The following is a 72,089-nucleotide window of genomic DNA, read 5'->3' as shown; positions in this document are numbered from 1 at the left end:
TTCACATCTCTAAAAGGGTGTTGGTAATAATCTTAGGATTATTGTGAAAATTGAGTAATATATGTAGAGTGTTTAGGACAGTACCTGCTTCATAGTAACTGAAATAAGTGGGAACCATATTATTAATGTTATCATCCTTTCATAATAGTTTTCATAAAATATTTATTGTTTCTGGTGATGGTCTAAAACAATTTAACATTTAATGCAGCGGTCACTATCTGTGCCAGTATCTGTACTCCAGGAAGCAGAATGAAGATGGAATTAGATGTGTGAAAGATTGGTGTATGTGGGGAGAACTCCTGTGAAAGTTAAATGCATTAGGAGAGACTTCAGACTACATTTCAGGGCTGATGGTGTGGAAAGAGAGAATAATTGAATAGGAAGTCTTAGACAGTGACACATTTCCAAAGAAAGTTTTGGTAAGACCACTGGGGAGTCCTTGAACCAAGGATGCCCATTAGAGAATTCCCTTATACTGCAGAAATGAGCCTACACTAATACCCTCACTCATGCTGAATTATTGACTGAGAAGAACAATGGGGAAGTGAAGCATCAACAGAAATATGGCAGTGGATGCAGTGGAGCAGTCAGTCGATGCTTCTTCCTGTCACAGGAGATTTGGGTGGTGTATTTCCAGAACTCCAAATCGTGATATTTTTGTGTGTAATATCGAAAGTTAGGTTGGCTAAAGTAAGCTATGATACTTTAAGTATCTTACTGGTGTCATCTGTCTTTGCACTTCTTCATATACCTACCTATTGGCTATGTGTATATCTTCTTCTTTTGAAACATGTCTATTCGAGTCCTTTGTCCAATTTTTAATCTGCTAATCTTCTATAAATTGAGTTGTAGGAGTTCCTTGTATATTTTGAATATTAACTCCTTATCAGATATATGGTTTACAAATATATTCTCTCATTCTGTATGTTGCCTTTTCACTGTTGGTTATACCTTTTGCTTTTAGGAATTTTCTTGTTTGGTACAGTCTTTTTTATTTTTGTTGCCTGTGCTTTTTGTGTCATGTTCAAAAAGTCATTGCCAAAGCCAGTGCTGAAGCTTTCCCCCTGGTGTTTTATTCTAGCAGTTTTTTCGTTTTAGGTCTTATATTTGTCTTTAATCCATTTTGAGTTGAATTTTGTATATGATATGAGATAAGGATCTACTTTCACTTTTCTGTATATGGATATCCAGTTTTACCGTTACCACGTATTGAAGAAACAATCTTTTCCCTATAGTATGTCCTTGGCACCCTAAGATCAGTTGACATTAAATGTAAATTTATTTCTGGTCTCTGTATGCTGTTTCATTGTTCTCTATATTTTTTATGCCAGTACTGTACTGTTTTGATTACTATACCTTTGTAATAAGTTTGAAATCAAGAAATGTGATACCTCCAGCTTTGTTTGATCAAGATTTCTTCGACTCTTTGAGGTCTTCTGTTCCTTATGAATTTTATAAACTTTTTTTTGTTCCTGCAAAAAAAATGCAATTGGAATTTTGATAGGAATAACATTGAATGTGTAGATCGCTCTCAGTAACATGGATTTTTAAACAATAATTTTCTAAAACATGAGCACAGGATGTCTATGTTGTCTTTCTTCATCAGTGTTTTATGTGTACAAATCTTTAAACTTTTGGTTATATTTATTACTAAGTATTTTATTTTTCTTACTATTGTAAGTGGGATTGTTAATTTCCTTTATGAGTAGTCTGTTAGTATATAGAATGCTACTAATTTTTGTGTGCTGATTTTCATGTCCTGCAAATTTACTGGATTTAACAGTTTTTGTTGAGTAGCGTTTTCTATATACATTATTATGTCATCTGCAAACAGATCATTTTACTTTCTTTCCTATTTGGATGCCTTTCATTTCTTTTCTAATTACTCTGGCTACGCCTCCAGTACTTATGTTTAATAGAAGTAGTAAGAGTTGGCATCCTTGCCTTGTACCAGATCTTTGAGGAAAAGCTTTTAGTTTTTCCCCCATTGATTATGATGTTAGCTGTGAGCTTTTCCTATATGGCCTTTATTGTGTTGAGGTACAGTCCTTCTATACTAAATGTTGAGTTTTGTTTTTGTTTTTTTTTCCATGAAAGGATGCTGAATATTGTAAAGTTGTTTCTCATTAAAATGATCATATGATTTTTATCTTTAATGTGGTTTATTTGTTTTATCTGTTAATGTGGTATATAACATCTTTGTATATGTTGAATCATCCTTGCAACACAAGGATAAATCCCACTTGGTCATGGCATATAAGTCTTTTAATGTGCTGTTGAATTGGGTTTGATAGTATTTTGTGGAAGATTTTTGCACATATGTTTCTTAGAGTTAGTGGCCTATAGCTGTCTTGTAATGGCATTGTCTGACTTTAGTATAAAGGTGTTGCTGGCCTCATAAAATGAGTTTAGAGGAGTTCACTCCCTTTTTTTTTTTTCTTTTTTTTTGAAGAGTTTGAGGAGAATTGGTATTAATTCTTTGAATGTTTGGCAGAATTCATCCACAGTGCCATCTGGTTCTGGACTTTTTTGTTGGAAAGTTTTTGATTTACTGCTTCAATCTTCTTATTGGTCTTTTCAGGCTTTCTATATCTTTTTGATTCAGTCTTGGTAGGTTGTATGTTTCCAGAAATTTATCCATTTATTCTAGGTTATCCATAGGTATGTTGGCATATAATTGTTCATAAGTCTTTATTTCTTCTTTGATCTTTCCTTCCATTATCTTTGACCTTAGTTTTTTTTTCTTAATTCCTTGAGGTATAAAGTTAGATTGTTTCTTCAATGCCATCTTTTAAATGTAAACATTTATTGTTATAAACTTTCCTCTTAACACTGCTTTTGCTGTATACCATAAGTTTTTGGTATATTGGGTCTTCGTTCGTTTGTTTCTATTTTCTAAATTCCATTTTGATTACCTTTTTGAACCAATAGTTGTTCAAAAATATTTTGTTTAGTTTCCCTATATTTGTGATTTTTCCTGTTTTCTTGCTGCTACTAATTTTCAGTTTTATTTCCATTATGGTCATAAAAGATACTTAGTATCGTTTTAATCTTCCTAAATTTAAGACTGACTTTGTGACCTAATATGTGACTTATTTTGGATAATGTTCTGTGTGCACTTGAGAAGAATGTGTATTTGTCAGCTGTGGGGTATGAAATTCTGCTAGGTCAATTTGATCTATAGTATTGTTTAAGTCAGCTGCTTTTTAATTTTAATATTTTCTCTATCTGGATGTTCTATTCATTATTGAAAGTGGGATATTAAATCTCTTACTATTATTGTATTGCTGTCAATTTCTCCTTTCAGATCTGTCAATATTTGTCTTATATACTTAAGTGCTCTGATGTTAGATGCATATATATTTACAATTGTTTTATCTTCCTATGGAAGTAAACTTTTTATCATTACATGATTTTGTCTCTAGAGATAGTTTTTGACTTGGTCTATTTTGTATAAGTATAGCCAATCCTCATTTCAGGAAGAGCCTGAAGGACTTTCAAAACTACCACTTGGTTCTCTGCAGACCCTGGGCAACTAGCAAGTGCCATGCCCTGTCTGCTCTGAGACAGGCCAGTGAGAAGCCAAACACTCAGGCAACAGGCAGAAAAGTCAAAAAGCTTGATGTGTAGTCCAACTCCTTCCAGGGGCAAGCTGGAGGGTTGATCACTTTAGCTGGAATGAGATGTGGTGGGGGAGCAGCTACAGGAAGTGTTCACTTGCTCTTTTTAGCTCCCGGAAGACTGTAATTGCCTGCCCCATCAGCTCTAGGTGCAGACTGATGAGAAGCCAGACCTTCGGTCAGCAATGGGAAAAACCAGGACGGACGTTAGTTGTTTAATCTAACCTTTTCCGTGGAGAATCTGAGAGCTGGTCTTTGCCGATTCTTTGCACTGAGCCAGGGGGAAGTGCCATGGAAAGGGTGTGTGTGCCTGCTGAAAGCCACCTCTTCCTTCCAAGGGACTGGTGAATGCCAGGCCCCATAAATTCCCAGAGATGGGTGAGTTGGATCCAGTCTCTTGGTTAGCAGCCATAAAAGTTGAGGTAATAGGTGTGTGGTCTAAACATTTTGCTCCTCAAAAAAGAGGAGAAGCTGGAAGTTGAGGGTTACCTCCTGATTATATGTCATTGTGCTGGGGGTGGGGTTTATGGTGAAGGTATCTCAGCTTTTCCTACTTGTTTAAATCTGGGTATTTTCTCAGTTGTTCACTGTACAGGAGTACAACTAGTTTCTGGATGTCTCTCAGATGGGAATTAACACATGTGTAGCTGGTTACCCATGGTATCTATATGAGGAAGGTTGGAGGTTCCTATTCTACCATCATGCTAACTCAGAAGATCATTTATATTCAGGGATTTTTTGTTGTTGTTGTGTTTTTGTTTTTTTTTGTGTGGTAGACTCACCTGTTTGGAACACCTCTGCAATGGATCTAGTTCTAAAGAATACTCAAAAATGGAACTGACTCAGGTCTACATTGCAAATTATCTCTTTGACATCAGAACTGAGGGCACCTAGTGTCTCTTAACGAAGAGTATGTAACTGAGGGAAACTGCAGGGATGATTTCATATATGACTTTTATCTCCTTTAATGGTGGCTTCTATGGCCATCTCAGTAGATGCAGTAAAAGCCCTTGACAAAATTTAATATGCTTTCATGATAACAAATCTCAACAAAGTGGGTATGGTGGGAATGTACATCAACATAATAAAGGCCATATATGATGAGCCCAAACTAACATCATACTCAACAGTGGAAACCTGAAATCTTTCCCTCTAAGATCAGGAACAAAGCATGAATGCCCACTCTTGCCACTCTCCTTTAATATAATATTGGAAGTCCTAAGCAGAGCAATCAGGCCAGAAAAGAAATAAAAGTCATCCAAATCTGAATAGAAGTAAAACTATATGTATTTTAAGATGACATTTTATATATAAAACCCTAAATACTTCACAAAAATACTGTTAGAATTCAGTAAAGTTGCAGGATATAAAATCAATACAAAAAAGTGTTGCATTTCTATACATAAGTAACAAGCTATCAGAGAAATTAAGGAAGCCATTTTATTTAAACTGCATCAAAAAAAGTGAAACATTTAGGGAAAAACTGAACTAATGAGGTGAAAGACCTTTGTATGGAAACTTAAAACAATCTAAATAACCAAATCTTGAGAAAAAATAAAATTGGAGGTACCACATTCCCTGGTTTTAAACTATATTACAAAGCTATAGTGATTAAAACAGTATGGTATTGGCAGAAAAACAGACACAGAACTCAATGGAGTAGAAAACCCAGAAATCCACATTGTATGTTCAACTAATATACAATAAAGGAGCCAAGAATATACACTGGGCAAAGTCTCTTCAATAAATTGTGCTGGGGAAATTGGACACCCACATGCAAAAGAATGAAACTGAACCACTTTCTTCCATCATACACAAAAATTAACTCAAATTGGATTAAAGGCTTAAATTGTAAGACTTGGAACAGTAAAACTCCTAGAAGAAAAAATAGATGGTAAGCTCCTTGGTATAGCTCTTGGATGATTTTTTGAATCTGACACCTAAAGAAAAAGCAACAAAGCAAAATTAAATAAGTGGGACTATATCAAACTAGGAAACTTCTGCACAGCAAAGGAAACTATCAAAGTGAAAGGGAAACCTACTGAATAAGAGAAAGTATTTGAAAATCATGTAGCTGATAAGGGGCTAATATCCAAAGCATATTAAGAACTCATATAACTCAATAACAAAACATTCCATTAAAAATTGGGCAGAGGGCCTGAATAGACATTTTTCTAAAGAAGACATACGGATGGCTAACAGGTATATGAAAAGATGCTCTACATCATTATTTGGTGAAGTGCAACTTAAATGCACAATGAGATATTACCTCACACCTGTCAGAATGGTTATCAAAAATACTAGAAATAACAAGTATTGGCAACGATGTGCAGAAAAGGGAATGCTGTGCACTGTCAGTAAGAATGTAAATTGGTGCAGTCACTGTGGAAAACACTATGGAGGTTCCTCAAAAAATTAGAACTACCATATGATTTAACAATTAATTCCATTGTAAGTATTTAGCAGAAGAAAACAAAAATGCTAAGTCAAAGATATATGCACCCCCATGTTCATTGCAGCATTATTTACAATAGCTGACATGGAAACAACCTAAGTATCTATTGATGGATGAATGGATTTAAAGAAATTGTGGTATAAATATACCATGGAATATTACCTATCCATAGAAAAGAATGAAATCTTGTTGTTTGTAACAATAATGCCCCTTTAGGGCATTATTCAAAGTGAAATAAGTCAAACAGAGAAAGGCAAATACTGTATTGTCTCTTATATGTGGAATCAAAGCAGTCTTATAGATACAAAGAACAGATTTGTTGTTACCAGAGGCATGGGGATGGGAGAAGTTTGTGAACTGGGTTTTTCTTTTTTAGGTTTTTTGTTTTGCTTTTATTTTTTAGTTTAAGAAGTTAGTTCAGCGTTTTTCAAAGTATGCCTCAAAAACCTGCCTGTGTGGGCTGATAACAGGTGTTATATAATGGTGTTTCATGGTAAAAATAAGTTTGGGAAATAGTTGATTAAAGAAAATTTCTTTACTATAGGACTTAATTTAGACTTTAATATATTAATACTCATTCTAAAACTTTAGGAAGGAACATTGATTTTATTTGATCAAGGAACATTTTTACTTCAGAGTATCATACTTAATTCTGTAAGATAACAAATATGCAAATATTTAGATTCTAGTTCATTAGTTAGCTTTCCAACTTGAAGGCTGAGTGGGGAGGTAAAGTAAAATAACTACAAAATAACTAGCAAATTTAATAGGTATGAATACCCACTTAAGATGGTCAGTCAAACTCAGTTAAAATGAATACAAATAATTATAATTAAAATAATTTGTTTAGCTAGTCCTTTACTAGTAAACTAGTATTAAGGTTACAATACCTAAATTGTCCAAAGAAAACACTGAAATGCTACATTTCCCCTCTCCAGCTGTAAATATGAGGCTGAGATACCTGGGCCTACTACATTGTAAGCATTTAGAAACCATGTGTTTAGTCAAAGGAAAAAAAGACGTTATGAGTATGAATATGAAAGGTGTTTGGATTGAGGAGAGAATAAATTTTATTTGTGTGGGGTGTGGGGGGTGTAACTCATGAAGACCTGTAAGTTAAGTCACTATAATTGATTGTCTAACAGGGAAAGTTATGTGTAGAAAGGAGGCCTATTAATAATTATGTCAAGATAATAAGCAAAAAAATGAATCTGTCCTTGCAAACTTGGAAATTCCTTTGGGAAACAAGGTTTTCAAAAGGAAACTTTAGAACAAACTTGAAATATATTAACACTGTAAATTTTGTCTTTATTTCTTAAAATTCAGGAAAAATAGTGCTTCAGTAAGATGTTTAATTACCTCAAGATTTTAAAGGTAACTGTTAGGTTCCTCAATCTTCAGCTTTAGGTCTTTATCTTTACTTTGGTTGAAAACAAACACACACACAAGTTTATTAGTTCACTTATATATATGAACCGTTGGAGAAAGGGGAGTTGTGGAAGTATAGGAGATGAGTGATTCATTCATTATATTCACAATATTCTCATTCCAAGCTACTACAGTATCTTATAGAAACTTTGCTTACTTATGCAATATATGCAAGAGATACAACTGCATATACTCTTATGTCAGAGCAGTGCATTTCTCTACATTTCCTTTAATTGTATTTTGTTTTACAATTCTATTATATGACCTGTGGGTTCATGATTTGGACTGTGTTCCCGTATTAGGACACTTCCATGGACTTTGTATGAGCTATACAATTTATTCCCTTAATGCAATCTGTGAAAAATACAATAGTGTTGGGGAGGCAGATGACATGAATGATGTCTCATTTTTCTGACAAAGAATATGACAAGGATGGAAAATGATATGCCGTGAATCCATTGCAGCAACAAAGATTGTAATGAGAGTTGGTATGAACATAACTGACTGCATTCTCATTATACTCCATGGATTGTAATCTTCTCATCCCCCTTGGAGGCTGCACTCATCGTCCACTGACTGATGAGTCTTCCAGATAGCTCTACTTCAGTTTGCTTTAAAAATATTTTTGACATAAATGGACCATTAGGAAAAGCAAGTAATAAAATTTTCAAAATTGATGCTGGAGCTCTAATTCTAGTGACTGGTCAAGAAGAGATCTTTTATTTGCTACTGTGAAAGGATATTAGTTGGTACTATAATAAAAAGCATTGTTTCCATCAAAAGCTGTCTCTTTACGCTGGGCAAGTAAAGTCTAATTGTTGTGGTGTTTACAGCATAAGACTTAGGCTGGATAAAATGATAAATAAGTTTATTAAGAGTAAGTGTCTTTGGAGTTTTAGTTTCTTTAAAACTGCACTGATATTTTATCATAATAATATTAATATATAAAATTATTTAGTAATATTTCAAAAATTTAAATGAAGTTATAAATTTACAGGTGATAATATTAAGTATTATGTAACAATATATACCATAAGCTAATTGTAGAATAAATTGAAACATGGTGATTTCCTGTAAAAAGACATGTGGCATAGAGTTTATTACTGAATCCTAAGAATTTTGAAATAATACTGTTGTGTTTTAGAAACTAAAACAATAAAAGCCTTAACTAATAAAATGTGCTAGAAAATAACATCAAATATAAATGAAATAGTACAAGCATTACCAAGCTACAAACAAAGCTTTTACCTGTTATCCAGTATTGTCCTGATGGTCCAAACTCATGGGATGAGTTAAAAAAAAAAAAAAAAAAAGAAAGAAACTAATACTGGAAATGCACTCACGAAAATAACGTCAAGGCAATTAAAGTTTTAATTCAGAAAATCTAAGACTATTTCTATCAACTGGAATAGAACTAAGTAAGTGCTCAGAGATTTGTCCACATATAAACAGTGGTTAATCTTTCCTCAATCTTAGTAACAACAAATTAAAAATAGTTATCCACAATAGCTATAAAGACATTAAACACCTCAAAGGAAATGACAAACTTCATATAAAGTAGTTTGTAGAGACGTGGATGGACCTAGAGTCTGTCATACAGAGTGAAGTAAGTCAGAAACAGAAACACAAATATTGTATATTAATGCACATATGTGGAATCTAGATAAATGGTACAGATGAACCTATTTGCAGGGCAGGCATAGAGACACAGATGTAGAAACGTGTGGACATGGGGGGAAAGGAGGGTGGGACGAACTGGGAGATTAGTATTGACATATACACACTACCATATGTAAAACTGATAGCTAGTGGAAACCTGCTGTATAGCACAGGAAGCTCAGCTTAGTGCTCTGTGAACTAGATGGATGAGATGGGGGCGTTGGGAGGGATGTCCAAGAGGGAGGGGATATGTATATATACATGTAGCTGATTCACTTTGCTGTACAGCAGAAATTAACACAATATTGTAAAGTAACTGTACTCCAATAAATAAATAAATAAAACCAAATGTGCTGGGAAGAGGAAAAAAAACTTCATAAAAGTAGTTATAAACTGTCACTGAAAGCTACAAAACAAGGCTCAAATTAAGGGAGAGACATATGTTCTAGCTAAAATTTTTGACTAATATTCCAATAGTGTTATGGAAACCCTTGACAATTTAATTCTATATCTCACATGGTAGAATACTTGTTGTAAATTAACTAATTAAATTTTAGGGGACATTTACTATGTTGAATATGAAATTGTACTCTCAAACTACAATGACTAAAATGTGATAGTATCTAGCATGGAAATAGACTAATTTAGATCTGGATATAGATTGTGTATATATGAATGTCTGATATTACAAAGCTTATATTACAAAGCTGTAGAAATATACAGTTATTCAATAGCTTTAAAATTGGTATTATATGGAAAATACAATAAAATATTCATATTACTTTGATCATAATTTCAGATATATGTTCAATCTAAATATAAGATCTAAAATTACGAGTGAGCCAGTATAAAACATAGCAGCAGATATTTTATAATCTTAAGGTAGGGTGTTAAAGCTGAAAAACTTCTGTATGGTAAAGGATACTATTTTTTTTTTTTTTTTTTTTTTTTTGCGGTACGCGGGCCTCTCACTGCTGTGGCCTCTCTCGTTGCGGAGCACAGGCTCCAGACATGCAGGCTCAGCGGCCATGGCTCACGGGCCCAGCCGCTCCGCGGCATGTGGGATCTTCCCCGACTGGGGCACAAACCCGTGCCCCCTGCATCGGCAGGCAGACTCTCAACCACTGCGCCACCAGGGAAGCCCCAAAGGATACTATTAATAAGAGGGAAAACATTGGAAAAAATGAAATTAGGTGATATCATAGTTGTCACCCATCAATTTGACAGAAGCCTAAAAGATTGATTATCATGTTGATGAGAATCCATGGAGATAGGAAAAATACTTATAGTAAGAATACAAATTATTTTTAGAGTGTAAATTGAAGGTCTGTACCAACACTTAACATTTCCAACTGTTAACCCAGAGATCTTGTAGGGATCTTTCTTACGGGTATATTATCATAAAGCACCCTACATGGCCATGAAGAATGGGAATGTTCATGGTAAGGGATACCAGGATGAAATTTTAAAGCCTAAGTAAATCCATGAGCACTGACATTTGGAAGATTTGACAGTATATTAAGTGAGTGGGGGGAAGCGTAAAAAGTTATGGAATACGTGTAAAGAATTACCCTACTTTTGTGGAATATATAGTCATAAATGCCTTTTCTATAAAAATATAGATAACTGAATGTTTATACTTTGTATACTATTATGTTTTGGGGAGCAAATATTGATTTTATAACTGAAAAATGAAAATAGATAAGAATATATATATAAAATACACCCATTCTCCTGGGTCATATCATGCTACTTCCCAGAGTAAAATTCTTTTTTTTTTTTTTTTTTCCCCCCTTCCCTGTAAGATAGATTCCGAGTCTCTTGCTTTAACTTGTAAGACCTTTCTTTGGGCAAAGGCTAGATTTCTACCTGTGTTACTGACAATTATTTCATGTTCTTTTAACATGGGACAATTTTGTTGGATAAACACACCATGAAAATCCATCGTCCATGACTCTGCTCATGTTGTTACTTTTGCCTGGATTTACCTTATCAGCTGCCTTACCTTCAAAACTCTTCATAAGCATTCAGGTTCATTTCTAATGTCATTACTTCTTTGATCTTTTATCCAAGACCCCCAAGGATTAACAGAATCCCTAGGCAAATTATGTAGCATATCAATGCCTTGGTTTCCACATATGTAAAATGAAAGGATTATGTGAGATAATATCCATGAAATACTTATAGTAGTTCCTGACACATGGCAAGCACTTGATAAACGTTAGCTGTTATCCACTATCCTTCTTTGTGCTCCTATAAAACATAGATCCTTTCATAGGGGCAATTATTATCTCATGTCATATTTATTTAATTACTTTCTATATCTTTTATTGTAACATAAACCTACTTTGTGACTAATGCAAAGCCTTGTATACAATATGTTCTAAATAAATATGATTGAACAAATAGGAAACTTTAATTTTCATGTTGACAATAAAGAGGTGACATACATTAATAGTACAAAATAAAATTCCATATATTAATATTTTAAGATATTTAGAGGTCAAATCACAGAAATGTATCCTTCCTTGGGAAGAATAGGTAATTGATTAGTTTGTTGTGATTAGCTACTTGAGAGTAGAACCTAATTACTTAACCTGGGCCAGTCTCTATATGGTAATATTCTTTCAAGGCAGGTGTCTTCATCGGCTTCCTCATCATTAATTAAGGGATGTAAACAATATCCTTCCTGACCTGACAGTAGAAGTATATGGCCCTATATTTGATAAATAATATTATAAAAAATATACTCAGTAGGTTTTTTATTCTGAAAATAAAACCTCAAGTTATTTACACACACATACATGTAAAAGGTAGCAAAAAATGAGTTATGCCCGATTGTCTAGGAGTAACCCAGTCCTTTAATATTCTACAATGTATCTATTCTTGGGTTTATTTTGACTGTCACATAGCTGTAGAACTGAATCATTATCTTTGGTTCTTGGAACTCTCTACTCCTCTGCCTATCTCCAGAATGCAATTGCTTTTAATGAATTGCACTCTGGCATAACACATCAGCCTGCACTTAGGTTTGATAGAAGAGGGAGCCTCATTACTATAATTTCCTATACAGCCCCTTACCATAGTCACTAAGAAGATCTTCGTGAGGGTATTTATCATACTGAACTATATCCTGTTCTCTAAGAAGGCAAGCAAGTAATTTCTTAGGACCTTGGGCCTGAGAATAGTAATGCTTCCCTTGAGTAGCTATCATATTTGTACAATATAAATCCAGAAACTATCTGCTGCTTTTTATTGGTTACAGCAAGCTTGGAGCCAAATTATAGATATTTGTGTAGTATTTTTTGTTTGTTTGTTTGTTTGCGGTACACGGGCTTCTCACTGTCGTGGGCTTCTCACTGCTGTGGCCTCTCCCGTTGCGGAGCACAGGCTCTGGACGCGCAGGCTCAGCGGCCATGGCTCACGGGTCCAGCTGCTCCACGGCATGTGGGATCTTCCAGGACCGGGGCACGAACCTTTGTCCCCTGCATCGGCAGGTGGACTCTCAACCACTGCGCCACCAGGGAAGCTCTGTGTAGTATTCTAAAGAATACTTTTTTGTAAACCCCAGTTTAATGCATTTGCTATAATTATACTTTAACATTTTTTATGGGTATTTGGAGGTAACTTAAATCATTTTGGAGGTCATATTTACAAACATAATATTTCTGTGTAAGTATACATATCAGCATTCATTAAATTTTGGTAGGTATCATGCCTCTTGGTAAAGTAACAGACTTGGAATTTTAGAGAGAGCTAGTGACTATACCATGTCAAAAAGCCACTTAGCCAAGATAAATTGGTATTATGGGATAGAATCTTTCACTTCTAATAAATATTCTTTCATTATTTTCTTTGCTTCCCCCCCAAAAAAGAGATGTTTAGAATTTATAGCCAACCATTTCTTAATACTGACAAAATTTTATCACAAATGTTGTATATTCCAATTGCTATATGCAATACCTGTTTCTTATGTCCATCTTGTAACTGTAAGAATCTTATAGGATGAGTCCATATTATATTTCACATCTTCTACAACACATTGCACAGTGCCACATGGAGTATATAATAAATATTTCTTTGGGTTGAAATTTCTATTGATATCCCAAGTCCAAAAAAGGCCAAACTAACTGCATGAGAGATGACAATTGACTGAGGAGAGTGTGTGTGTGTTTGTGTGTGTGTTTAAGTAACCCTTGGAGGATCCAGCTTTTTGACTGAGACAATCAGATTGTGTTTTGGGGAAATTTTTAAGTAGAATATGAATTTGATTACATATGGTAACTGAACTTTTAACATAATAAAGACCTAGATGCTAAGAATATTTCTGGGGAAACTAAGGTAAGTTGGAGCTTCATTTGGGGTGGGGGGCAAAAAACAGAACAATAGAGAGAAACAGTAAAACTTAAAAAAAAAAAGAGTATACCATGTGGTGCACAAATCGTAATTATGTAAAGCAAAGTTACCCAGACTTCTAGTGATACTCCCCTCCTGATTCCTATTCTTCCGGATATCTGCTCAATCTATAAAGACTTGATTTTTGTTTAATGTAAGGTTACTAAGACATAAATAAAGTGAAGCAATTCAGGAAATACTAATGAGAGTTTTCTGGGCCAGGTCTTCTCAGAGCTACTTAAATTCTCACTCACAAAAAATTAAAAACAAAAACCTATGTGCAAAGAATTGAGTGAAAGAGGTAAGCTCTGACCTTGTGTTTTATTGAAAAACAAGTCAGTAGATGGGACAAGTCATATTAATGTTAATTTGTGTAACATTAAATAAAAATACAAAAGAAAGGAAGAGTGAAATTTCATTTTTTCCACTTGAATACATTTTCAGTTGATATAACAGTGATTATTGATATAACCTAATATTAGGAACATAATCCTATGGATTTGGTTGGCAGGGAAGTACCTCAGTGAGGTTTGATTCAACCTATGTGGAGGAGTAGCTAGACTTTCAAAACATCTAAAAATACCTAATAATTAAACTATTGAGAAATATATCAAAATGAGTAGTCTCTTTATCAGCTCTATTTAAGGCTAGATTCAGGATTTTAAAACTTCAAACTTGGTTTCATTTCTTGTTTTTTCTTGAACAAAAGCATTTAGTCCAGCGTTCCTGTGAGGTAAGCAGCTGATGGGCTAAATGGATGCAGTGAGTCCATCCATACCAGTAGCAGACAAGGTAGAGAATTGATTTTGTTTATTGGCAAAAGTAAAGTCTCTCTTGCATTAATGGTAGACAGATATTTCCAAGAAATATCCTTTGCTTTTAACCTCCTCACCACTGGCTTTCAGGCTCAATGGTCAAGGATAAAATATACCTGGTAGAAGTCATGGGTTTAGTCTTAAAGATAAAGAAATTAATTCAACTTCATTAACATTTTTACTTTAAGTGCTAATGTATCTAATCTTGAAATTATAATTAAATGAAGGGAAATGATTACTGATTTTATTGCATTCAAAAATTATAAACACATTTCAAAAGGCTGTAGTCTGTTCTCTGTATGGCCACATGGCCACCTGAGATTTGCACAGCTAATTAATAGCTTAATTTATTTTATTACTCAGAATAAAACAGCCCAGAGGAGACTTTTCTAGGAAAGCTGCCAATGAAGTTTCCCCAAAGACCTTTCTTACCTGTGAAGTAAATACACACAGCATAGGGAAATACTCTCATGCTGTTGTTCAGGGTGTGCGTTTTTTTAACAGTCCTCATGTAATTTTATGGTGACATTAGTTGTGAACAATAGATTCAAATATGAAACATTATTTTAGAAGTCTTTTCCAGAAAGACAATTTTATTAAGATGTATCATGCACATAAATGTATATTGCATTGTTTTATAAAGGTAAATTTAAAATCAGTGCCTGTACATTTTATAAGGTTTGTTAAAATTATTCCTGTGGGAATATTTTCAATATGCATGAAAATGTATCATGTAACATGTGAAACTGCTACAATACAAAATTTTACAGTAAAATACAGAAATATTTTTATTCTATTCTATAATTTCGGAATTATTAGTGTGAAATGAATATTCAGAATATAATTATTTTAAAATTTGTAATTTGAGGTTATATACATATATACACACACATATATCATCAAGATATTTAATAGTTTGTTAGAAGATAGGCTCTGTACTTTCATTTAGACTGTTCATAAGTGAAGATGTTGACTAAACAGAAATATAAACAATAAGTGTAGAAGAAATTAATGTTTTGTAAAGTAAATATCCATGTATGTCAGCAGGAATTATTGCCTTTTAAATGATCAAAAGACCTTCTCTAAAACAAATAATAAAAATTAATGAAAGAAGCACCATTGTAATCAAAATGAAGGCATTCACTTTTGTTAAAAATAGCAAGGTTGGAAGCTCTAATATTAGACTACCTAGGTTTGAGGACTGATTCTATCACTCACTGGCCCTAGGACTTTGGGCAATTTATGAAACGTTTTGAGGACCTTACAGATGAAAAAAGTAAGGTGCGAATGATGATAATATCTTTCTAACATTAATTTAAAATTTTGCTCTTTTGATTTTTTAGAATCAAAATAGTAACATATAGATTACCTGAACTATGTTGGCCATTATTATTATTATTCTAGCTTTTCTTAGGGTGTTTAACAAAATAATCAGATAATATTTTTGAAATTTTTGTGTTTTCTTTGAGTGTTCTTTAGCATGTTGATTATCATTTCCCTGTTTAAAAGAAAAAAACACAATAGTTAAAGGCTATGAGTAGCTGGTTCACTCAGTCATTTACTAAATTAACATACTGAGTGCCTATGGTTAAGAGCACTTTCCCAGACCGTTTTGCAATAGAAGAAAAACACAGATATGCTTTCATGGAGCTGTTTATCCTACCAAGGGAGACAAACAAATAAGAAAATATTATTTTAAATACTAAAAAGAAATTATTTTAGATCATATTATTTTAGACCAGAATATAAGGCATTATTTTATTCTGAAACAACATTTCCGAGAAATTGCCAGTTAAACTTATGTATAAAAGCTGAGAAGAAATGTTATGCTAGTAGATAAAGGAAGAAAGTTCTTGAGCAACAGGGGCAAATTCCTTAATTTAGGATAGATCATTTGTTCTAAGGTATTTCAGATGACTGCTATTCTAGAATATAATGAGTTGGAGGACTGGAACATGATATGATAGGAGTTTTGTAAGAAGGGCTAGAACTACACCATTTAGGGATTTGTATGTTATGGAAAGAATTTGTATTTATTCTAGATAGAAGAGTAGAAAATTAAAGGCTTTAAGCAGGTGTGCATAATGTGATTTTCCTTGTCATCCCTCTTGCTGACAACTGGGTAGGAACAGGGCAAGAATGAAAAGTTGGCAATGACTTAGTTACCCAGACAGAAAAGTATGATGATAGCTTAGACAAGGGAGGTGGTATTAAGAGTGGAGAGAAATAGATGGATTAGGGACATCATTTGAAGGTAGAATAGACAGGACATGATGGACTGACTGTAGAGTATGAGAGAGGGAGGAATCAAGAATGCCTTCTAGTAGCTGAGTGTCCCTCAGCTATAATTTGAATAATGTTAACTTTTAGTAGAATTAAATGTACACACAGCAGTTTGTATATGTTAAAAATGTAATAACTACATAAATGCCTAATTATTGCTGATAGTAAATGAATATCCACTGAGATGTATATTTTCTTAGAAATCTAAAGAGAATAATATCCTTTCATTTAAAAGATTCTTGATATTGAATGATCCTTTTTATTCCCACTGAATGTTTCTGTAATGTTTGGTTAGAAAAAATTTAGACATTACTGGCTTCAGACTCTTTTTCCAAAGAGGTATCACATTCTGATTCTTGAGATCTTGTAGAACTTTGTATTATTGCTAAGGAGACTGTGGTTGGAAGAACACATAACAGACAAGGTTGATGTTTCATATTAGGAGTGTTTTCAGGAGCAATTAAGGTATTAACTTATTTCAGTAGCTTTATAAACATTATATGCTCCCAAGTACTTGAAAACTGTAAAGGTTAAAAAAAAACTTGAATCATTTTAGAAAAGTGCATGCTTCCACTCACAATCCTGTTGTCACTTGAATAGCACTCAGTGTACTCAAAATTATAGCTATTACAGAAGAAATTGCAAGTTAAATACAGGGAGGTGTATAAACTACATTTATCATCAACACATCCCAGTATGATACCATCAGTGAAAGTCATAGAATCTGTAACACCTGTGTCTCATTTTGTAATTCTTTCACTTTTTATGTCATGACCATAAATTTAATCTTTTAGGCAAATGTGGATTTATTTTCCCCCTTAGTTTGTTGGGTACCTAATAAACGCCTATTTGTCTCTGTGACCAGTATTTTGTTGAATGAGCACAATACACAGTGTTGCCTGGTGATTCAAGACTGGTCTGGTTATACTAGTTGACATTCTTCTGAGCTCTCCTTTTTTAAAAATAATAGCTTATACCACTAAAAATTAGATCCTAATCTTCATTTGATCTTTTGAATATCACAGAATTGAACCACACTGTCCTTTTTCTTGGAAAGGGAATGCCCCCTCTCTTTATCCAATAGTTTAATAGTGCAAGAGAAATGAGGATAACATGGGTAAGTACAATCTACAAAAATGTTAATTCCCAAAAACTCTTTTTCAAGCAATATTTTTAATTCTTTCCCACCAGTGTTTCACCAGAACTGTCAAAAAAGAAAACAGCTTTGTTGACTGACCTTCAATTTCATTTCTGTTGTAGAAAAACATTATCAGGAAAATGGCCTGAAGATAGGTGGTTGCAGAGTGAAGAATAAATTGGTCCTCATGATTTATAAATTGAAAAATTGTCCCTTGGAGTCCCAGGGAATTCACTGAATCTTGAGCAGTTAGTGATCAATAACAGTCACATATACAAATGTACATGGTTCCAGGAAACAAAACGAGAGAATGTAGAAACTTGCCTTTTCCACTAATCCACAGATACCCTGTTATAAAATTATTTTTACCATAGCTTATGTCACATTGAGGACTTGTCTGGGTAGCAAATTTCATGAATGCCAAGATCCTCTATATTTTGTTTAGTAGTGTGTCCTAAGCAAGTAATATGCCTGGCACAAAACAATATTTCCTATTTAATAAACCCCAATCCATAACTGTAGCTTTATTAATTCTCTAACAGATGATTATTATAACTTAACACTATAGGATAGTTGAATTTATCACTCTTAAAATGTATCCTTCCTTCATGATGGAGCCTAAGAATTGAATCCATATTTGTCCATTATAGAATATACTGGTTTAGTGTAAATTCTTAGGCATTAGAATATTTTGTTAGCTATAGAACTTGTACATGTAGTTTATGCTCTAAGCCTCAGGTGTTTTATTTTTTAAGAAGGTGATCATAATTTTACTTCTATCATTCTCTATGCTAGGAATACATAAGGGAATTTCTATTTAAAAAAACTATCAAAGTGTCTGCTACCTTTTAAGCTCTCCATGGATGCCAGGTATCATCAACAATGGCATTTTAGAATACAAAGGAATCTGCGCCTTAATTTTAGGATTCTTAATATTGAAGATTATAGTATTTTAAACCAGTCTCACAAATGTGTTATTATTGGGTTCCTGCTGGCTACAGAGCACACTTTTATATGACTATAGATCATCTAAGAATTATGCCATGAGTCAGAGAATAGGGCATAACATGGCATTTTAGTCACAGAAAGAGAAGAGTGAAAAAGCATTTGCCACAGTGGAATATTTGTATCTTCTTTTTCTAAAGTGTTTTAAGGGATTAAATACCTCAGGATGGAACACTCTTGCTGAGACTCTCATGCCACTTCTCATATTCCAAGAAAGCTCTTCAGGGAAAGTCACCTTGAGTGTTCTTCCCAATAACCTACAGATTGCTGTGTGTGGAGAATTGTGTAGAAGGTTTCTGAACCAGTTTTTGCTGATGAGATGCTGTTTGTGACCACATACTTTACATGTTGTTACTGACGTGGTTAAAGTAAAACTAAGCCTCAGCTTCAGTGCTGTCTGAGAAGGATGTTGGGGCATGTTTTCCACAGGAATACTTGTGAGGCTAAATTTTAATGTTGACTTGGGAAATAGCAATTTTCAATATTGGCTAATCCTCAACATACAAAAGATTCAATTTACATCACATGAGAAAGAAATTTCACGCTGTTATTGACGTCTTCACACTGTAAGAGATGAAGATTTATAATGGTAAAAGTTCAGTTTTAAAGAAATGTTTGTGGCAAACAGCCAGTTTAACTGGGGAAAGATACAAAGAAATGTGAAATGCTATAGAAAATATTCAGGTGGTACATTTAAGAATCAACCCTGTTTTCTGGTGTACAATACTAGAGCACTCTCCTGCCACCGAAAAATTTAAAAATAACCTTTACAAGTTCATACTTCCTATATTTGCAGTCATGCCAATTGATCCTGTTTATGGGGCTAGTTTCATAAACATAATGATAAAATGCATTCTTCTTTACTAGAAGATAGTAGCTGTTTGTTTGTTTGTTTTGGAATGCGGGCCTCTCACTGTTGTGGCCTCTCCCACTGCGGAGCACAGACTCCTGACACGTAGGCTCAGCGGCCATGGCTCACAGGCCCAGCCGCTCCGTGGCATGTAGTATCTTCCCGGACCGGGGCACAAACCCACGTCCCCTGCATCGGCAGGCAGACTCTCAACCACTGTGCCACCAGGGAAGCCCTAGAAGATAGTAATTTAATAATATTTTTGGTACTTGAGCTGTCATAAGGACATTACATTGGAAATTCAATATGGTTTGTATTGCCATTCTAAATCTTAGTAATACTTAATATTTGTCTTATATTTGAAGTTAAATTATTAAAATGCCCATCCATTGTAAATATAAGTTTTCCTTCTAGAAACTGAAGGAAGATATATAAAAATCTAATAATAGAGAAGGTAGATTCACTTGAGAAAGACTGTTGAGCTCTAAACCAAATAGAAACACTTCTTGGTTAGTAATTTGAACACAGATCTGAATCTCAGGAGTTGTAAAGTTCAGTATGGTCTCTAATTTTGACTTCTAGTGATAGGTACTTTTATTGCTCTTTATTATCAACTTGTAGATTCTTAATCTAATGTCAGCTTTGAACTATTTTTATTAAATTGATTTGAGGAAGGACATAGGCATTTTAAACAGTAAGTGATCATAAGACATTTATAACAGGTTTTAAACATATTTTTGTAATTTACATTTTAATATGTACATATTCATTTCTAAGTACTGAAACAACTCTATAATAAAGAGCTGAGAAATAATTGAATTTCTTCCTCCAAAAATGTTCAGTTCTGTGCTCTGTATATTTAAATCCATACCAAAAAAACACTAACTTTTGAACATCTTTTCTTAAAACTTCCCTGAAGAAGTGAAATAACAATGACAGTTAAATGTTCAGATTTTAAAGAGATTCCTTACACAGTTACAGACTATGTAGGGAATGAATAGATTGAGAGACGAGATTTCAAATTATAATTCAATTACTGGGAAACCTCAAAATGAGTTTTTCTATTCATTGAACACATTTCTTTGAGTACTATTTTTTTTATATTTACTTCAATTTCAAATATTTTGAGTTACAAAAATTCAGTATAGTTAGTAATGTTTTAGTATTTTTCAACAAGTTATCCAAAGTAAGAATAAGGATCCTCCTGTTGTAGTTTAAAAAAATTTTTTTTAAGTTATTAGTTAGCACTAAATAAACTACTAGCTATACTTTTAAAGTCTTCTAAATATTTGTGAAAATCTCTCTCCTGTTTTTAGATCTCAGCATCATTTCATAATTTTCAGTTTCCTTCACTAGAAGCTCATTTTCAATTGTAACTTGACTTGCTGAATGCATTAAAAATTTAAAAATTATTTATTGATTCATTAGTATGTGGAAGATATTGTTCACTGTCTGCAATGGGTTGCAGGTGTCTGAGGGCTCTTCTGTGATTAAAAGGTTTTCTTTGGGAACATCAATTTTGGGGGGATGAAAAAACATAGTCATTTGTTATTCTCTTGACAGAAGTAGCCACATTGGTAAGTTTTACATAAAAATCATTTCAATATTCTCTTAAATGATATTTCTATAATTTGATAATTCAATTAATAACTCATGCTGATCCAGCAGTTCTGCAAGTAATTCTAGGAGACCTCCAAGACCATTTCAATGGCAGCAAACCATACTTAGAATCATTGTATTCTTCATTGCCACAGGGAGAAAAAAAGCCAGTTCACTTAAAGTCTTTGAAGCACTAAAATTTTATTTTATTAAATCTCAAGCTATAAAAATACTTCTAATATTTTACGTAATGAAACAGTAAGGACACAACAAAGCATTTCTGAATAGCAAGGACAAGGATTGTCTGGAGGAAAAACACATGTGCAGTTGTTTAATTTGTAGGCTGAAGTATTCATTAGCTTGGCAACTAACCTTGAAGAAACTAACACTTGCACATTTTAGTGTACTATCAAAGATTTGCAGAATTATTTGAAATAATGTTGTTTTCCAACTTAATATCTACATGAATTTTGTTTATATACTTGAACAACAAAACCTTAAGCAGATTAGGTACAGAAGCAGACATGAGAATTCAATTATCTTAAATCATACATTACAGAGATTTACTTTGCACGTTAACTTGTTTTGGGAAATATCCTTTTCTATAAAAATGTTTTTTATGTAAATATGCCTGGGTTTAATATTGTTTAAAATGAATGAGTAAATATCTTTTAGTGTTCTTAGTTTGAATTTATAATAGGGTAAATATTAGGAACTTTAGGGGCTTACCTGGTGGTGCAGTGGTTGAGAGTCCGCCTGCCGATGCAGGGGACACGGGTTCGTGCCCTGGTCCGGGAAGATTCCACATGCCGCGGAGCAGCTGGGCCCGTGAGCCATGGCAGCTGAGCCTGCGCGTCCGGAGCCTGTGCTCTGCAACGGGAGAGGCCACAACAGTGAGAGGCCCACGTACCTCACAAAAAAACAAAAAACAAACAAACAAACAAAAAAATCTTTAGCCCACAAAAACAAAAGCTCTTTTGGGCTCTGAATAATTTTAAGCATCTTAAGTTGTCCTAATTATATCAAACAATTTAATTCGTACAAATATATCTCCTTCTATTTCAATCTACAAACTATTAGTAACTCTTACAGAGTTTTTCCTTTCCCTAGAAATTCTATCTTTAATTGATCAGTAATGTAAAATTATATTCATTTTTTAAAATTTTAAAAATGATTTTAAAAGTCATTTTATGACTTGTCTATTCATTCACCCAATAGATATTTATTGCTTATCTCCAATGTGTCAGGCCGGGGACCAGCTGCTAACACTGTTAACTTTGTCTGACCCTCTTTCAGCTTTACCCAGATGTTCCTTGTTCCATTATAGTCTTCATACCTTTTTTCATGTCTCTCTCCATGGGACACTAATTCAGCAGTGATCTTTTTTTTTTTTTTTTTTTTTTTTTTGCGGTATGCGGGCCTCTCACTGTTGTGGCCTCCCCCGTTGCGGAGCACAGGCTCCGGATGCGCAGGCTCCGCGGCCATGGCTCACGGGCCCAGCCGCTCCGCGGCATATGGGATCCTCCTAGACCGGGGCACGAACCCGTATCCCCTGCATCGGCAGGCGGACTCTCAACCACTGCGCCACCAGGGAGGCCCTCAGCAGTGATCTTGACATCGTTAGTACTGGCTATAATATTTGGCACCGAGTAATAAATATTCAATAAATTTTTCTCAAAACAGTATTCTAATTATTATAGTTTTGTCCCACTTTTCCACAAACTTCCATAGACACTAATTTACATTAGGTCTAGTAGGTTTGTTGAGACTAAGAAAACCTGGCCACAGAAATATGAAATGATTTATCATTACCATTTAAATGAAGTTTAAAGCATAACATTTACATCTCTAGGTACAAAATAGTATATCTGGATCTGCGGCCATATAGAAAGTTAGATGTAATTACAGATGCAGGGATTAGAGTAAGGAGGCCACAGGCAAGGAATGTTGGCAGCCAACAGCTACTAGGTGAGGCAAGGAACAGATTCTCCTCTAGAGTCTCTGGAGGGAGTGTAGCCCTGCTGACACCTTGATTTCCACCCAGCGAAACTGATTTCAGACTCTGGGCTATAGAACTCTAAAAGAATGTGTGTTTCAAGTGATCAACTTTGATAATGTTATAGCAGTTATAGGAAACTAATACAAATAAGAATAAATAAAATTCTGTATACCTTAAAATGACTTAAGAGGTGGTAACTTAAAGCTTGCTCAGATATACTTAAAAAAAAAAAAAAGAAATCTCCTGAGGGTAATTGAAATAACTGTTTTGGAAGCTGCCTCTAATGCAAAATTGTAAATTCTACTGGAAAGTCCATATTTTTAAGTGTATTGAAAATCTTGCTTTTACTCAAATAGACCATAGTTTTTCTAGAATTTTTAAAATGAGGAAAATAGTACTGTTTCAGAACTTTTTCCAGTTCCTGAAGTTTAGAAGTATATTTTCTTTAATAAATTTATTTATTTATTTTTGGCTGTGTTGTATCTTAGTTGCTGTGTGCGGGCTTCTCACTGCAGTGGCTTCTCTTGTTGCAGAGCAAGGGATCTAGGTGCGCGGACTTCAGTAGTTGTAGCACACGAGCTTCATTGCTCTACGGCATGTGAGATCTTCCCGGACCAGGGCTCGAACCCATGTCCCCTGCATTGGCAGGCGGATTCTCAACCACTGCGCCACCAGGGAAGCCCTAGAAGTATATTTTCATGGAACTGAATATATTCTTGATCATTCATCAAAAGGGCAATGTATTCACGGAGAGTGGTTTACTTCTTTTTTTTCTCACTCTGCATTATAGTTACATTATTATATGATATCCCCCACTTCAAATTTTATTTATAATTTCAGTCCTATATAAATGGTCTGAAAGCACATTGATACTACTTTACACCCAATGGGATTACTAAAATACTGACAGATGCTGGAGAAAACTTGGAATCTTCACACATTGCTGGTAGAATTGTAAAATACTGCAGTCATATTGGAAAATACTTTAACAGTTACTCAAAATATTAAACATAGTTACCTTATGACACAGCAATTTCACTTCTAAGTATATACCCAAGAGAACTGAAAACATACAGCCGCACAGAAAAATCTGTATACAGATGTTCATAGCAGCATTATTTATAATAGTCATGAACTGCAAACAACCCAAATGCCTGTCAGTTAAATGAGTGGACAAACAAGATGTGTTATATCCATACAATGGAATATTATTTGGCATTAGAAAGGAATAAAGTGTTGATACGTGCTTCAACATGTTCAAAACTTGAAAAATTATTCCAAGTGAAAGGGGCCAGTCACAAAAGATGTCATCTTCTGATTTCATTTATATGAAATATCCAGAACAGGCAAATCCATAGAGACAGAAAGTAGGTTAGTGGTTGCCAGGGACTGGAGTGGAACAGAGTGAAATGACTAGAGACTGATGATAAGCATAAGATTTCTTTTTGAAGTGATGAAACTGTCCTTAAATTAGAAAGTGTTGGTGCTTGCACAACTCAGCATACCAAAAACCACCGAATTATACATTACAAAGGTGAATTGTGTGATAATTATAGTGTAAAGTTCTTACTTAAAAAATAAGAATAGTCTGGCTGCCAGTCAATATTTATCTGACTTAATTTGTTCCATTAAAAATGCATGAAAGGGTTCCCCAAAATATTTGTCATTCTATTGTGGAGCCATCTCATCTTGATTCTGAGCTTGGACATGAAGAAATCTTATGTATTTGTTAGATTTGATAAGGCAGGCACAAGTTCCACTGAATGCTGAGTCTATTAGGAAGGACAAAATTCTAGTGTTATGGAGACAATAGATTCTGTTTTAAAGGGAAGTCAGTGGAAAAAGCAGAGGTATAATTACCAGCGTGATGAAGTCATTATCATCCTCCCCCCCATATAACAGATGAGAAAAGTAAAACTCATAAATTAGATAACTTGCTCAAAGAAGCATAGCTGGCAAATAATTAAACCAAGTTTACAATCTTGGATAGGAATTCCCGATAAATACTTAGATTATAAAAAGCTAATGTTTTTAAATTATGAAGGTGGTTATTATATTAGCTAATACATATATAATACTATGTGGTTAAGACTCTTTTAAGAATGTCACATTGTTTCAATTATTTAGTCCTCATAACACTACGGGGTATAGATTCTACTATATCATCATCTCCATTACAGATGAGGAAACTACAGCACAGAGAGGATAAGTAACTTGATTATAAGTAACTGCCACTGTCTGACTCCAGATCTTTTGTTCTTCATCACTGTGCTCTGCTGCCCCTCTAGCACCAAGCATAATGCCTTCTTCCTAGGCACATATTTTTTTAAAAAATGGACTGAATAAATACAGAAATCAATCTTTCTAATATTCATGAAGGTTTCATCTTTAGTTGAATAATCTATTCGAGGTTTTGGAATTAAGGGTGGGGGAATGATGATTCATTATTATTTTACTTTTTTTAAGGTTTTGTAATCTTTAAAAATAGTTTTATTGTGGTAACACTGACTTATAACAATTTCACGTGTACAACACTATGTTTCTACTTTTGTATACCTTACAGCATGCTTAACAACAGAATTTTAGTTTCCATCCATCACCACACAGTTGATCCCCTTTACCCATTTCACCCTCCCTCCTGCCACTCCCCCTCTGGTAACCACTAATCTGCTCTATGTATCTATGTGTTTGTTTTTTGTTTGCTTTGATTTGTTCATTTATTTTGTGGTTTATTAGGTGTTTATATAAAAGAATGTTTCATTATCATACACTTTGTGACATATTGCATTCCAGGCACCATGGAGGAAATTCACACTGCTCTCCAATTTATGTAAAAGACTTTGAGAGCTAATTCCTGCAATAAACTTAACTTTGTTTTAACTCAAACTTATTTGACCATATAATCCTTGGAGAAGGGAAGTAAAACCTCTTAATATCCTACAGAAGTAAAGTTTTCCACAAGCAAATGTTAAAATTACCAAAGTGGAAATTATTCTCAGAGTTTTCATCACAGATACCATTTACAAATGGGTATTTAATGCATTTTAAACATTCCCCATTTCATGACTCTATTGGTTATTTATATATTTGCTTTTAAATAGATAAATATTGACTTATTCTTTCAAATATTGTGTTTTCATACTCTAACCATATGTCACATAGAAGTTGTCAGAATTTTATTATTCATCCATACTAAATAAGCAGGAGAGATAAATTTGAGTAAAACAGATACAGTGCTGTAATCTCCTGATTATGCAGGCCTCTCTTTGACAGGAGATGAATAAAATGTTGCCCTGAAGACCAGAAGGATCAACTCATCTCTCAAAATACTTCAACTTGGAAGTAATTGAGGTGTTTGGGAAATACACACCAATCTTGTTTATGTCATTCAAATGATTCTTTGTTAGAAAAGTCTAATTGAATGATTAAATGCCCACATTTGATGACTGTCTCCTACTACTTACTCTATTGTAGAAGCCTTAAATCTATTGTAAAAATATAAAAATATGCAGTTTCCTCTTTCTGCATATCCAAATTCATCCATTCCTCAAGTCCCAGCACTAATGCACAAAACTTCTATAAAGCCTTTTATGATTTCTAAACCAAGTGCAAATTCTCCCTCTCTAAAATCCTATCTTAGTGTACGTGTGATACCTACCCATTTCAACACTGAAATTGATTTACTTAGGTTCATACTTATCTTTCTCTGATCCTTCCCTTAAGGAGCTTACAATCTATGTGTAATCAAACCTTGTAGTTCCCGAAGTGACAGTAACACTCCATACATATTTGAGAAATTATGAATGTGTAAATGAATGACTGAATAACATTTATAGTTATGATGAAAAAACAAATATTCTGTATCACTGTGTAAATGAATGTATTATTTCATTACTTCCTCTGAACAAGAAAAGGAAAATTTCCAGTGTTAGCATTATATCCTTTAGAACCAGCTTTAACCATAGTAGATTTATGCACTGAGGTGACTAGTAAATCCCTTTTAGTATTGATCCTGTTTAGAATAGTGAGTGACTTTGGACAGTTTCAATCTTGTAAGGTAGAACATTTAGCAGTGACATGTCAGAAAGACCTCTGCTCTATTAGAAATAGCAGGAAATTTATTTCAGCATTTATCTTGTTTATGTAGAATTGCTAGTCTCTTTTGTCCTATATATGACAGATTAATGCTTCTCAACATGTTTATTTCTAGATGAAGGGAACTTTTGAAGTCAATTTTCAGATTGTTAGAGAAGTTGGTGAGTTCACCTGATAAATGGTCAGGGTACGAGCATATTTTAAACATGAGAAATAAACCTCTTAGAAATGGACAGGTTCAGAAGTAGCAGATTATGACCAGGCTACTTACATGGAGCCAATTCCCTTATAAGTAAATGGGTTCTTCAAAAATCAACAACCTGAATTGATTTAAAGTCAGCTGGAGTAATAGTAATTGTTACCATTTATTTGTTGATTGTTATGTTCTAGATACTGCTCTGGGTAGTTTATCTCACTTAATTTTTGCAGTAACCTGAAAGAAAGTTAGCAGAACCATTTGGAAATCAGGTAAATAAGGTTCAGTGCTATGTGCTTTCTTGCCCAAAAAGGTGAAAGTGAAAAGGTAGAATTCCAGCCTATGTCATAATTAATTCTGTGCTTAACATGGCCTCTTCACTATCTCACAATATTTTAAAATAAATAACAATTTGTTTTCTTTGACCATAAATATAATTTTGAAATAGTAGTTTTTGGTGGGAATTACAATACATATTTTTGATTCTATAATCCAGTCCCTGATTACATGTAATCTAATAATTTGTATTCTATTAAATATATTTTATTCTCAAGATTCTAGGTATGATAGAACTGTGATTTCCTTTTACCTTTACCTGCTTTCACTTTCAACACTAAGGTTTGGTTGACTCTGGGGATTAACAATAATGTTGTCTATGTAGATCTGGCAACCAAGAAGAGTAAGGTCAATCAATTTACAGACAATGTTAATTTATTCAATAACTGTTTATTGACTATCTAATGAGTGCTTGTGTATCAGGCACTCTTCTTAGGATCCATCATATTTGTATTCCCATACCAAGGAGCTCATGAGCCTCAGGGAGAGGAAGCAGATACTGATAAAATAACAAGTACATACAGTATGTCACTATGTCTTAACTATGTGATTCCAAGTGTGTTCTAGATTAAAAAATAAATTTAAGGTCTCTTAATAGAAAAGACAGCAATATAGTTTATGTTAGTAGTTCAGATAGATAGTTTATGTAGCTTCAATTTAGTTTTGGGACCTTAGACAATTTATTTCACATTTATAAACCTCAGTTTCCCCATCTGTTAAATGATGATAATGAACTGAACTCATAAGCTTGTTGGAATTAAATGAAGTAATGCTTGTGCCTGAAACATGATAAACAGGCAATAAACATTGGCAAACATCTGTTATTTCACTCTTCTTTTTGAAGAATCAGAATGCACATTGTGATCCAAAAAGTGAATCCTGCAGTAACATAGCTCTATTTAAACTTGTCTAACCCAGACTCATTTAACTACAGTACTCATTTTTGGTGTAATATTTATAATAACATGCATATTTATTATTTAAAAGAGCACATTTTGGAAAATGCTCATGTAATGATATTCAAATGTCTGAATGTAAAATGAAAAAACTGAATGTCCATATTGCATAATACGTGGATACATTTATAATTATATTCATAATTTATGATACTTTTAAAATATCTTTATTTTATCATTTAATTTAGTGTCATGGTTAAGAAAAAAGCATTTGATGACAGAAAACCTTGGGTTTAAGTGCTGGTGACACTAGTTACTAATTGTGGGATTTTGAGAAAAGGGCTAAGTCTCTCTGAGCCCTGGTTTCTTCAGTTGTGTAACTGAGGAGATAAAATACCTATAGTTGTGTAGTAGTTCTAGAGGCAAATGAGATAATGGAAGAAATATGTATTATATAATGCCTGACATAAAAGTTCCTCAGAAAATTTAGCTGTTGTCATTACTAGAGATTTCATCATTGTTTTAATAACTACTTTTAGAGTATTGACATGACCTTCAAAATATTGATACTTTCATAATTTATATATTGTCACTTCCTTTTATATGTGTAATATATATATATATATTATATAAATCTAATATATTATGTATTTATAGGTAAGCTAAATAGCCTATTTGGAACTATCAGCTTTATTCTATGGAACAGAATACACAATATCAATTCCCTAGCCTTTTTCTTTGTGTGCAGTTATACAGATCATTCCCAGCTTTGCATTATTAGAGGGAAGTGACCTTTTCCCAGGATGGTCTTCCCTGACATGGAGCTAACATCTGCTGACTCTTATAATCTGGGATGGTACTAAAGAGAAGATTCAATAAGAGCAGAAATTGTTTTTACTTCTATAATTATGTCATACAAATATCATCAACACTCTTAACCTAAATTTAATATTCTATTCTTCCCTCCCCTAAAAACCACCCACAGGAGTTTGTCTATTAATGTTAATTATGGAAAATCCTAAGTGTTAGAACTACTGACTTATTGATGCAAGAATGGTGTAACAGAACACCCTCAGTGGTACGTGTACATTTTGGATTACTTTTTTTCCAGTTTCATCAGCGGTTTTGTACCTATCCAGCTGCAACCTCCCTTCGTACATTTCCTTTGTCGGCAAGGGCTGTGTAATGCACGTAGCTTATGAAGGTTAAGTGTAATGAATGGTCGGAGAATAGGACAAAGCAGGGAGAGATCAAACCTTGACCACTATACCCCTGGTACACTTCTTAACACTGGAGCTAACCGAGATCATTCTAATAAAAGCAGCCAGCTGCTTCCAAATGGGAAGTCAGCAGCACCTGCTCTCCTGCCCAGTGAATCAGTTCTTTCAATTGGCTGCTGATTGAACACATTATGAGATTCTTTTTAGGAAATTAAGATGTTGGAATTGACAAAAGTCTTCATAAAACAGTGAATAAAGGTATATATTTTGTTAACTTTAAAACTACTGAATTTGAGTGGACTCAGGTAACTTCCCAAACCTGAGCAAATGTGTGTAAGCATTGGGAGATTAATATAATTTTTCATTAAATTCTGAAATTGTCTACATTTATCCTAGTAGAAAACAAAAATTGTGTTGAGACCACTTAGCTTCTTTTCAAACTAAGAAAGTGAGGCCCACTATGCTGTTAATAAAGTCATTTTATCATGCAAATACTTTCCCCTCACCAAACATTTAAACATTTGTACAGAACATTTCTCCAAGCGCCCTTTGTTCTCCCACTGACCTTTAAGGGTACTTGTAAAACACCACGTTGGTTTGCATTATTTTCTTTAGAAAAATATCTGAAATTCAATAGCTATTTTAGCATTGTGTTCTCTACTTATTTCCTTCCTAAGTGTCATTCAAAAGCAGTGCCTGTGACTCAATTGGCATTTAGTATACTCATGTTTGATCATGAAGTGACAGTGAATGGGACAATTCTTTTTTCTTTCAAAGATCTTTTCAATAGATTTTTGAAAAGAAAAGTTACCAGATTTAGTGAGAAAAAATGGAGGAACTGTGGAAATATGAGGCCGTTAAAATGTTCAGTGTTACTTTTCCATTCACTTAACATTTATTTATTGAAACACATTAAAGTAGGCAAGATGGGAATAAACATGAACAAGATGCAAACTTTGCAAAATGTGTAGTATAGTAGGAAGGATAAAAAATAAATAATGGTGGCACTAAGTAAGATGTTAAGTATTATAAAGAAGATATAAATAAAATCTTATGAGAGCACAGAGAATGGTGGGATTATTTTTTAGCTGTGAACAATAAGGCATCTGTCCCTCAGTAGGTGAGTGGATAAATAAACTGTGGTACATCCAGGCAATGAAACATTATTCACCACTAAAAGAAATGAGCCATCACGCCATGAAAAGACATGAAGTAAACTTAAAGGCATATTACTGAGTGAAAGAAGCCAATCTGAAAAGGCTGCATCCTGTATGATTCCAACTAGATGACATTCTGAAAAAGGCAAAACTATAGAAATGCTCAGTAGTTGCCAAGGGTGAGGGGGTGGGGGGATGAAGAGGTGCACAGAGGGTTTTCAGGTCAGTGAAAATACTCTGTATGAAAGTATGATGGATACATGTCATAAATTTGTCCAAACCTAAGAAAAATATAACACCAAAAGTGAGCTGTAAGGTAGGCTATGGTTTGGCTGACTATAATGTGTCAATGTAGATTCATCATTTGCAACAAACGTACCACACTGGTGGGAGATACTGACTGTGGAGAGGCTATGTGTGTGTGGAGGCAGGAGGTATATGGGGAATCTCTATACTTTCAATTTCTCTGTGAACTTAAAACTGCTCTAAATAATATCTTTAAAATAATAAGGCATGCTTGGGAGCAGATGGAATTACAGCCTGGCCTGGAAGGAAAATTATTACTTATATTTTTTCTTAGAGGTTTAAAACAGGCTCCTCAAAAGAACACTCTAGAACAGAAAAAAAAATACTACCCTAGAAAACTGTTGTCATTCATCAAAATTTTGATTTTTCACCTAGTCAAAATGAGGAGAAGTACATCACAGAATGATGGAAGAGGCCATGCTTAGGATGGATTTAAGAAGTATCAAATGTACCTAAGAAACACAGTGATAATGGAATCTGGAACAGAATCAGTGGTGTGCAGAGAAGTGTTCAACATCCGTTTCTCGTGAAGGAAAACCCATTTCGTAGTATTTGCCAATTTATTTGTTTAACTATCCCTACCTTGGCAGTTGTCAAGCCATCAGTGCAGATATCATTGAACATGGAGGAAGAAAGAAAGGTAGGTGATTACCTGTCCTGTTAGTACTGTGGTCTCCAGGATTCCACTGAACCAAATCCTGGGATAAGACTGTGGACACGCCTAAATTTCACTACTCAGTAGACTGAACTCTGTTCCTTACTTAATAGAAATGCACTGAAATTTAAGAGCAGGTAAATAATATGACTATTTTAATAGTGGTCAGGTTTTAATTTGAGTTGTGATTATTGGAGTGGCCTGAAAAAATATGCAGGTATAAAAGGCATTTAAAAGGATGATACACAGGAAAAAGTAGCTGATTAGGTATGTATGGTGAGAAAAAGGAAAACATCAAAGATAAATATTCTGGTTTCTTATCTCCTCCTTCCCTCCTTTTCCTCTCTTTTTTTTTCTTTCTTCTTTCCTTCTCTCTCTCTTTCAGAAACCACCTTATCTATTTTTAGGAATTTCAAATTCCTAAAATGTGAACTATTGGGTTGTCTGCAATTTGGCCCTAAAACGACTCTGGGCTTTCATTGCCTGTTTTTATCTGTACCATATGATTTTATTTCATCAGAACTTCATGTATTTGGATGGAATAAACAACACAGAATCCAAAAAAAAAAAAAGATGAATATTCTTATGCTATTATTTAAGCATTCTTGTGTTAAACTGCCTATATATCCATAATTCCTTTTTTTCTCTGGTTCAATCTGTTCCCAAAAACTGTATCATATTTTTCTCAATAACTGCTTTGCAAGTCTGCATGACACTTGGGATTCTCCTGTAAGTATATCAGTTACATGACACACTGAGTCTACATTCTCAGAAACTAGTGAGAGCAGCAAATGCTGTCAAGAGAGGGAATTAAGATTCATCTAGAAAAGGGGGGAAACTGGTATTGTCACCATGCATGCTTGTGAGAATTTTATTAAGAACTGTATGGAAAAACACTTTGTATTTTATCATGCAAATCTGAATAAGGTAAGCAATTATTAAGAGGCAAATGATGAAAAGTAGAGATGTTTTCTTGGCCATGTTGGAAGAGCAGGATGGTAAAAGTGGGATTTAATTGCATAACTTCATTCAATTTATTGCCTGAAGAATCTTTACAACATGTAAGGAAATTCCTCATCTCCATTGGAAAGCTAAGAAACCTGACTCATGGAGCAGTGTGTGTGTCCTAAAGTCACATAAATCAGTAGCAAAGCTTTGAACAGAATTAGATTGGAGAATTTATAATCACGTGTCCTTGTTTTGCTTTCCACTACAACTGTTTAAATAACACAGTGAGAGTGGAAGTGGCAAAAAGCCTAAAATTTTTAAAAAGCACAATAAAGTAAAACTAATAAAGAGTCAAGTAAGAAGAACAGCACAGGGTCACTATTCTAAGCCATGTCCTTACTATCTCTCATCCAAATTACCCCAATAGCATCATGGTTCTTCCTCTGCACCTTTGCTCCTACAATCTGCCTGTCATACTTTGACAAGATTCAGCTTATTCAATACAATTCCTACCTGACTAGTCTGTCTTGTACCTTTTATAATTTCTAAATTCTTTCATCTGATTTATAAAATCCCCCCTTTATACTCACCAGTTAGAGGTTGATGTGGTTGTCATATATTCACATTTTAATATTCCTGTATTTGAATCTGCTGAGCACATAATAGGTGCTCAATAAGTACTTTTTATTGAATTGGTTCAGAAAAATTCCTCCAGCTTGCATTAATAAAATCTCAGGTGATGACTAAGATCTAAAACAGCCATGCAAATTATGAATATATTATAAATACTGGTTTATTCTCAGTTTTTGTTTAGCTTGGCATTTCATTCTTGGTTTAATTCAATTTCAAAAGAAGCAAGAATTTCTTTGTTAGTACTTGGGACTATAAGACTGACTGTTAGATCTCAATTTATTGGCTAATTCTTTGTAAGTAATCCATTAAGTAAAACAACCAAAGTAATTGCTTTTTAAGTCAATCTTTTCCTGACTGTTCTAATATGAAAGTGCCTCAGTCAAGCAGACTTTTGTAAAGTCTGCATCGCTTTAGTGTGGTGGGGCAGAGCACAAGCTCTGGATTCAGACAAATAGATCTGAAATTATTGTGTGTGGGACCCTAAAGAAACATTTTTAATTCACATCAAAATAGGGATAATAGTAACTTCTTCTTCAGGATTATTTTAATCTTTTTCTACATCCAAAGCATTGTACATGTCAGTGAGCTATTATATAAGGAAAATAGATATAAATACAAAACATTATACACAAATTAAGAACAAATTTTTAAATTCTCTTTTCCCAAAGTAAGAACTTGTTGACTTAGCAAAATTGACATAACATATATATATGACATAAATAAACATATATATGTTATATCTTACTTTTATATCCTGCAAAGAAAAAAACATAATCCCAAAGAAACATGTTCGCTGCATTGCTTTAAAAAATAAACAAAACACTAACTTTGGAAGCTCAAAGGCAAAATGGGCTTTTTAACATAGGATGATCTTTTCTATATACAGATTATTTCACCCATATTTCACAATGCTCTTAAATTAACAATTATGATAATCCTTACACATTCTTACCCCTGAGACAGTTGCCAAGAACAAGAGAAAAAAGATAAGCCATTGTAGCCAAAAAGTGAGAACTAGTAAGTAGATTGTAGGAATCCAGCCAACCCGAAAGGGCATTAGCATCAACTTGTTGAGTGCCAGTTATTTCAGGATAACACTGAACTGCAGTACAGGCCTAGCATTTACCAAAAGGAAAATGTACATGCCGTCAAGGATGTGACTGAAAAATATGGACTAAGTAGTCTGCGGAAGTTCCCATAATTCCCATTTTTGTCAGCATTCCTATGAGAGCGATTGGTTTTGGTCTGCAACTGGATTGTGGTTTTTACCCAGCCAGGATGAGCTCCTGCAGCAAGAACCACAAGCCACAGTGGACAGATAAAAGTAGCAGAATGACACCAAAGTGATTTACACAGTACTTCTCATCTGTATTATCTGCTCCAGCTCTAATTATTGGCGCCAGTAATGTCACTGTTTGTGAGGATTTGGGGGAGGCTTGCAGATACGAAATGGGTTCTTGAAGCTTCCGGGAAAATATCTTAATGAGCTAAGGGAGAAAATAGTTATTAAAATAACAAAGTATTTTCTTTTTCACAAACAGAATTAAAAAGCGTATGTTTTATAAGCTGTTGGGGGTTAATAGCTGTTTTTACTCATATGTAACTATTTTAAGAATATAAACTTTTGCATTCGCCTACAAAAAAATAATGGTTATTTTATGTAAGTGTGGGGGAGGAATGGTGGTAGAGATAAGGGTATATACGTGCGTTGACATTTATACTTTCCTAAACCATTAAGTGTCACCTAAACCATAGTATTAAATTAAAATTTTTAAGGAAAATATTTGATTCATACCCATATCTACATGCTAGTAAGTTTCAAACGAGGTGCTTGAGAAATAACCACAGAGGTTGGAAAAATCCTACCATTAATTTCTAGAAGATTATAGACTGTTGAGGAAAATGTTTTGTCTGTTTATTCCTTGACTGTCGACTAGAAATAAGTAAAGGGAAGGGTTGGAAAATGGGATATTAAATCAGTTTAAACATATGCTAAATTAATATATTTTCCAGAAGCCAATTGAGTAGTGCTGTAACTCTCCTACAAGCTAAATGGGTAAACATATTTGATGAATGAATTAGAATGTTAAAACATACTTCTATAAACATGGTCATCATTCTACTTACTTCAGAGTTTCTATTTGTTCTTTACCCCTTAGGGCTTCATTCCAAAAGGCCAATTCTCTCTTCGTATTAAGGTCATTCCCTGGCAGAAATGCAATGCTTAGTGGAGCACATTAACATTTCCTTTCTTACTAGTCTAGTTCAGTGGTTAAGAGCATGGGCTGTGGAGTCAGACTGGCTGGATTTGAATTTCAACTTCGCAATGTAATAGCTGGGTGATTTAAGGCAAATTACTTAAACTCTAAGCATTCATTTTCTCTTTGGGGGAAAAATAAGAAAATACATTTCCTTATAGAAGAGGTAGGTGATGAAGCTTAAGGAACTTAGTTCACTACCTGTCTCAGAGTAAAAACTAACTAAATAAGCACAATTATTATTACCAAAATATAATGGTATACAGCCAACCTGTGAGCAGCATCTGATCAAGTATTGTGTCTTGGTACCATTTAAAAGGCACGTCATGTCTTTGGGTCTGTTACTATGCCTGAGAGCTATAGTTGTAACATATGTCTTCTCATCTAGAAGCTGATTCTCTGTTTGCCCGTTGCTGAATTCAGCCCCCTCACTGTCTACAAATTTACTAAGCATATCATGGTCTTTGTAACTGTAGTGAAAACTTTAAAGGTCCTATGAAAGAATCATGTTTAAAACTTCTGCTTGCCTCTTATCCAAGCCCATCTCTCAACCTCCGCTCCGGGAAAGGTTTATACAACCCAGCATCACTGGCAATTTTGTCCTTTCCCATGAACTTACCCACAGAGAACCAGAATCCCCTCACCATCTTCATTACACTGAGTAATTAAGACTAGATTGTCTACCTTTTAAATTTCTATACTCTTTACCAATCATCTGCCGTCCCCCCAACAAAATAAAATTCTCGTGGTAGAATCCTTTATAATTTACTGACAACTATATAAAAAAACTTTTCTCCTTCCCCCTTCCCCTCCCCCTTCCTTTCTCCAATCAATTATTTTGATTTACATTCAATTACTTTAGGCAAGTATTTCCTGAAAATATCTTTCTCCAACCTCTAACTCATAGACTCCACATTGTTAAAGAAACAAACATGAATCAGGACAGGAATTTGTTTCTTGAAGAAACTGGGAATGGAAACTTCATCTCAGTAGAGCAATCTTTATGAATGCGACACACTGTTTCTAAAATAGAGGTCCATTATTACTTAAGGCCATGTGTATCATTCAATAGGTTATAAGAAGACTAGATTTCATAGATTTGAGTACCTAGCATTCACATGCTCAAAGATCTACTTAACACATTAATTCTTATATGTTGTATTAGCATTAAAAATACCTATCAGATCAATCTCCACACATAAACCACATTATCTTCAGTAAAAGGAAATAGCTACAGTTAATCAATTTTCTTAAATTACCAGGAACATTAATATGTTTCCACACAGAAGAAAATCAGTTTTTAGCACTTCATGCCTTCAGGAAAGATAGCTTTGTTAAGAGTTCACAGATATCGTTGATCAGAATGTGTTTTTTTTTTTTTTATTGTTAGGTATCAGAGCTGTTATTGTGACAACACGCTGAACCATAACATTAAATGACCTGAATCCATTAAGAGGCAATTCTGTTTCTAAGAATTAAGTAAGGCAATGTGTTTATAAATTTCAAAATACATATTTATAAAGCAATTCTTTGGAAGAATCAGCAGCAGGCTTTGCTAATGGGTCATTTGTTCCAGTTTGTGTAGGCAGTTTGAAATACCTATGCTGGTAAGCATTTAAAGTCAAAACACCAAAATTTTTAAAATATTAAGATAGTCTCTATGTAAAGCATACATGGAAGTAATGAGATGAATTATAACAAATTTACACTAGGTAATGGCAGGTGAAACAGTCATACATATAAGATGAAACTTTAGCTCCTGAGGAAAGAAAGCCAACGTGGATTGAATCGTACACACTCCAAAAAATGCAAGAACAATTTAAAAATCACCTATGGTAAAGCCACATTTAACAGATCCATAAGGACTATAGTTGTACTTCTTGTACTTTTATCTGTGATATGGAAGTGACCTTCTGGTAGGTGTAGAGGATGCTCTGGGAGGTCCACCTGCCACAGACTGAGGTAAGCAGTGTCTCACTATCAATCAGGCTAAGAATTTTATTTTCCTTACTTTACTACAGTGATTAATTATATTCACTATGACTTGGTTAATTTTCTCTGAATTACTGTACTTGCTCTCTTTTCATCAAGCTCATTTGCCTTCCTGAGTACGACACATAGACAATAACACTGTGGTCCCATTAGTTCAGATGGCAGGTGGGCTTTAGCATGGAATCCAAATGGTAATAAGTAGTATAATTGAAACAGATCAGTAGAGGCACAAGAAGAGGAGAGGAAGGGGAGGTACATTTATCCTATTTAAAGGGAAGGAAGCTTTGTGATTAAAGGAAAAAAATGAGAATTTTATACATGTCATTTTTCATGTGTAGAAACAACACAAACCAACTGAAAACTAGAGGAATAGATTATTCTGACACTTGGAAGAACTAAGTCTAAAAAACTAAAAGTTTGTATCCTTATGGAAAAACAAACTTCTGTTCCTGTGCAGTAATATTATCAGTAACTAGAAGAAATTGGTATGGAAATACCAGCCGTTAGCATTAGGATTTGATTTTTGCAAAGGATAAAAAAGGACTTTTTATTTTATCTTTGCTTAATGAGCAAACTGGCTCCGGAGAGATGCAAAACTATTTTGGCAATGTGCCTACAACTTATGTCACAGCTCCAAGGAGCAAGGTGTTGGCCCTGATGGTGCTTACATTAGGGACTTCATAGCTCATTCATTCCTGCCGTGCTTCTCCCTCACTGAGGGTTACAAGGCCACAAGGGACAATGCACCCTTTGGATCATTTGTGGTTTATGAATTGTGAATCCAAAGAGAGGGAGAGACAGCTTGACTAAACCCAAATTATGTTACAATAGATGGTAATGAATATCCTGCTTTAGCAGGATAATAGAACCCCTGCTTATTGGCAGTCATTCAGACTCTCTCTCTCTCATCCATTTTCTCTCTTGGCCTTGACCCTAATTCAGCAATTTCACATCCCCAGCTGCTCTTTAAGCTGCCTCATTAGCAGCGCACCATTGGGCAGCTCCCATGACAGTCATCCAGTGGGATGAAAGTGACATGGGGCCAAAGACTGTAACTGATTGGCAAGCATTGCAATGAAATATGAGACAGGGTTAGATGAAGAAGGCTTTGGAGAGTATTTGTAGAGGCTGAACAGTTAAGGAATTTTAGGCACATGTAAACTTCACTGTTCAGCACTTGGGTTTCTTTAACTTTAGCAAAACCCCGGACACCACAAACTTATCCATATAGAACATTAAAATACATTTGGCAATAAAGACTTTTGTTTTATTATAATGTAAAATAATTTCTTTCACTATATAAAATGGATACTTTAGCCACAAAACAGCTTAAATCCCACTGACATTTTCATAAAATTCTTACAGGCAGAATAGTTTAAGACTGTAATTCAGAAACCTCTTTTCAGAACCATTAAGAAATGGGTGAAAGATATTTGTATCATCTGAGAGAATCTAGTGAATCTGTTATCTATTCTTTTCCTGTCATAAATCTAGTTTACACCTTTATAAATTCTAATAGAATGTTAATTTGTAGTGATAAGCTAGCAGTCAGTGAACACAACTCAACATTTTCAAAGCACAACTCAAAATAATTTTTCATCATATATGATCTCTACACTATATCACTGGATTTATTCTAGTTTTCTTCAACAATTTATGTAACACCTCACTTAATACTTATTTAACAACCTCCATGATAAAATAATTTTTACTTATGTTGATAGTAATTACTTTTCATTCTTTTAAATCTAGATCAAAATTATTCTTTCCAGTAGAGTCATAAATATCATTTGTCATGTCTTAAAACTTGTCAGCTTTCAGATATTTAAATGTTTGAAGGCATGAAATGTGCCTCTGAACTAATTCTATAAAGATAAATACTTATTAGCTTAGTGAAGGTAAAGAGAGTAGAAAGTATTTCGGGCAGAGAGAAAACCATATACAAATGCCCTCAAGCACCTCTAGTGCATACTTTAGTAAACTCTTGGAATCTAATAAACAGACATCATAAAGCCAGGTTAGGTTAATGGGTCAGGGTATACATAAATATATACAGGAAAATAAACTAAGTGAAACTCCAAAGAAATCCAAGTACAGGAACCCTCATCTGGGAAGACCTCATTGTGGAACAAGAAATATCATTCACAACCCAAGTCAGTTCCAGACACCCAGCACCAGAAATACGTGATGGTTTAATTAGATACTGTGCAGTAATTCAACCCAACTACATTCCTTTGTTGTCTTTATCTGTTTAATTCTCTTATTTATACATACTGGCCAATTCTTCTAAGACTATCAAGGGAAAAAAACATGATTGTTTCAGTATAATTAAAACCCTAGTTGTACCTTTTTATAGCAATCCAAGCCACAAATTTGTATTAGCTGCCCTTGGATCAGATGTTCTTCCTTGCTCACATAAATTGTAATTAGGGAAAGGGTAAGTGATGTGAAGACTCAGTTGGTATTATTGAATCTAGCTGCTTAAGGCTGCATCCTGCAGCAGGGCTCTGGCAGGAGCAGTTTTCTTTGAGAGCGATTATTGGCATGACAAGCAAGTTGATGATGCTAGAATTCTTATAATAAAGGCCATGGAAGATCTCTGTGATATGCAGATAATGGGAGATTTTTCTTAACAACAAAATGAATTTAAGCAAATTTTATATTGCCAAATTTTAAATTCTACTAGTTACCTATATTATGTATCCTACTTCTCTAGGGGCAAGATAAATTAATTTTTCTTTGAATACACTTTGGACATAGATGACTAAATTGTTTTATGCTTATATTCAAGGTATTCCTCATCCTTTCCTATTCTATTTAAGTTATTCTTATCTCTCTAGTTCAACTTTCATGCCATTATTCAAGTCTTTCTTTACTTCACATCAAATCTCTCTTCACACCTATAACTTTCCGAATTATTAAGTACTTAATCACCTATTTCATTTTACTTAATTATTTTGTGCATTTATATATTTTTCCACTATTGCAAAATCTGAAAAACAAAGATTTTATTTTATACTTCATCCTATTGCCTTTATAATGCATTACAAATTTTTTTCATAGAATAGGAATGTAATAAATACTACTTTATTGAAGTGATTGAGTCTAAGGTAAAGAATTAGAGAGCTACACGAGTGTTTCAGATGCTATCTGAAGCAAAGGATTAAACTAATTTTGTTTTTTTTTTCAGAAATACATGATTTTATAAATCATAAATATTGAATAGAAATGGGTTATTTTTATAGATTTTTTATTTGACTTCTGAACACTAACATCAGATTTGAGCTTTCTTAAAAAGAATGTCTCATTCAACATAATGAGTGTTTTCAGTAAAACATGCTCACTAATGACCACAGTCTTTCTTTAGTACACTAGAACCATTTGCAATCAAGAGTCCCTTACAGCTTATTTCTTCTGCAGTAGGAACGAGTGCATTTGGGAATATTAGTCTGCCGATTCAAAGTCTCCACAGCACAGTCAACTGCCAATGTTGGTACTGTGCCTGAGCCATTGTCCATCTACTTTAGGAAAACAACTAACTTCTCTAGTGTAAAAATAATGAAAAGCAATGGATTATTTTATATTAAATTTTAATGACTCAGAAAGAGCACTGTGAATGGTCAGCATGTAGTCATCTGTTGAAGTAAAAAGATTAGTAAAAGTTAAAATAGACTATTATTTAAAATAAACCAAGTCACTTTCAATCTATTTCTGAATTATCATCTCACTGTATTCAACTATCATTACATTTTAGAGTGAAACACTAATAAAATCACTCAATATTTTACATATATATTCAAGAAATGACATAAATATCCAAATTTTCCAATAAGTATTTGTGACATGCTAGGCAATGTGATGGGAAATGGGAAAACAAATAGGTATTATACACAATATGCAGCCTCAAGAATCTGTTGATAAGGAAAATATTATGTTAACTATAGTTTGAGAGTGAAATAAGTATGATATAATAAAAATGCATAAAATACTATTTGGTTACACTTTAGGGAGAAAGTATTTTTTCTTTAAAAAAAGATAAAAGAAATATAGAATACATATTTTTTATGAGTCCTGAAGAATGAGTAGTGTATCCCCAGACAGTCAAAACATTAGGGGAAGCAACTCCCAAAGAGCTCTGAAAACAGAGCCTTAGATAAATGAAAGCTCTCACTGTGTTAGCAGAATGGCTTCATAAAGTATAGCTGGAATAAACAGGCAGTGCTTTCTTGTGAGTAATCTGTTTTGAATATTCTTCTTTCCTAAAAGTGTGGTGTATTAAAATGTGCATAAGTTGTCTTTCTTTTTAAGTCTTTGGAAGTCAGATTGGGACATGGGTCTAAGACAAGAACAAGATTGCCAAAGCAAACTCTGCACTTGTTCTTAGAAGAGCCAATAGATTTTTATGTGTCCCAACCAGTTTCTGTGATAGTAGAGTATAGAGAGACTTGTGACAAAACTCTGGCTTGGTTGACGAGATGTTAAAAAGGGAACTATTTTATTCATAATGCTGCATAGTCTTAAAACCAGAGAGATCAGCTGGCCCTATGTTTCAGAGTGAGTGTGAGTCACCTATTCCACGGATGGGACTCAGAGTCATTCACATATTAAAAACAGAGTCTGAACAGGGTAAAGGTATCTCTAATGGGTTAAGGACTAAATGAATTATTTTATTTGGTAATTTGGAGCAGTTTAGGAGTAGAAGACAAGATATTTGTGTTGAAAAGTGGATGTGAAATAAACTTGGAGATAGTACATCAACAACTCTTTTCTTATTTTCTCATAAAAAGGAAAAAGTCTAGGGTATTAAGTTTTAGTGTGTGATTTTGCTTAGCAATGAATCAAGTTGCTTGGGACATACCCTGAATGAAGCCATAGGTGGTAATAGTAATAATAACAGTCATAATAATGATATTGCTACTTTGTATTTATTGGTTACTTTCTATATTTAAGGTTTTAGGCCAAGTAAATTATGACACTGTGTTGTGTAATCACCAATACATTTTAACCCTGCTTTGATGATTAGGTAATTGAGGCTTAGAGAGGCTAAGAATTTCACCCAAATTGAGCCAACTAATAAATAATGGATCCAGGATTTTATCACATGCAGTCTATTTTCACACTTTCAATTTCTTATAAAGAAGTAACATCTCTTATTCTGAGACAGAATGGAAAGAGACCAGGTAATTCAAATATAGGGGATATAAAGGTTTTACTCCCAAAGTACAAATGTTATGAAGGTCCAGGATATTCCTAAATCTATGCCTAACTCAGAATTTCTGTAATACTTCAGGTGGACCATCAAAAACTCTATTTTTCAAAAGGATCTGCTGGAACTTATTGCTAGATGGGGGATCCACTTGAAACAAGACTGCAGAAGTACTCAGACTCTGATTTGGGCACTGGTTGCCTCTTATTAGAGAAGGCCAGAGTGAGAGTTTTGTACAAATGAGACCAAAATGGTACTATACAAATATAAGCCAGCCCACTGCCTAGTAGGCTGTTTGTTGAGAAGAGACTGATCTCAAAACTCTAAAGATAAATTTCAGGAAATTAATCCAATAATTCTAATAACTGGGAGATCTGCATTCATCTTGAGCTCTGTTGTACACAGCATTGGTGGCTGGTTGAAATAAAAGGTCAGTAATTATGCCTCCATCCACACTTATGTCTCCATATTAAAATGGTAGTAGTGACAGAGAGAACTCTTGCTGATTGCAGATGTTAAGCCATGGAATAGATATTTTCTCAGTGGAGCCACCGCAAAAATGTTTGAGTCAGGAAAAACTCTTAGGGGAAGGAAAGAACCATAATTCTTGTTACTGTCAGCTCTAATGGACAAAGCCAGTTGGGTCCAGCTGTAGGACTGGCACTGTAAATAGTATTTACTCATTTACTTTACAATATCCAAGGAGGAATTAAACTTCTATATTAGTCTGGAATAGTCCTAATAGTCTACATGTCTGATTATATAAGAGAACATATTGAATATTTCTCATTTATTAAATATTTACCACATAGTATGATATTCTAACTATTTAGAAATATTGTTTGTTCAAATCATTGCAAAACTTCTATATGTAGAAACTTATTATACCTTTTCTTAATAGATAAGAAAACAGAGGATAGGAGAAATATACTTACCTATATTTAACAGAAGACAAGGCCTAGATTTAAAACAAGATCTATTTACTTAGAATCTAGAGCTTTTAATCAATATACTAAAGTAATAATCTCTAGGTAGCAACACTAGTAATTACAAGGCAGATAGAATTGAATAGTTCTAGGACCAAAGCGGGATGATTTAACTGATTTTAACTAACTTGCAACTGAAGCAGAAGAGATTAAGTAGGATCAAGGCTCAATCTACCAGACTATGGCTGAGAAGGGCTTAACCCTAAGCATAAGGATTCAATGCAGGATCCCAGAAATGGAGAAAAACTGGAGTATAAATGGACAACTGAATGAGATTCAAGGCAGGATTAATAAGAAATGTTGTTCCTCAGATATTGTGAGGTCTGATGGACACTAGACATTGGGCTTAATGCTACATGATTACCTGGAAATCACCCACTGGTAAATATGGTCTTCTAACATACTGCCCACTTGGTCAGGATTGCTTCAACACTTGTCCGTATCCAAAGCCTGTGGGTGACAGGGCTCGGGGATTGACAAATATAAACTCTTTCTTTTAAATTTACCTCTCAATGTTCCTGTAGTCCAGGGAACTGTAGACTGTATATTTTATAAGATAATTTATGGCTTGCCTTTCAGCTACAGAAACGTGTAAGTATACTGGAAACTTGCCGCAATACATTATTTGTTACTGAGAAGCATTCGGTATTCAGTTGGCCTGTTTTGGATACCATGCAAGACAATATTATTTACTGAAGCATAAAACAACTTATAAGCCAGTTTCACTCAAAATTTAACATTAAAAGTCTCCAGTCTATAATTGAAAAGAATTAGAGTAGATCCTTGAACAACATGGGTTTGAACTGCATGGGTCCACTTATATGTGGGTTTTTTTTTCAATAGTATATACTACAGTACTACATGATCCTTGGTTGGTTGAAACCACAGATGAGGAGGAACCTCAGATGCAGAAGGCTGACTATAAGTTATATATAGATTTATGACTTTGTGAAGGGTCAGCACCCCTAATCTTCAAGTTTTTCAGGGGTCAACTGTACATAGAAATATCAACTTATTGAGTAAGAGGGTAGACATGTTTATATTTCTCACCATCTCAGTGCCCATTCAGATTTCTTTTCCAATTTATTGGATGGGTCGACATGTATTGATAAATAACAGGTGAAGCTGAGAATGTTCTCCATTTCAGAGCTAGAAGAAAAGGCAGTTCCATGTTCCTTCTGGTACATAGCCCCGAGTCTCCCAAAGCCTTGTTTATTTTTTCTTTTGTTTACATTTACATGAACAGTCACTCTGTCTTGATCTCAAATAGATATCTAACTCAAGAAGGGTGGATAGATTAAAATGCCAAATGTCCTAAAATGACAATGTCCTCAGTACTTTTGTGCTGAGTTGAGGAACAGTTTCAATACCAACCTTTATTATCTTTTCTTTCTTTGAATAGAGTTTCCACTGAATTGAAAAGAAAACCCATGCACCAAACGATACAGGGCACAAAAAGGAGACTTGTGCCTAAAGATCTATACAGACATATAATCAAGTAGTAATTGTAAACCTAACTGGTATGTGACTGGAGTACAGTGTTAATGAAATTTCACAGCGGTTCTAGTAAGATGGTGATGGTTATTAAAGCTGACCCCCTTCAGCAATGTAAATTGCCTTAGGTTATAATTTTATTTTGACAGGATCCTTTATTACTTTTTCTAAAATCAATATTGACACACACAGCACACTGTAGAAAAAGCTAAACAATGCAGTACACTCAGGGAAAATCTGAACAACAGGTGGTTTGTATTTTTAGTTGCTACATATCATCCACTGCAGAAAAATTATATGTGACACATGGAAAAAATGCTATGCATGCATTAATGCCATTAAATGCATTTAATGTAGGCTCCAACTTTATATCCAATAAATATAAAAGGCAGTATGAGCTGTCATCACTTTTGAAGGCTTCCTTAAAATGGATGATTAAGAAAGGTTACTATACGTTTATATACCGATTCTGCTTCTAAATGCAAAGGGAACTTTGAATGTAGACCTTAAGTTTTTGAGACTATTTAAAATAAAACTCTGAGAAGAGGAATACAATTTAATATATAAAACGGATCTTAAAGACTATCATATTAATTAAGCTTTCATAAATAGAAATCTAGAGCTTCTTTAGTTAAATAAATTAATCAAGGTTATAGGGTTAAGTGGCCTCAGAACCAGAACTAATGTCTCAGGCAACTATGTTTTCTCCAAAGTATCACCTTTGAAACTTACAATTAAACATTTCAACAAGTAAAATGACTGAGCACTTTCAGCAATAGTTCAAATGAGAATATCCATGTACATATGTGTGTGTATGTCTATGCATGTTTGTGTACATATATAGATGCTAATTAAAGAAGCATTAATTTAGTTACATGCATTCTATTATTCCTAATTACATTTAAAACTTCACTTCTTTCCTTATTGACAGCTCTAAGATTCATCTTTATACTCTTCAGAATATAGCTTTGATAAGATGGCTTTGTAATATTTTTATATTTATTATTATATATTTTATTTTTACCACTGAGTGTCAAAAAGGACAAAAGCTTTCTGATGAGCAGATAAACTTTCCCAACTCTCTTTCACCTGGGTAAATTCTGTTTTTCAATGCCTATAGTTGTCATCATCACTCTGTCTTCAACTTTTCTTTCTAGCCTCCACTTGTTTACGATCATCACCTCTAAGACTCTCCTAACGGCTCCATTTATTTTTTCTTTGAACTTCACTGACCTGTGTTCTTATACCCAAAGCACCTTCCAAGAGTTCACCAATAATTTAATCATGTTCAGTTCTGTGTACTCTGTTCTATTCTAGACCTCTCTAAACTCTACATGTTGTGACCACCTTCATTCTCTGAAGTCTTAACTCATAGAGTAATATTAAATTTGATTTCTCTGTATGTTTTTCTCTTCATTCATTTACTTTAATGCCGCTGCTGCTGCTTCATAGCCTATAGGCATAGCCCTTTCCTAGATATTTTGTCATTTCTTTTCTGCTTCCATGTTTTTCCTCTTCCCCTTTCATGGTTTCATCTCTTTACTCTTCCTGGTTCTTCATTTTTTGTATAGATATTACATGAAAAATTCTCCAATTTTTGTTTCATCTTTAACGAGGCACTAGGTTTTTTTTTTTAATAATTCCATTAAAAAAACATTTGGAATGAAAATACTTAGAATGGTTAAAAACAACTACCCAAGGGTGAGCTTGCTGTTTTGCTGGAGAATGTCACCAAAACTAGCAAGTGTCCAGGGATCTCTTGTGGTTAATTACATGGATTTCAATTAATGTAACTCATATATTAAAATGAATTCTGGAAAAAAGATTATGCAAGAATATGGAAAATAGATTACATTGTCAGAAGCTAAATTGATTAGCTTGATTTTTATGACACTAGGCAAATATATAAATTAACTGGTGAATTATAATTCCTACACTATACATAAAGTTCTTCATTTCATGTAAAGTGTGACAAAAAATCTTTAGAAGCTGTGAAACCCTTCCATTATGTTTATGCTCACTAAGCAGTGTACCATAATTATTAAACTAGAGTTTCAATGTTTTCATGTATGCAGCATTGATGAACCATTAGAAACCCAGTATTATTGTGTTCTTTTTCAATTACCTGACCATCCCCTGTGTCCAAGAGGATGAATGAAGTGTTAGAGATTGCTGAATCTCTTACCCTATTAGGAATGCTTGTGCCTACTCTTTCCACTACATGAACCTATTTTTATTGGTGTTTATTTATCAACTTTAGACTTCTTATGAATTTTTAAAAGCCTTTTAAAAAATGCATATAATGGGAAGGTACCTACTGTTTTCCTGCTAACATATTATTCACTCTTTATATACACTATTTAATAAATATTTCTTGTTTTGTTCAAATCATGGTTTTCATTTTTCTCTCCAGCATTAAGGGCACCTGTTTACTCACTCCACTAAGAATATACAAAGAACAAACACACAAGGAACAAATAAGTTTGTCCCACAAACTAGAGCATGTGGGATTTCAATTAGAAATAAATATAAAATTTCCCCACAGTAGATACTATTATATGGTAAACATTATTTGAAGATATTTTGTTATCTGATGGGCTATATATGTTAAATATTACACTCTCAGTTGTTTTCAAATTGGCTTCCATCAGGAGGAAGAAATATCAACAAAATAACTCAATGCTAGTATCCATTCTAGTGTAAAAACTTGTCTCTATAAAAAATATCAGGAATGAAAAAATATATATCAGGAATGAAAAATGAGTTTGTTTATTCACTAGATACTATTTTACAATAATAGTTAAATGTTTTATTTCCAGTCAAAAATGTTGAATAAAAAAGAGCGAAGAGAAAGCTAAATACCATCTCTCAGCTATGGGATTAATGCTTAAAATACTATTACTTAGTACTATCATGTGTCAGGCATTTTCTAAGCACCTTGCACGTAGTGTTGTATTTAATTATTTCAACAGCCCTTTCAGGTAGATCTTATCACACTGGTTTATAGGTGAGAAAAATAAACCTTAGAGAGTTTTTTTAGTTTGACTTATGTTCAATTAAGAAAAAAATATAAAAAAGTATTAAAATCCAGATTTGAACATGGATCTCTATGATATCATTTTTGGCTCAGAGCAAAAGAGTAATAGAAAATAAGGAAATATCATGAGATAAGTACATGGTTATAGTATCTTCAAGTAGGTGCTTCTGATGCTGTTAACTTAATAGGTAATACAGCATATGTATTTTTCCTTTATTTACCAGGGTTTCTATTTTAATTTTTAATGACCATATTCCACATGCTGTATATTATATCCCTGTGACTAGTTATTATATAACTGGAGATTTGTACCCCTTAACTCTCCTCACTTTTTTCACCCATCCACTTCCCTCCCTCCCCTCCCTTCTGTCAACAACCCATTTGTTCTTTGTATCTACAAGTCTGCTTTCATTTTGTTTTGACTATTTTGTCTTTTAGATTCCATATATGAGATCATGTGAGATCATGTGATATTTGTCTTTGACCTATTTCATTAGGATAATACCCTCCAGAAGCATCCATGCTGTTGAAAATGGCAAGATTTCATTTCTTTATTGGCTAATATTCTATTTAATATAATAACACATCTTCCTTATCCATTAATTTATTGATGGGCACTTAGGTTACTTCCATATCTTGGCTATTGCAAGTATGCTGCAATGAACATTGGGGTGCATATATATCTTTTTGAACTAGGCGTTTTTATTTGGCTAAATACTCAGAAGTGAAATTATTGGGTTATATGGCAGTCCAAGTTTTAATTTTTTGAGGAACCTCCATACTGTTTTCCATAGTGGTTGCACCAATTTACCATCTCACCAGAAGTGCAGGAGTGTTCCTGTTTCACCATGTTCTTGACAAAACTTATTTGTTGTATTTTGATGATAGCCATTTTGACAGGTATGAAGTGGTACCTCATTGTGGTTTTAATTTGCATTTCCCTGATGATTAGTGATGCTGAGCATATTTTCATGTGTCTGTTGGCCACTTGTATGTCTTCAATGGAAAAATGTCTATTCAGGTCCTCTGCCCATTTTTTAAATTGAGTTATTTGCTTTTTTGATACAGAGTTGTATTAGTTCTTTGTATATTTTTGATATAAATGCCTTATCTGATACATTATTTATAAATATCTTCTCCTATTAAATACCATATCCCAAAAAGACAGTAGTCTGTCTTTTTGTTTTGTTGCTAGTTTCCTTCACTGTGAAAAGGGCTTTTAGTTTGATGTAGTCCCATATGTTTATTCTTTCTTTTGTTTTCTTTGCCTGAGGAGACATATCCAAAAAACTATTGCTAGGACTGACATCAATGATTATACTTACTGCCTATGTTTTCTTCTAGGAGTTTTATGGTTTCCATTCTTATATTTAAGTCTTTAATCTATTTTGAGTTTATTTTTGTATATGGTGTGAGAAAGTAGTTTAGTTTGATTCTTTTGTATGTAGCTGTTCAGTTTTCTCAACACTATTACCTTTACTGTATATTTGTCTTTTCAAAGAGATTTTTTCTTTTCATTATTTAAATAGTGCTAGTTGTGATATTTTCTTTGTGCTTAAAGAATTCCCTCTAACATTCCTTATAAAGCTTATTTTGTGGTGCTGAACTCTTTCAGCTTTTGATTTTCTGTAAGACTCTTCATCTCTCCTTCAAATGTGAATAATAGGCTTGCTGGGTGAAGTAGTCTTGGTTGTAGGATTTTTCCTTTCATCACTTTGACTATATTGTGGCACTCCCTTCTGGCCTGCAGATTTTCTGCTGAGAAGTCAGATATTGGGATCTTATGGAAGTTTCCTTCTTTGTAACTAGTTGCTTTTCTTGCTGCTTTTAAAATCTCTCTTTATCTTTAATTTTTGCCATTTTAATTATAATGTGTCTTGCTGTGGACATTTTTGGGTTTATCTTGTTCAGAACTCTGTGCTTCCTAGACCTGGATGTTTGTTTCCTTTCCCAGATTAGGGAAGTTTTCAGCTATTATTTCTTCAAGTAAGTTCTCTGCCCCTTTCTCTTCTCCCTCTAGACCTCAATAATATGAATGTTAGTATGTTTGAGGTTGTCACAGATGTCCCTTAAATTAGATTCATTTTATAAAATTATTTTTTCTGTTCAACTTGGTTGATCTTCACCATTCTGTTTTCCAGTTTGCTATATGCTCTTCTGTATCATCCTTAATACTATTGATTCTTTCTAGTGTATTTTTTATTTCTATTGTATTCTCATCTCTGCTTGATTCTTTATATTTTCTAACTCTTCTTTAAAATTCTCACTGTGTTCATCCATTCTTTTTCCACATTTATTTAGCATCTTTATAATCTTGAACTCTTTATCAAATAGATTGCTAATATCCACTTCATTTAGTTCTTTTTTCTGAAGTTTTCTCTTCTTCCTTCATTTGGAATATATTATTCTGTCTCCTGATTAAGACCAACTCTGTTTTTATTTCTATGTATTAGGTAGGTTGGTTACATTTCCTCATTTTGGTGAAGTGGTTTTATGTAGGAAATGTCCTGTGGGGCCCAGCAGCCCTCTCCTCGCTGGTCACTAGAGCTATATTCTCTAAGGGTGCTTCTCTGTGGGCTGCATGGACTCTTCCATTGTGATGGGACCAAATATTGTGGGTACACTGGTAACCAGGGTACCCCAGCCCAGATTGTTGCTATACTCTTCCTTGTGTGGTGGCTGCTTGCTAATAGGCAGGGCCATGTCCTGGTCCCAGGGCAGCTGGCTGTGTGACACAGGAGTCCCATGGCTGGTGCCATCCTACTGGTAGCTGGGACCAGGTCTTGGGGAGGCTCTGGGATCTGCTGGGGACAACACTTTTTGATGGACGGACCAAAAATGGCAGCCTCTAGAGTCTCTGTCCCCAGGGAGAATCCCAGTTGCCTTCTGCCTCTCTGAGAGGCTCTCCACGATCAGCAAGTGAGTTAGACTTCTTTCAAATTACTGTCTCTGTTTGAACTTGTAGCATGTAAGATTTTACGTGCACCCCTTGAGAGTGAAGTTCATTTCCTACAGCCTTCCAGTCCTCCTGTATGCACGTTCCAGTAACCTTCAAAGTCAGATGTTCTGGGGGCTCATCTTGCCTGTGCAGGACTCACAAGCTAGGGAGCCTGATGTGAAGTTCAGCCCCCTCCCTCCTTGGGGAGGACCTCTGCAGTTGTGACTATCTTACCATTTCTGTGTCGCCTACCTGAGGATGTGGGTCTTGACTTTGTGGTTCCTTCTTCCTATCTTTAGTTATGGAATATCTTTTCTACTAGTTTTCAGGTCTTTCTTGTAGATAGTTGCTCTGTAAATAGCTGTAATTTTGGTGTCCCCATGAGAGGAGGTGAGCTCAGGGTCTCCTACCATCTTGGCCACATTCTGTATAATTTTTATATATGCTATTTGCCAATTGCTGATAATGCAAAGATGATTAATATATAGTCCTTCTTGAAAGATGCATTTTGATACATGTTAGAAAGTGTCATTTGGCACAGACTATTAATTGGCCTATCCAAAATTCATCCTCCTCTTCTTCATATTAACAATCACAATTTTCTTTGGATGGAAAGATGTGCCTAGCTAAAATACAGCATTTCTGTGTCTCCCAAGTGGATAAATGTGGCCACACAACAAAGTTTGAGTCATTGAAATGTAAAAGAAAGTCATTGGGTGCAAGTTCCTTAAAATCTCTTTGAAGATTCATTGGCTTTTCCCTGTGGCCTTTTCACTTTTATATATAGTCTTCTTTGTAATGAGATGCAGCTATGACAGCTGGAATACTGGTTACTATTTTGCAAACATGAGAATGGGGACCCCTTTTTAAAATGAAAGAGCAGAAATCTATAAGGGAATATGGTTCTCTGAAAATAATGTTGGGCTTCTATGACATGGTAAGCACACCTATACTGCTGTTATATCCCTTAGAGGTTGAATTTTACCTGTAACAGGAACCAAGATATCAGTAAGTTAAGCAAGATACAGGCATTTCACAAATAAACCCCAAATCTTAGCAACTTAGTAAAATAAAAATGTATTTGTCACTCTCATAAAGTCTGATGCTACTCTATAGTCACCTTCTCTTCTAGAACGCTATTTGAGTACTTGGGCAGCAGGGGTTCAACAACATGTAAAGAGAAGGGAGAGAAAGGATCCTGTCATTTTCAGGAAAGATACTGAGTCAACACATTGAATACTTGAGACTGTTCAGGTAGCCTGTTTCTTTTTGAGTAAATTTTCTCAGTTTTATTTGTTAAGATTTTTTAATTACCTCAATTATCAAAATTTGGTCATAAAACTATAAATAATGATTTAATTGCTTCCAATTTTGGTTGCATCTTCAATGCTATCTCCCTCTTCATTCCAGATATTGGTTATTATGCATCCTCTGTTTTCTGTATTATCAAATTTAAGTAAGGTTTATCCCTCTTATTTGCCTTTTCAAATTTGAATTTGTTAATCCTTTCTAGTGTAAATTTGCATTTAAACACATTAATTTCTGCTTCTATCCTTATTACTTCTTACATTTTATATTCTTTGAGATTGTTTTGTTATACTTTTTCTAACTTTTTATGTTATATTGTTGTTCATTAAGCTTTAAACTTCTGGATTTTTTTCAGAAAAAATTATTTGAGGATGTAAATTTTCCTTTAAAGTGTGACATACTCACCTTCCACACACAGTGGTGTGTTATACCTTTATAAGAGTTCATTTAAATATTTTTTTCTTTGTGTTTTATTTAAAAGTGTGATGCTTATTTTCTAAACATATATAGTTTCTTAAAGGAAGCATTTAGTTCATGAACAGTTACTGAAATTGTTGTCCATTTGGGTCTATATCTACTATCCTACTTTGTATTTTAATATTTATAAAGTTTCTAGGTAAGTTCCTGGACCAAAATAAGCATCATATGAACAAAAATATTTGTTCCATATCTTCAATTTTTCTTACTGTTCCAACTTCTTTGATGTTAATTCAATGATTTACATTATTCTACATTTAAGCTTCTATAAGTTTAGAACTTATGTACTTGTTTTCTACTTTTCTCTAATTATAGTTATGAATAAATTTGGCATTACTTTTTTTAAGGGAGGTTTTTAACCTTTTGACTAACTTCACCCATCTCACCCAATCCCATTCTCCACCTCTGTACCTCAGGCAACCACCAATTTGTTCTCTGTATCTATGAGTTCTTTTCTTTTTAGACTTCACATATAAGTGATATGATAAAGTATTTGTCTTTCTCTGTCTGACTTATATCACTTAGCATAATGTCCTCAAGCGTTATTTTTATAGCTGGATATCTGTCTATATAGATAGATATGTATATACACACACACACACACACACACACACATATCCCACAAGTTATTTATTAATTCATCCCTCGACACTTAGGATGTTTTCGTGTCTTGGCTATTGTAAATAATGTTACAATGAATATTGGGATGCATATATCTTTTTGAGATGATGATTTCATTTTCTTTGGATATATACCCAGAAGTGAGTATGCTGGATCATATGATATTTCTATTTTTAATTTTTGAGAGATCTCCATACTGTTTTCCATTTGACTGCACAAATTTACATTCCCACCAATAGTGCACAATGGTTCCCTTTTTCTCCAGATCTTCCCCAATTCTAATTATGTCTTGTCCTTTTGATGATAGCAATTCTAACAAGTATGGGGTGATATCTCATAGTGGTTTTGATTTGCATTTCCTTGATGATTAATGATGTTGAGCACATTTTCATGTACCTGTTGGCCATCTGTCTTTTTTTGAAAAAATATTCAGATCTTCTGCCCATTTTTTAAATTGGATTTTGTTTGTTTTTTGCTATTGAATCATATGAGTTCTTTATATATTTTGGATACTAACCCCATATCTGACATATAATTTGCAAATATTTTCTTCAATTCAGAAGGTTGCTTTTTCATGTTATTGATAGTTTCCTTAACTGTGCAGAGGCTTTTTAGTTTGAGGTACTCTCACTTCTTTATTTTGTTGCCTTTGTTTTTGGTATCAGATTCAGAAAAATTGTTGCAAAACTCATGTCAAAGAGTTTACTGACTATATTTTCTTCTAGGAGTTTTATGGTTTCAGTCTTATATTTAAGTCTTTAATCCTCTTAGATTTTTGTGTATGGTGTAAGATTTTTGTCTGGTTCCATTCTCTTGCCTGTGGCTATCCAGTTTTCCCAACAACATTTATTGAAGATAATATCCTTTCCCTATTATATATTCTTGGTCATTTGTTGTAAATTAATTGGCCATATATATGTGACATTATTTCTGGCTTCTCTATCCTGTTCCATTGATCTGTCTGTTTTTATGCCAATACCATACTGTTTTAATTACTATATCTTTGTAAAATGGTTAGAAATTGAGACATGTGAAGCCCTCAGCTTTGTTCTTATTTCTCAAGATTAATTTGAGTATTTCAGGTCTTTTGTGGTTCCATACAAATTTTAGGATTATTCTGTTTCTGTGAAAAATACCATTGGAATTTTGATAGGATTGCAGTGAATATGTAGATTGCCTTGAAAGTATGGACATTTTAACAACATTAATTTATCCAGTCTATATATATATATATATATATATATATATATCTTTCTATTTGTTTCTTCAGTTTCTTTCAACAATGTCTTATGGTTTTCAGTGCACAGGTCTTTTACCTCCTGTCTAAGTTTATTCCTAAATGTTTTATTGTTTTTGATGCAATTATAAATGAGATTTAAAAAAATCTGTCTTCTCATAGTTTATTATTAGTGTATAGAAATGCCACTGATTTTTATATATTGATTTTTGTTTTCTGCAACTTTACTGAATTCATTTTTTAGTTCTAACAGTTTTTTTTTTTTTTTTCTTTTTTTTTTTTTTTTTTTTTGCGGTATGCGGGCCTCTCACTGTTGTGGCCTCCCCCGTTGCGGAGCACAGGCTCCGGATGCGCAGGTCCAGCGGCCATGGCTCACGGGCCCAGCCGCTCCGCGGCATATGGGATCCTCCCAGACCGGGGCACGAACCCGTATCCCCTGCATCGGCAGGCGGACTCTCAACCACTGCGCCACCAGGGAGGCCCTCTAACAGTTTTTTTTTGAGGAATGTTGGCTTGTTTGTTTTCTATATAATATCATGTCATCTGCAAATAGCAACATTTTTTCTTCCATTCAGATTTGGATGGCTTTTTCTCTTGCCTAATTGCTCTGTCTGGGACTTCCAATGCTATATCAAATAAATGTGGCAAGAGTGGGCATCCTTGCTTATTTTTGATCTTGGTGGAAAAGCTTTCAGTTTTTCACTGTTGAATATGATGTTAATTGTGGGCTTGTCATATATGACCTTTATTATGTTGAGGTTCATTTCCCTTTATACCCATTTTGTTGAGTGTTTTTATCATGAAAATATGTTAAATTTTGTCAAAAGCTTTTTCTATATCTGTTGAAATGATGGTAGAATTTTTATCCTTCATTTTGTTAGTGTGGTATATCACATTGATTTGCAGATGCTGAAACACCCCATATCCCTGGAATAAATCCCATTTGATCATGGTTTTTAATGCTTTTAATGTATTGCTGAATTCAGTTTGGTAGTATTTTGCTAAAAACTTTTGCATCTATGTTCATCAGGGCTATTGGCCTGCAATTTTCTTTTTCTGTGGTGTTTCTGTCTGGTTTTGGAATCAGCATAACACAGGCCTTGTAAACTAAGTTTGAACATTTTCTTCTTTTATGGTTCTGAAGAGTTTGAGAAAGATTGGTATTTATTACTCTATAAGTGTCTGGTAGAATTCACTGGTGAAGCCATTTGGTCTTGGAATTATGTTTGCTGGGAGGTTTTTGATTACTGATTCAATCTCCTCACTGGTAATTAATCTACTCAATTACTAGTAATTAATCTACATCAATTTCTACCTGATTCCACATTTGTAGGTTGTATATTTCTAGAAATTTATCTGCACCTTCTAGTTTGCACAATTTGTTGGTATATATTTGTTCATAGTAGACTATTAAGACCTATTGTATTTCTGTGGCATCAGTTGTAATGTCTCCTTTGCCATTTATGATTTCGTTTGAGTCCTTTCTCTTTTTTTTACATGGTGAGTCTGGCTTAAGATCTGTTTATTCCTTTTACTGTCAAAAAAGCAGCTTTTAATTTCATTAATCTTTTTTATTGTCTTCTTAGCCTCTCTTTCATTTATTTTCCACTCTAATCTTTGTTATTTCCTTCTTTCTACTAATTTTGGGCCTAGATTGTTCTTTTTCTAGTTTCCTAGGATGTAAAGTTAGGTTTTTTATTTGAGATTCTTCCTGTTCTTAATGTAGGCATTTATTACTGTAAACTTCCCTCTTAGAACTGCTTTGCTGCATCCCATAGGTTTTGGTATGTTATATTTTAATTTTCATTGTTCTCAAGATATATTTTAATTATTGTTTTGATTCCTTTTTTTGTCCAGTAGCATGTTGTTTAGTCTCCACATATTTGCAAATTTCCCAGTTTTTCTTCTTGTTATTGATTTCTAGTTTCATACCATTATGGTCAGAAAAGATGCTTGATATGATTTCATTGTTCTTAAATTTATTAAGATTTGTTTTTTTGGCCTGACATATGAGCTATCCTGGAGAATGTTCCAAGTGTACTTAAGAATGTGTATTCTTTTGCTATTGGGTGGACAGTTCTGTATATGTCTGCTAGGTTTATTGGTTGAAAGTATGGTTCAAGTCCAATGCTTCCTTGTTGATTTTCTGTCTGGATGATCTATCCATTGATGAAAGTGGAGTATTGAAATCTCCTACTATTATTGTATTGTTGTTTATTTCCCACTTCAGATGGTTAATATTTGGCTAATATATTTAATGCTTTTATTTGGGGCACATAAAAATTTACAAGTTATATCATTTGTTAGATCTACCACTTTATTATTTATAATCTTCTTTGTCTTTCATTTCAGTATTTGTCTTAAAGTCTATTTTGCTGATATAAGTGTAAATACCCCAAATTTCTTTTGGTTTCCATTTGCACAGGGTATCTTTTTCCATTTCTTCACTTTTAATGTGTGTGTCCTTAAAGCTGAATTGAGTCTCTTCTGTGTCTTTTGACTGGATAACTTAATCCATTTACATTTAAAGTAGTTATTGATAGGTATGGCCTTAGTGCCATTTTACTTGTTTTCTTAGTGTTTTGTAATTCCTATGTTACTTTCTTCTTCTCTTGCTTTCTTTGTGATTTGATGATTTTCTGCACTGGTATTCTTGGATTCCTTTCTTTTTCTCTTTTATGTATATAGTATTCATTTTTGCTTTGTGATTACCATGAGGCTTACATGATGTATCTTATATTTATAACAGTCTATTTTAACTTAATAACAACTTAAGTTTGAATGCATTGTAAAACATTTCTACCGCTCACAATTTACATATTTTTATCTTGTGTCTCCATTAACAAATTTTTGTAGTTAGGGTTATTTTTACTATTTTTTTCTTTCAACCTTTATACTAGATTTATAAGTGACTACCCCACCACCAGTCGACATGAGATTATTCTGATTTTAACTATATATTTTCCTTTACCAGTGAGATTTATGCTTTCATATGTTTTCTTGTGAAATAGTGCCCTTTTCATTTCAGCTTAAAGATATCCCTTTACCATTTCTTCTAAGGCCAATCTAGTTGTTCTAAACTCCTTTAGCCCTTTGCTTGTCTAGAAAACTCTCTCTTTTAATACTGATGGACACTTTTGCTGTGCAGAGTATTCTTGGTTGGCCAATTTTTTCTTTCAGAACTTTGAATATATCATGCCATTCCCTCCTGGTCTTCAAAGTTTATGCTGAAATATCTGATAGTCTTATGGGGATTCCCTTGTACATAAGGGAACTTGTTTTTCTCTTGGTGCTTTAAAAAATTTGGCATTCTTTACCTATTGAAGTCTAAAACTATTTGTCAACTTATCTGTATATTTTATTTCTTTAAATAATATATTTTACATATTAACAAATTTTTAAAAATTAAACTCAAAGAGACCTATGATCAGCATAATATGCACAGTGTTATATATGTACATCCAACATAATTATATAGAACACATATGTAAGTATAGTTAGTGTATAAATATAAAAATTATCCAGTTTTGTTACATATATAAGTTTTTAACTTTAAATTATCTAATATAAATCACTTCATTCATCTAAAGAAAATTAGGAAAAATTAATGTACTTTGTGTATATAATTTTAATTGCCTTTTTAATCAGGTCAAGGTTTAGGTTTTTATAAACTTCTTGGCAATATTTAATAAGATTGCTCGTTGACAAAGGAGATACAAGGTTGGATAGATAATGGCTCTTTAGCCACCATTAAGGACTCTATTCATTGAAGGAATATCAACTGCTTTAACAAAAATATCCCAGTCTCAATAGTGTAAGTGGATATGTTTATTTCTTGCTCAGTTAAAATCAAAATGACTCTTCTCTTTTGTGGATGACTGTCTCAGTGGTTATTTGGGGACTCACATTTTTTCCATTCTCTGGGACCTCGATTATCTAGGACATTTATATCTGGCCACAGGGAAGGAGGAAGTATACAAAGCAAACCCCTATGTTACCTACTTTGGGTCAGAGGCATATATTACTTTTACTTCCGTTCTATTGGTAGAAACTGGTTAAGAGAGAAGGAAGAGGGGGTTAGGAACTATGGTCCCTGGTTGGACATTCATTTCCCACCCTATTTATTACATGTATATGAAGCAACTATTGATAGGGCTAGCACAGTGGTTTTTATCACTGGTTGCATATTATAGTCATTTCTGGAAGATTTAAAGAAAGCAGATGACTGAACCCCCCTATCAGATTTTTTTTTTTTTCAGTTGACCTGGGGTATGGCTTCAACATTGGAATTTTTTTTTAATATATCCTAAGAAAATATCAATGTACAGTAGGCTAGAGAGTAACTGAATTAAAAATTTGAAAATATTGTGAAAATTCGTGTTATTCATCATCACTCTTATCATTACTATGTAGATTAGATGGAGTGAATAGAGCTTGTGGACATCAATGGAAAACAAGGCTACTTGGCCCAGACACGTATTGACCAAATTAGGCCTCATTATCAATGTTATTTCTATTTAGCTATTTTGAGAGACATCAAATAATTGTCCACCAGATAAGTTATAATTATTATTTGCAACTTAAATCATAAAGGCAATAGACAGAATAGCAATACAAATACATCATGTTGCCTCTTTAGATGAAATAATATATATATATAAACCTATGGTCTTACTATTTTAGACATACACAATACATATTCATACACAAAATCTCTCCTAACAGCACAAAGACAAGATGTATCATCAAACAATATCAGATTTCCTAAATAAATTAGATTTATCCAATTTACTTTTCATCAGAATCTACTTTGCTTTCTTGCAAAGATACGAAAAAGTTAAAAATCTATTTCAGGATATCAGGTTGATCACATTAGATTGAATATTTTTGAGCTTCTCAAACTTTTTGAAAGTACACCCCCCATTCCCCAGTATTTTATAAATATTTTTAATTTTTTATAAATGAGATTACTTTATAGATACTATTACTCTATTAACTCTACTTCAAAATATAATTGATTTCCTTGGTTGGCAATGCTGGTAATGGAAACTTATTATAAAATGGATTACATGTGAGGCTTTTCTACCAGGACCTAAAGGCTAAAACAAGAAACAAAATGTTAGGAAGAGTTGATTCCTTGCATGTTTCCTTCTTGAGTTCTCTTAATTCCTTTCAGAGTCTCTGCTTTGCTTTTTTCATTTTCTCCAAAGAAGCTTATTAGAATTTGGAGTTGAGGGAATTGTTCCGAAAATCCCTAAACATAGAAGCTGACAAAGAAATTATTTAGAAACCAAAATGTTTCATCCTTTTTTCTTAGTAAAGTCTTCTCTACCAAGCACTTTACTTCTGAAAATTGAATATCCCTTGCTTTTCAGATTTTCATATATTCATTTTCAAATAAGCTGGAGATCATTTTACAAATACTCATATTGGTTTGTAGGTTTTCTTCTTCAGCTAGCAAACAAAGAGATTTGTGTTTATCCTTTCATTTCCCGCATACATATAGACTGAATATTATCTACCTCATACTATTGTTGGCACATTTATATTTGCACTGTAAAGTCAAAGTTACAACAGGTAATCTAAAAGGTCAGTCCATGAAGGATTACCTAAAGCAAAGTTTAGCATATAGGAGTCAAAGGTCACGCATCTTCCGTGCAGGACCCACTGTCAAACCACACTTACTGTCACCATAAGGTTGTGCTCAACAGGATGGCATTAAGAGACTGGAATAGAGTTGGTAGAATTGCCAGCACAGCTCAGCCTCTGCATTCCTGTTGTGTATTTACAGTAAACCTACAGGCCTATTCAATGCCACAATTAAACTGCAGCACTAAGTCATATTGTGCATGGAGTTTAAAAGTCTTTTTGTTTTTAGGAAGATGCCTTTTACTAAATAGGTAAGCACACTGTTTGGATACTGTTTCACTTATTCTTATGATACTCTTGTGAAGACAAATGTCAAGGCTCATAATCTTTACCTTGTGCATGGGGGAAGTGTCAAAAGGTGAAACTAGGGACTTCCCTGGTGACTCAGTGGATAAGACTCCGCCTGCCAATGCAGGGGACATGGGTTCATTCCCTGGCCCAGGAAGATACCACATGCCGCAGAGCAAACAAGCCTGTGCACCACAACTACTGAGCCTGTGCTCTGGAGCCCGCGAGCCACAAGTACTGAAGCCCGTGCGCCTAGAGCCTGTACTCCACAATAAGAGAAGCCACTACAAGGAGAAGCCCGTGCACTGTAACAAAGAGCAACCCCTGCTCGCCACACCTAGAGAAAGCCCTCACACAGCCACGAAGACCCAACACAGCCAAAAATAAATAAAAATTAAATGGTTGAAAAAAAAAAGAGGTGAAACTATTTCATCAGTTGCAAAACTGAAAATAGAATTCCTGAGAATATTCATTCATGGTCAATGCTCTTTCCCTAGAGTTATCTTTTACTTTTTTTTTTTTTTTTTGTGGTACGTGGACCTCTCACTGTTGTGGCCTCCCCTGTTGTGGAGCACAGGCTCCAGACACACAGGCTCAGCGGCCATGGCTCACGGGCCCAGCTGCTCCGTGGCACGTGGGATCTTCCCAGACTGGGGCACGAACCCGTGTCCCCTGCATCGGCAGGCAGACTCTCAACCACCGCGCCACCAGGGAAGCCCATGTCTTTTACTTTTGAAGAACATAAAGATTATAGTCCACACATAATGTCTAATGTTTGACTCTGTTTGCATGTATCCAGTGTTTGTCTTAAGAAAGATCTCTATGTGTACTGATATTATTAGTGCAACTAACGCTAATAATATTTTTTTACATAAAAGCTGTTGACCATCAACTAGTGAATATATGCCTTGTCAAAAATTTTAAGAACAATGTCTAAGGAATATTTATAATTATTTATAGATATTGGACTAATTAAATATGTGATTTTTAAATTATATATTACCAAGTATAAAAACCACTGGTTTCTGGAGCTGGCTTATATTGTCTCACAGGGCAGATTATTAAATTTTCAGGAATTTTATAAGTACAAGCTGGTTTTATATATATATATATATATACACACACAAACATATATATCAAAAATAAATTAAAAACAAAGGTAATAAATACTCAAAACGTATTGTTTCCTAATTTTGTTACTACACTTTACTATTCCTTATGTTCTATACGTTTTGTATCTGTATATTTGAAATACTGTATGATATTCTGCCACTGAGCCTCTCTTTTCAACTCCTCTTTCAGTGAAGTCACTTTGGTAGCTTGAAGTTGGACAAGGTGGGAGTATTTGCACCACTGAAGTAAGCAAATTCCACAGATCAGGACTTGATTTATTGTTTTATTCATTGTCTAGACTGGGGTCTGTAAACTACCACCTGTGGGTCAACTGCCTGTTTTTTATATATAAAGTGTTACTGTGAACCTATGCATTCTGGTTGCTTTTGTGCTTCAATAACAGAGTGGAGTAGTCACAACAAAAATCATATGGCTAGCAAGCTTGAATTATATACTATATGACCCTTTAAGAAGTCTGCAAAAAGCCTGCTCTGGACTCATGAAAGCAATGGAAAAAATGTTAAAAATGCAGTTGAAATTTAAAAGTGTGTTGTGACTTTGGCTCTTATATTGAGAATAATACAAAAGAATAAAAATTATTCTTTTATTATTTGAAAAAACATCTATTTCAGCCAAGTCCTTACATCATTGATAAAAGTGACATTTAAATGCATGTCATGTTTCACTTTCATATTGCTCATTAAGGTAAATAAATATATCCACCAACATTTTTTTTTAATTTTTTGCTTTATAACAAATTTAATCAGTTATACATATACATATGTTTCCATATCCCCTCCCTTTTGCGTCTCCCTCCCACCCTCCCTATCCCACCCCTCCAGGCGGTCACAAAGCACCGAGCTGATCTCCCTGTGCTCTGCGTAGAGTACTGTATATTTTATTATTTGTATATTGTGTACTGTACAAAGTTCTTATGTGTAAAATTTATAATATGTGTATGCACATATGTATATATTTTTATGGAGAGCCAGCTTCATCCATTTACCAGCACACTACTATCTAAATCTATGTGCTTTTACCTCCCTTAAAACTATTATATCTAATTGTATTACATATTATACAACTCTACAATAGTAAGTACTGTACATATACCTAATATATTATGTAGTTTTTTTTTGTTTTGTTTTTTTGTTTTTAAGAAGATGTAGGGGGTAGGAGTTTATTAATTAATTTTATTTATTTTTGCTGTGTTGCGTCTTCATTTCTGTGCGAGGGCTTTCTCTAGATGTGGCAAGCGGGGACCATTCTTCATCGCAGTGCACGGGCCTCTCACTACCGTGGCCTCTCTTGTTGAGAAGCACAAGCTCCAGACGTGCAGGCTCAGTAATTTTGGCTCACGGGCCTAGTTGCTCCGCGGCATGTGGGATCCTCCCAGACCAGGGCTCAAACTCGTGTCCCCTGCATTAGCAGGCAGATTCTCAACCACTGCGCCACAAGGGAAGCCCCTATGTAGTTTTATTATATATTATTTTTGACTCTGTTAGTCAACAAATAATTTACAAATTGGATTTATATGAGTTTAGTCTCTTCCAAATTGAAGTTGTTTGTAGAATTAAAGAATTTGGAATTGAAATATTGGCAAAATTCATACACAGAAAGAACTCAATTATTATACTATCAAGAAGCTACCACATCCATTGCAACTTTAGAGAAAAAAGAATCACATTACTAGTTTTATAGAGTTATCAATATATTGATCCATTAGTTTATAGAAAGGCAACCATTTTAGTTAGACAGCTTTTTTTTGAATTACAAAACAACTTTTCACCTTATTATTTAATCATTAATAGGTAACATGAAATATATAAAAATCCTGGTCAATCACTGTTTAGTGTATTGTCTTATATAAAAAACAAAAAATGAAGAATGTCTTTCTCCACAATCAAGAAGTAACACTTTATTTTTTTCATTTTTCACAAAATAGCAAAAATCACCTCATTAATAGTTTTTCACTATAAAAACTGAATTACTTCCTCAACTTGTTATGACTCCAGGTGGAGTCAATAATTTCATATTCACTGAAAGAAATTGTAGGAGACAGACTATAATCTAGAGCTGTATAATTCAGTATTTCAACGAATTTTATATTCAGCATGAACCTACAAAGCTTACATGATGAGTATTTCAGTTGCTGAATGACTTCCTTGCAGTTCCATTGTGACTATGCTATTCTCCAGTGTAGTACAGAGATTAGGTTTTGAAGTTTTAATGAACATGAATTTCAGTATTCTCTACTGAAGCTGCAGAATGTATGAAGAGAAAAGGCTGAAAATGACAAAAACTAAAAGCAACTTAGTAATGTATTGTTTAAAGAAAGTGAAATTAAAACTAAACAGGTTATTCCAACTAGTTGGTAAAATATATATCTGTCAATTAAAAAACAGAATGTCAGTTATAGGTTCTGGGATTGATAGAGAAAATCGATGATGAGTAGAAGGAAACACATGGGGAGATTGGACAATATAAGAGCAGTTCACCAAATTAGGAAGTATCTTTCTTTCTATAGTGCAGTGGAGGCTATAGAACTGGGAAGTGAAAGATTATGTGTACGGGGATGCATGGATGCATTTGTCAAGTTTTGCTGAGGAACTGATTAAAGAGTGGTTCAGGGATTCTTCAGGAGTTGAATTACAATAGGAGTTCCCAGAGTTGTCCCAAGCCTGCCACACTGAGTTTTCATGATTGAGGACCAGCCGCTGTCTATTTTGTCCTATTCATGTTTGGTGGGAACCTGCAAAATCTGATTGGAGTACTACCTATGCATCCATGTGGGAGGCAAGCATTACATGAAAGGGAACCCCAGGTTAAGTTAAAAGGAGAGGATATTTCCCAAGATTTCAAGGGAAGAACATAAATCACACTTAGAGGTGCCAAAAATGAAGATAAGGCAGAGTGCAAGAGACGATACAAAAAAGAGATTGAGTGAGAAGCTCCGGATGCTGTAGTAACAGTAAGTTGAAACAGCTGGTTCACATCTGGACCACAAGAATAAAAAGTGTGCTAGAATTTGCTGGTGATTGATGGCAGATGGCCATTTCAGCCTGTGGAGAACTTTAAAAACCATGTTGCTCAGGCCATGGCTCAGAATAGTTAAATTAGAATATCTGGATGTAGGACCCAAACATCCATATTTTTTTAAGTTTCCCAGAGCTGTCCAAAGTGCAACAAGGCTGAGAACCCTGTATTAAAAGAACTTAAAGTACTGATTGCATATTAGAATAACCTAGGAGCTTTGGTGCACCAATGCCTGATTCCCTCCCCAAGCTAATCAATTCAGAATCTCTAGGCATAAGGTCCCAGAAATGAGATTAGTTGAGATCAAAGACTTTGTAATTTAGATACCAAATTATCATGTCTCATTCATTTTCACTGAAGTGGTTCCAGTCTGGAACAGTAGGAAAACTATGCTCAGTAAATTGAACAAATTATGAGTATGCCAAAAAATGACAGTAATAGTTAACTTCATAAAAGCTATTATACTTTCTTTCACATTTGAACTTTATATTTGACTTATTAATTTTTAATTTGATTACCCTGTGTGTAAAAAAAGAATCTATTAAATACAAACTAACATTTCAGGTATCATTATCATTTTACATTATTATAATTTTCATGCAAAATACTATTTGATTAGAAATTTCTAATGCTGAAAGCATTTGGTTTTGTTTAGTACCATGTAGTTAAAAGAACTGAAATAGAAACTCCCTAAAACCAATTCAACCAAGAGGATTCGATTCCTTCAGCCCCCATTTTGTAATTATTCATTGTCATGAAAGTCAAAGCATGTGAGTAATACATGAACACTATGAAAGGAAATTGTTGCATAAATAATTAATGCTCTGAAAGGTTAAATTTAATTTGAAAGTAGGTGATTTTCTCTTGCCAGGTTTACGGACATTGAAGGTGAATAGTCTCCTGACAGACTTCCTTGTTAAGGGAAAGCTAGTGGGTAGCTTTTTTGGGGTTGTGCAGATTCACCAATATAATTTCTGTCTAATTATTTATCAACTGTGAAGAAAAAAAAATGCTGTTTTTTCTTTTATTTTAAAATTGAGGTTTAGAATTTAGAATGAAATTAGAGTGGAATTTTTAAGTTGACAAAAAACAAAGTGCTATCACAGTGCATGCATCCTGAAATTTTAATTGAAATTTTAGGAATAAATAATATAAATAAATATAATATTTTCCTTTCTGAGACAAATGTAATTCTGATCTTCACTTTAAGATATTTATAACTTCCTTGTTTTAATATACAACATTTACTTAAAGATATATAGTTTACATTGCTACATTCAAAGAAAAATGACACATAATTGTAGATAGGCCTCTAGTTAAAAGAATTACTTGAAGGAAGAAGAATGCAAATGAATAATTAGCTCTGTAACAATATCTGATTTACTGGTCCAACTAGCTACACTAATTATATCAAAGTGCATCACAATTTATTATTGGAAAGCATTTCATCCAAATGTTAAAAATACGTTTTATTCATACACTGCACTTATAGTGCATTGTATTATGTTAATATAAGTTGGATAGAGAATAGTTAAAGAAGAAGTTTGATTTGTCAAGTGTTAAGAAATCAATTTATGTGATGCTAAAAATACGGCTTTACCTTTCTCAGTTAAAAATGACTGTTTCCTTACTCTAGATGAATTTTTAGATATAAACAATGGTACACATAAAAAATCATCATCTGGGCTCATAGCCAGAAGCTAGTCAATTTGTTGTGTGTCTCACAACATGAAGATAATATTCTAATGCTCTCCGCATAAAGTTTTTTCAAGCACAAGTTTATTTTCAAATAAAAAGGTGGGTCTATAATTTTTCTATTGATCTTCTAATTAAGTTACTTCTTCATGATAAGTTGTCAGTAAGTCATTAATTAACTACCAATGAAAGACCTTTCTGATCCTGAGAAGTGACATTGAATATTTCATACCTTAGTTACATGTTAGGGTAAAGCAAGTCCAGGGATATGCTAGGCTGAAGAGAAATCTTTCACAGTTTATTCTTAATAAACAAATGTCCCATTTAAAGTCTAGAATATTTACATTTATGAAGGAATATTAGAAATTATGGCCTGTATTGTCCATATAGAGAAATTAAAGGAACCATGTGAATGTCTCAAAATAAGCACTTGCAGAGATGAGATAATAATTTGGGGGGATCTCTCTACCACCTTTTCTTTGTTAAAACGAACTTCTTTACACATCTCCCACTAAAAGAAATCCATGTGTGATTTATGCTGCCCTGTGTTAGTAGAATACAGGTGACTATTTGGTGGAATAAACAGTAAATGGGCCTCATCATTAAGACTCTTGTTTTAATTTATATACGAACAATGTGCTAAAGAAATTCCCTTGTTCTATTCCACTCACATATGAACTGGTGAAACTACAGAAGTTTAGATAGCTTCCAATTTCTAAAGCTTCTTTAAGGTCATTTAGAAATGGATGAGTTAGCAAATATCTATGATAGGTAACCTAAGGGGACGTAACCTAACTGTTCACAGAAAGAGCTTGAGAGCTATGAAAATTGAGCAATTACCTGAGGAAATGCTTTGTGGAGCCATGACCTTTGTTTCTTGTTGTCTACATAGAGACTAACAGAAAAATGAATTGTGTATACTAGCTAATTAAATGTTGATAAATATTATGGACTGAAAAGGACAGCCATGATAAAATATATCAAAATTATTTTCTAAGCCTTAGCTAAAACTCTTTTGTTGGTAGTTATCTACTTCGTAGTTGAGTAGAAAATTGAGGCCCACGTCAGGTCCTCTTGATGTGTAGAATCAAATGGAAAACTAAGAAAATAGATATTTTGAACTTACTGAAATGATCTGTCCATTGGATTTGACTACCATGATTACTAGGGATGCATATATCAATAATTACGTATGTAAAATATGTTGTAACAAAGTCATTTTTACAAGATGTCTTCTTTACGACTCTGATCATCTCTATCATATATGTGTGAGTGTCCAGCATCTTCTTTTTCTTTCATCTTGAAAGCTTATCCACATCTACATGTGGAGTCCTCAGCTTTAGAAGGGATGCATTTAGGAGAAGGAACCCCACCTCCATTCACCAAAGCAGGTAACTCAACAGGAGATGATCATTAATATGGCAATCTTTAAGCCAGATTTCTCTCTTATTTCTATTTTCAGAATTAAATACTAAATTAATAAAGCAAGAGCAGTTGCCCTCAAAAACAAAAGCTGAATTTCTAGTAGAGGGAAGAATGGAAGGGAAAGTTAGCTTATTAAATCCACTACCTCATTCTCATTTGATCAATCAACTTTCCAAAGCTGGAAAACAGATACTTATCAAGCATTTAAAATGTGTGTCGCTTTATGAATTAAGGCAGCTTAGCTAAAGCAAGCATTTATGCATATGCATCAACATTAGAGTTATCTACACTTTAGTAATTGTGTTCTATTTTTTATCAGACCCTGCAAAGATAATATGCCCAATTCCTGTATAATTATGACAAGTACACAATAATGTTCCCTTCTTTCATAAAAGGGGTATTTAAAAAAGTATCAAACTTTGACTATTTTACTGATCACTCATCTCCAATTCTTCATCCCACACTGAGCTGAGCAAGGTGATACAACTTACTTTCTCCTTCTGTAGAGGGCTTGTGGCTACATAAATGACAGAAGCCACTCTTCCATTATACTGGCAAGTCATGCTATTCAAAATTCAGAGATTCAATTTAGGTCAAAAAAAGCATTAGTAAAGTAACCTGTAATAAATATTTTCTTTTAAAAATCTGCTTAGTATAGCATGATGTAAATCAGATTACTTTCAAGAACCATTATTCTAATTGTGTTCCAAAAAATTACAAGTTAAAAAAAATTTGAAAAACGAATTTTTAGGGAAAATTTGTCTCCAGTCATGCATCAACCTCTCATTAGCCAATCCTCCTTAAAGTAAGTGGTTCATTCTGAATAGTGGGAAAAAAAATAGCACTTGGGATTTTTTTCTTTATTGTAAGTGATTTGATGACCAAACTTCAATGTAATTCATACATTAAGATATCTTAAAATGCATTTTTAGCACAGAGATTATTAACAATAAAATTTCATTTCAACCATCTACTCAGTGATTGCGTACTGAAGAATTTCAAGTGTTGGGAAATCCACAAAAGAAGGCCCCATCAGAAGTAGAGGCTAAAACTTCCATTTCTATATTTTGCCTGAGGCAGTTGAATTCAAATTTGTATTAAATATAAATTGTCACCCTTAACATGGCTTGCCAAATGCTGGTGAAAAGTATTAGATATTTCTGTGGGCATACTTTAAATAATGTACATATGATGTACTGAGTTTTGTACTTTTCGGCTTCTTATTCTTTGCTGGTGGTATTTTAGAAAAGGTGGAAATTTTAATTTTGTAGATTATAAGTCATACCTGCAATTGGACATCTGAAGTGCAGTTCCTCTGTGTGGTGGTACATACAGATGATGATTTTAGGAAAACTTTGAAACATACCTTTTAAAAATTTTAGTATGGGTAGTAGCTGAATCAAGAGAAAGGGTGAGACGATGTGGATATAGAAACGTCAGAAAGTAAACTAAGAATTGAACCTTTAGAAACATCAGACTTTAAGGGTATATCTAAAAAAGTAGAGCTAGCAAATGGTCTTGAGTTAGGAGTAGAAAGTAGGAACGGGAGAGAAATACTATCATGGACGATAAAAAGGGGATGTCTCGAAAGGGAAGCAATCACAGTGTTAACTGCAGTGGAAATACCAAATGTGTCTAAGCATTGATCACTGGAATAAACCACAAAAACTGGTGAGTTTTACCAGATGATTCAGAGAAGAGGTGAGGATAAGATTGTTTATTTGAAGGAAGGGATATAAAAAATGTGGATATTACCCTTGGTGACATTTTCATTCATGATCTTTATTGAAAATGAAAGAAAGAGACATAGCAGAAGTTAGATGGGAAACTAAGGGCCTAGACAGATAATGGGTTTCTTTGTTAGTTTTGGACTAAGAAATGGGACAAGGTCCCAGAAGAGTAGGAGGAACTGGAATCAGACATCAAGTGGTGAAACTGCACATGAACAAGCTAAAGTACTTCTTATCTTTTGAAACTGTGAGAAAGAAAAAAGTAAGTGAGGGTGAGAGGAGATAAAGAAACATTTAGGGTTGTGGAGGTAAGAGGTTGAATGATTCCATGCCTTATATGTGGAATGGTCTCTGTGAAGTGAGAGATAAACTTCACTGTTGAAAAAGGGACAGTTGCTTGGCAGGTGTTTTAGGAATAGTGGTGAAGGTCTGGAGTGTACCCCGTGCAGAATGGATTTTAGAATTCCAGAGGGAAAGCCATACTAGGAGAGTGGACCACAGTGTGACTGTGGAGTGGTTTGCTAAAATGGCGTGCATATATCCAGTCATGATATCAACAGAATAAAATAACTTTTAAGTTGTTTTAAGTGGAATTAAACTTCCTAATGTAGTTGTTGAAGTTGTCTATGTTAATAAGAACAGTTTATTAAGATATTTGATTGCATAACTTGTAAGTAGATTTCTTATAAGCACTTAAGATTTTTGTTTTGCTTTGCTACATGATCTAAGGAAAATCAACTTTAATAACTAATAAATAATCATTTTACCTTCAACCTGAGAACTAATTCTTCATTTACACAACTTAATAGCATATATTAGGGCTTCCCTGGTGGCGCAGTGGTTGAGAGTCCGCCTGCCGATGCAGGGGACACGGGTTCGTGCCCCGGTCCGGGAGGATCCCACATGCCGCGGAGCGGCTGGGCCCATGAGCCACGGCCGCTGAGCCTGCGTGTCCGGAGCCTGTGCCCCGCAACAGGAGAGGCCACAACAGTGAGAGGCCCGTGTACCGCAAAAAAAAAAAAAAAAAAAAAAAAGCATATATTTTCTCATGTGTATCAAGCAAAATGTTTCTGTCCCTGAAGCTAATATAACCTTCTAATGTTTTAATATATACAACTATTACTTATTTAGCAATCACTAAGTATAAGACACTGCATTAAACATCTTACAAATAATCCTCATATAAAACATCATCAATCCTCATATAAAGCTTAATAGGTTGATAATTACTATTCTCCTTGAAAAAATGAAGAATTGGAGTTTGGAGTGGTTAAGACATTTACCCAGATAGTAGAGCTGCTGAATGTTGGAGCCAAGACAGAGATCTATCAATTCAGAATGAGCTCTATAGCATTTGTTATGTTGGGTAGAAGAGTTTTGCTAAGAATAGACCCTCAGGTTCTTTCTCTAGAAAAAGAGTTTCATAGGAAAGGCAATAATGATATTCTTTCCATGATATTGCCAACGTTAATTACCATAGGAAATTGTTCAGAGATTTCCTATAGGCACTCTGAGCTCTTCAAAAGAATTTGAATAGAGAACTTTTTTTTTAAAAGGAGAACTTTGAATAAATACACAATATAAAACTTTAGCCTGGAAATACTGATTTGGTATGTATATGATATGAAATAAACATTATAAAAATAAATGTGTAATGCATTAAGTAGTCTCACATGATATTCACAGTAAGACATTGCCTGCAATCAGGTTTTTTTTTTACTATGGATAGCATTCCAACTCACTAATTTCTGGAGAAAAAACAGGATATCTTGGAAGTTGAAAGGGAAAGAAGAAATAGAGGAATATCTTAGAGTGCCATGTTGACAGTGATAAGTTAAACAAATACTTTGAGGACTGCCAAAGTTATTACAATGTGTTCTTATAATGTTTTTCTCTAGTAATTTCACATTT

The sequence above is a fragment of the Mesoplodon mirus genome (assembly GCF_964341445.2).
Source record: "Mesoplodon mirus genome assembly, chromosome: 2".
NCBI classification, from domain to species: domain Eukaryota; kingdom Metazoa; phylum Chordata; class Mammalia; order Artiodactyla; family Ziphiidae; genus Mesoplodon; species Mesoplodon mirus.
The sequence above is the reverse complement of the archived record's forward strand: the minus strand, read 5'-3'. Positions refer to the sequence as shown.